General features: G+C 42.7%; 1 protein-coding gene across 1 annotated transcript; it reads right to left on the bottom strand.

Moving 5' to 3' along the window:
* Positions 1 to 22,919: 22,919 nt before the first annotated feature.
* Positions 22,920 to 71,846, bottom strand: ZCWPW2 (zinc finger CW-type and PWWP domain containing 2). Its single transcript, XM_060248823.1, has 8 exons — positions 71,375 to 71,846; positions 70,735 to 70,894; positions 49,727 to 49,841; positions 46,960 to 47,012; positions 44,211 to 44,272; positions 39,374 to 39,438; positions 25,152 to 25,273; positions 22,920 to 23,548 (listed from the first exon to the last, which is right to left on the bottom strand). Exons 1-8 carry the CDS (start codon positions 71,659 to 71,661, stop codon positions 23,375 to 23,377), a joined length of 1,038 nt encoding a protein of 345 aa, XP_060104806.1. The 5' UTR covers positions 71,662 to 71,846; the 3' UTR covers positions 22,920 to 23,374.
* Between the last annotated feature and the right edge of the window lie 243 nt (positions 71,847 to 72,089).

Below are 72,089 nucleotides of genomic sequence, written 5' to 3'. Positions count from 1 at the left end.
CCCCAAAAAGCTTCCCACCCCAAACTACAGTTTGCCCTGCAAAGAAAACTATACACCTCTTAAATTTCCCCTAGAACAGTGATTCCCAGCCTGTTTGGTATGGTGACCCACAAGTCCAAATTTACTTTGTACAGTAACCTATTCAGTGCTGGGCCAAGGTTTTTTGGTACCCTAGGCAAACTATGACCTTGACATCCATCTATACCAGCATCCATTTTCTATAGTGGCCAAGCTGATGTTTTGAGAAACCAACAAACATTGCGCAAAGGGTACAGCTGCCCCCACTATGGATCCCAAACAAGCGCAGGGTTCATCTCTGAGCAAGAGAGCCACCACTAGGAAAGGTTGACTCAGAGGCTTCGTGACCCACTTCTGGGTCCCTCCCAACCCATAGGTTGGAAAACACTGCTTTAGAAGACGCAAATAGCAACTTTGATCCAGGAGGGAAACAGTCAACAGAATACTCCATTTCCCATCCAGAGCAAGGATGTGTGCACATGTGTGTACATCAGTAAGGAAGAGGAGAGGCAGATGGGAAAGGTTGCTGGTGCTGTTGTGTTCCCACCCAAAGCAAAGGTGCATGTGTATGCAGCTTCTCTTTTGCATGAAAGAGAAAGAAGAGACAAGCTGTTGTGGCAGCTTTAGAGGGGAGGATAAGAAAGTGATTGTTGTGGCACCAATGCAGAAGGTATGGAGAGTTACTTTTAATTTCTTGCATAGTGATTGGTCACTTCACTCCCCCAGTGTCTTTCTGCCCACCACTGCAAAGTAATGATAATTTACAGCACAGGATAATCCACCTGCATAGTGCAACAACAGTACAATACTCAATTATTTCTGGTTGCAGCCCAGGCAAGGCAAATTGTGAGCTGTAGGAGAATCCTAAGCAGAGTTGCACCCTTCTAAGTCCACCAAAGTCAATAGGCTTAAAAGGATGTACCTTTGCTCAGGACTGCACTGCAAGTCCCTAGCCCACCGAGCTTACTTTCTTAGGTAACAAGATAAACAGAATTGTCCTGCCAAAAGATAATCAAGTCAATAGCAAAAGACCATCTCAGGCCCTTTGCCAGCTAACATGTCCGATTCTGTGAAGGTACGTACAAGGGCCAAATTGATATGACACTTCCCCTTTACCTGGGGAGATGGACACACACACGGAATGTAAATTAAGACCTTAAATGACAGGCAACATTATGTGTATACCACAATTTTGTACCATTGCGAAAGTAATGCAAAATATGGCTGCAGAAACTGGCCTCCCAAGATTCTCAGCTTTCTATAACTCAGGCAGCTGAATAAGTTTTAAGTGGTAGTGGTGGGATGTCAAGTGGCATGCATACTACTTTCTCCTCAAAATAAATTATGCTCAGCAGCAACAAACTGCAGAATAAATCAGGAAGAGAATGAGGAACTATGGAAATTTGATTAATTTGAATGATTTATACAAGCTGCAGAAATTAGAGGGAGTTTTGACAATGAGTTTGAGGAGGGGATTAGTCAAGAGCACATTTCTACAAAGAAGCCTCTTTGTGGAAAGCCCACATTGCACATTGAACGTAAGGTCTTTGGGAGAAAGAAAAGCCACTCCACTCTGCATAAAAGGATCCTCAGTTCAGGACAGGTAAGCATTTGAACAAGTGAAGAGAAACTTCCTTTTCAGAGTCTTAAGTCTGAGATTTTATCCAATATGCCTATTTCTGCCTTTGTGATGACTAGTACATTTCATCCTCAAAATACCACTGAAAGCAGATACCAAGGGCTTTGTTTTTAGTAAATTACTCAAAACCAAAAATGTTAGCCTTTGCAAAAAGACCTAAGGTATATCATTGGAAAATAAACGACAGGGCTATTGAACAAACATGCTGCTTTAAGTATTTAGGGGTAGTTTTTCAGGCCTCAGGGGCCAGGAAGGCACAGGTGGACTACGTCACAACTAGTGCAGCAAAAAGCTCAGGAGCCATAGAGAAATTCTACTGGACCTCCGGGGGGCAGAACGTGGCGGCTGCAGTCAAGGTCTTTAAGGCCAAGGCCCTCGCCCAAATGTTATATGGGGCACCTTTGAGTATAACACCATATCAGCATCTCTGGCAGTTAGCGGAGAAAGTGCAATCTAAATTCCTTAGGCATATACTACAAGTCCTTCCATGTGCTCCCAACTCACTTATCATGGTAACGGGTATGGTTACAGTGAAAGCAAGATTGTGGACTGCTGCTATTCTCTACTGGTACAAACTACTGTTTTTAGTAGGAATGGACAGGAACACAGTTCTGGCTGGCTTGGCATCAGGGGCTGTGGCCTAATATGCAAATGAGTTCCTGCTGGGCTTTTTCCATTTGTCTAAATGCTGGCAGAAAGGAAAGCAGACATATTTTTTTTAACTACAAAGAATGGAGAATGAGGTCATAGGAACTCTACTCTGTTATCTCTATGTGTGAATTGGGCGTCCCCACTGCAGATGAATGGGACACCTCTATGCTCAGAAAAACCAAGGTTACTCATAGATGCTCAGGTTCTCAGTTTGCATTTTTTCACAAAATATACCAGCCAAAACCGGCATTTGAATAATCTTGACCTTTTACCAACCTCAAACAATTTAAATCAAAGGCTTCCTCATATTGACTCTAGTTCCTTGGGGCCTTCGTCAACATCTTATCTGTCAGCTTGCATTCCAACCTATTTCACACTCTGGTATGTGTCTTGCAAGCAGAAGTGCTTCCTCATGCACCTGCTGACCTTATCGATAATTCCCTCTGTAGTATACATTTCAAAGTGGATGGCACCCGGCCTACATTCAGTCATTTGCCCATCCATCGATCTGTACTCCTGTAAGGGACTTTTGTGAGCCCCTAGTCTAGAGCTTTCTGTCATGCTCAAGCTTTCAGGCATACAGGCCTTCTGAGATTTGCCTTTGAGGTATGTAGTTGTCTACATTTACAGAATGCTAACCTGACAGAAATATGCTGCAGAACAACATAATTGTAATTGAGACAAACCACAGCCGTTCTTCACAACACTCTCACCAGGAGAGAAGACCAGGGATCCCTTTTGATGTTAACAGGTATCAGTGGGTTTAATTCATGTACAAATTGTGTATTTCTTTTGAACAACACCCCAGCTAAATTTTCCACAGCTACAGTCTAAAGCATTTAGGTTTGTACTGGGCTATAGCTTCGGACATTCTCACAGCAGAATAAACCAAGGCTGACCCTGTCAAAAGACAAATGGGCAGCCTACCTGAATCACTGGATTTTGGGGTACTATTAAAGAGCACTAGTACCATGTTTTATTACCACTACTGGATTTTCTGTTTTAGTCTCCAAAATGTCTTTGGTCAATTTGGGGTATGGTTGCCAGGTCTGTTTTTGGAAAATACCTAGAGACTTTGGAGGTGGATCCTGGAGAGGGCAGGGTTTGGAGAGGGGCCTCAGCATGTGCCATAGAGTCCACTCTTCAAAACAGCCATTTTCTCCAGGGGAGCTGATCTCTAACAGCTGAAGGTCAGTTGTGACAGCAGGAGATCTCCAGGCCCCTCCAGGAGGCTGGCAATCTTAATTTTGGGGCATATCTGCACATAGGATATCTTGTCTCCATGTTTTATCACCAAACCAAGTAGATAGTTTTGTTTTTCCACCTTGTTACCCAATAAGGTTCAACAGTGACTCATAGCACACTTTTAAAAATACAAACAGTAATGGTAAGCTTAAAATATTTTTGACCAGAGCTTTTTTTAAAAAAAGCAGGAATGCACAGGAACGCAGTTCCGGCTGGCTCACCTTCAGGGGGTGTGGTCTAATATGCAAATGAGTTTCTGCTGGGCTTTTTCTACAACCCCCCCCCCCCCCTGTTTTTGACTATTAGAAATCCATGAAGTAACAAGAGCTATAAGCTAATTGGGTACTATCAGATACTTCTCTTGGACTGCTGCTAACAAACAATGTCAGCACTTGCTACATGAAGTAGACTGTTTCCAAAGCTAAGGTATTAACACAGAAAAGCACATCTGCAATTTACCTTTAGACCTTGTGTCCATAGTGCATGGTAGTGCTCTTGCAATCCTAAGTTTACTGCATGAAGCACCAAATGTGGCCTGCTCCACCACCTACTGGAGTTACGGCTGGCCCTGCCCAATAGGCAGGGCTTTTTTTGTAGCAGGAACTTTGCATATTAGGGCGCACCCCCCTGATGTAGCCAATCCTCCACGAACTTACAGTAGGCTCTGTAATAAGAGCTCTATAAGCTCTTGGATGGGCTACATCGGTGTGTGTGGCCTAATATGCAAAGGAGTTCCTGCTACAAAAAAAGCCCTGCCAGTAGGTACAGATCAATGGATTTCCTAAAACAAACTGGAAACATAACAGTATTTCTGTTTGTTTCCCCGCTCTGTATTCAAGTTCTGCCCCAAATCCATCTCTCATGGGTGGTTGCCCAGCCAGTAGGCATGAACTCATTTTTTTTTCTTTCTGAGCCACAGTGTAATTTTTTTCCTGTCGTACATGATATCCATACCCCTGAGCTAGTTTGGTGTAGTGGTTAAGTGAATGGACTCTTATCTGGGAGAATCAGGTTTGAGTCCCCACTCCTCTACATGCAACTGCTTGGGTCAGTCATAACTCTCTCAGAGCTGTTCTGCTCAAGAGTAGTTCTGGGAGAGCTCTCTCAGCCCCACCTACTTCACAGGGTGTGTCTGTTGTGGGGAGAGAACGGGAAAGGAGATTCTAAGCCACTCTGAAAGTCTGAGTGAAGGGGTATAAATCCAATCTCCTCCTCAATCATCATGAAAACTGCAGTTCAAATATTTTTACTCGTAAAAGCCATTAGAATCAAGTAGATGTTACCCAAAAGTGCTGTGAGAAGATCTGCAAGCTGGAAATATATATTTTCTTTTATGCTGTTTGTCAGAGAATAAATTGCTTTTGAAGGCATTTTGTAATCTTTAAAGCCTGCCCAATAATATAGAAGTAGTAGAGATGCACCCCTCCAATTCTAATACATGACACTTAAGAACACCAGGGGAAGAACATACCATCCTGCTAAGTAAGATATTCTATATCCAAACATAGAGAAATATTGATAAGCAGTTATGCTGGTCTGTAGAAGATTTCAAAATCAACCAAACAAGTTTCTACATTTCCAAGAGATCTTCATCAGTCTGGATGATATAGGAAGAGGGAGAGCATTCCAGGGCATGATGAAGAAACCTTCCGTTTGCAATCTTAACATGGAATGCAGGATGCGTTATAGACTTTACTGAATGGAACTGAATGTAATGTAAGTTTCAAGATATTCTGAAGGATGATATGGAGGTATCTTTACATGAGAGTCTACAGGACTTTTTTTTTTGTAGAAAAAGCCCAGCAGGAAGTCATTGGCATATTAGGTCACACACCCTAATGTCACAATTGTTTTGCAAAGAGCTTTTTGGTAGAAAAAGCCCAGCAGGAACTCATTTGCATATTGGGCCACACCCCCTGACACCAAGCCAGCCGGGACTGCGTTCCTGCTCAAAAAAAAGCCCTGGCTGTGTGCTAAGGATCAGGGACTTGCAAACATTACCTACACTGATTATACTGCTGCCAGTATCAGCAATTGGCAAGGTGAGCTAGTTGACAGAAGTTAGGGCCCATTAGGTTTGTCCGCATCTCTGACTATAATGGTGGGTACCCCTCCAGCATGTTCAGTCTGCACACTAAAGACTAGGAATTGGTGTACCTTTGTGTATACCTTTGGTAGTGGAGAGCTGACACAGACCTGAAGTGGCTAGGAGTTACGTGGTGAAGATCCAAGATTTGTACATTAAAAAGACTGACATTATCTAACACACTGTACTTCTTGGGATTAGCAAAATCTGAGATTACATTCTGAGGTCATTTTTAATTGCAGGTCTTTGCTGAAATCCTGACAAAAATATATATTTTAAATGAAATTCAAAAGCTAGCTGGGACTTCGTTAGTTCAAATAAATTGAGCCTTTTTCTATTGTTTCTGTTTGATTATTTTTCTAATAAACTAACATGACCTAAAAAAAGGTAAAGGTAAAGTTCCCTGTGCAAGCACTGAGCCATTACTGACCCATGGGGTGACGTCACATCATGACGTTTTCTTGGCAGACTTTTTACGGGGTGCTTTGCCATTGTCTTCCCCAGTCATCTACGCTTTACTACCAGCAAGCTGGGTACTCATTTTGGCGACCTTGAAAGGATGGAAGGCTGAGTCAACCTTGAGCTGGCTAGCTGAACACAGCTTCCATCAAGATCGAACTCCGGTCATGAGCAGAGCTTGGACTGCAGCTTGCCACTCTGCGCCCCGGGGCTCTTAACATGACCTAAGAGATCTAATTTTTTCCATTGTAAGTGTAAACCAAACAGATTGCAATCCCATTCTTCTCCATCTCATATCCTTTGCACTGGTTAACTTAACACATGTGCTACATTGGGATAGGTGAGTGATCAGTAGAGAACTACTCAATGATGACAGTGTTTGAAATGGACCTTTGAGGTCAGGTTTTTAAAAATTCATCACTCAGCCTTGATCAAGGGTGCAATTTGTAATCTTGAGCACATCACTATAGCTTTGTCTATTTTACTGCTCAGGAGTCTTTAGAGATATTCATTTACTTCATTTACACCCCATCTTTCTCCCCAGTGTGGATTCTTAAGTGGCTTGCATTGGTCTCCTTACTTCCATTTTATCCAAAAATAACTTTACACATATGTGTTCTGTTCTTTACAGAGGAGCTGCTGAAGATACTGGGCAAGACACTGTCTGATAATTTGCCCCCACAGCAGACGTTGCACTACATCATATCTCATTCACTGAGCCCCAAGTCCCCAAATACAGTTTTGGCTTTGCAGCTGTTGCTGGCTATTCCTTTTTCAGTTGCATCAACTGAAAGGAGCTTCAGCAAGCTGAAATTAATTAAGAACTATCTCAGGTCACAAATGTCCCAAGATCAACTGAATGCTTTAGCAGCTCTGTCAACTGAATTACATGAAGCAGAATATGTAGATTTTGATACTGTCCTTCACCATTTTGCTGCTGAAAAAAAAACAAGGCAGAAAGTGTTTTGATTACATGCACCTAAAGATGTGATTTCCTAGAAAATGTCCAGGCCTTCACATCTCTACATGCACCAGTATTTGTACAGTCAGATGATTTAGCTCTCACTTAGTTTTCATTTGCAAACAATTGCCTCTGAAAGGTACTGGCACACAGGGCAAGACCTCAGCCGATGATCTTAACATGCATTCTACATTGCAACAGGCAGTCCTTCAGATCTTTCAATTCCAGCCCATTTAGGACTTCAAAACTAACACTTTGAATTTTGTATGGAAACTTACCATTGACTACTAAGCAGAGCAGCAACAGTCTTGCCATATGAATTCTCACCAGGATGCAGAGTGATAGAAGTCTGGCCTGGTTTTGAAGAATCAGTTCTTTTGATGAACTCTATTCAGTTTCTGGTTGCTGTTGCCTTTGGATCAATGTGGAGAAGTTCATGATAGAAGCAAAGTCATTGGCATTTGTCTGGGCTCAAGGGTAGTCTCGGAGAAAGAAGCAATTATAGTTAACCTGTTCCACTGGATTGACCCATGTTGTGTTTGTTCCTCCCCTTCCTATTCTGTCTCAGGATTCTCATGTTGGAGCTTCCTGAGGCACCAGCACACAGGTGATTTGCATGAGTATGCACATCACTTGGCACCTCATGTCCAATTACTTGTCACCTGGTGGTTTGCAGCTGAAGGAACTAACAGTCCCCACTGAAAACTATTGCCTGGTGTTAGCAAGAACTCTACTGGCCGTGTTTCATCACTGCCATTGCCTAATGTTTTAGGGTCAATTTATACACATGCTTTTTTAAAATGATAAGCACAAAGGGAACAGAAATATGTACCCAGTTCTACCACATATGTAAACCAGAGCTTGTACACATTAATTCTTAGACGAGTAAGATGTGCACGACCAGTATAAAAGGGTTGCATGTATTTTGTAAGCAGGATGTACTAAAGAATCAGGCATGATGTTCAGGCATGTGAACCTATCAATGTCTCATATCCACGATGCTCACATAATTCACACTGGGGCCAAGTGTGATGACTTCAGGCTGATTCGTCTGCTGTGCATACATGCGTGAGCTCACTCTAAAGGAGAGGCGCCTGCATTAGGAAGAATGCTGATAATAAAAAAAGCTTTCATGGCTACTCCCAGTACAAGGAGTTTTAGCTCTTTCAGCTCTCTTCAAAGAGTCAGTGTGGCACCTGCCTGCTTTTCAACAAGAAGAGCTAGTTTCATTCCATTCCCTCAGCAGTTCTACCATCTGCTCCACATACTGCCCACATCAGATACCTCTGCCAAGAGCAGTTTAATTAATACAGGAACCTTATTCTGCATAAGATGGCAATAGAAACTGTATGTGCATAGACAAAAGGTGAGGAAGGAAAATGCAAGATGTGGAGCACAATCACAACAGCTGTGCATACTGAACTTTCCTTTCTCAGCCTCAGTGTACCATATGTATAAAAAAAATCACAATGCTCCACTCTACAGCTTGCACTTCAGTGTGAATGAAGACTAGAAGACACTTCACACACTGAAAGAGCAAAAAAAAAAATAGTGATCTGATTTTTTAAAAACGTAACAAAAAATCAGACTTAACTGTGCCACAATGTGATATATCTCCAGGGCCAGCCCTAGACTGTCTGGCACCCTAGGCAAGGCTAAATTCTGGCGCGCACACACACACACACACCCTACACTGATAACATCACTGAGTCACATGGGGGGCACCCAATTCGGTGCCCCCAGAAGGTGGCGCCTTAGGCAATTGCCTAGCTTACCTAGTGGTAGAGCCAGCCCCGTACATCTCTCAACCTCAGCATGCTACATGACTACACTGTGAGTAAAATGAGTAGTATTCCAAAGGGTTTGTGTCTGCACAGCTGGCAGCATTCAACTTGGTGGTTGGTCACGAAGCTGGTCAATTGGCTTGGGTTACATACCCCAAAGGGTCATCTCATGTGAGGGACACATCATCTGAAGTCATCCACATTTTGAATGTGCAGCTTTTGCACCCGTGCAGTCATCATGTTTGCACATAGTCAAAAATGACCAACTCAAATATCAATTCCCAAGTAGCTGTATAAGAACATGCAAATTTCAAACAGTAATTTAACACAAACACTATAATTTGAGTTAGGCAGGCCAAATAGATAAAGCTGAAATTCTAGATACACAAACCAAGCAAATTTCCTACCATCACTGCCACCCTGACAGGATCAAGACAAGAAAGTATTTGTTTGTACACTATTTGTTTCTCGTGGAGTGGATGACAAACAGAGTAGGGAAGAAGAGAGCTGTAGAAAAACAGTGTAGTGGTAAAAGAGTTGAATTATGATCCGGGGGACCCAGTTCAAACCCACAGTGCCATGGAAGCAAGCTGTGTGACACTGGGCCAGTCACAAACTCTCAGCCTGAGCTACCTCCTAGGGCTGTTGTGAGGATAATATAAAAGAGATAAGAATGACCTGGATGGCCTACACTAGCCTGATTTTGTCAGATCTTGGAAGCTAAGCTGGGTCTGCCCTGGTTAGCAGTAGAATGGGAGACCACCACAGTTGCGAAGCAGAGGTAAGCAATGGCAAACCACCTCTGTTCCTCTCTTGCTTTGAAAATTCTGTGGGGTCACCATAAATCAGCTGCAATCTGATGGCACTTTCCACAACCATCAAGCCAGTTTGGGGTCCCAGTAGCATAGCCAGATCCAATCCATAAAATATCTGGGGACTTTGGGGGTTGGAGTCAGGAGACTTTCCTATTTCCAGAAATAAATAAAAATACAACAGTGCAGTTCCCCTGAATACAGCCTTCATTTCCTCATCTCCCAGCTGCTAAACTTCCACTAAATGAAAGTGAACACACACACTCTTACAAAGCAGCCAAAATAAACACAATTAGCAAGCGCACACAACAACCTACGGGGTGTAGGGACTGAGAGCAATGTAAGACTGAGGGACAGAGAGCAATGTGCCTCTATCTGCTCACTCTGTTTCCCTGCAGTGTTCCTCTTGCCAGATTTCAAGGCACACACACATTCAGAAACACAAACAGTTGCAAGCCTCCTCTAAACCTGCCAAGGTTGAAGACACATGGCAGCTGTTGGAGCAGGGCTTCCCCCTGACGGCCAGCTAGCTGGCGATGGGGAGGAGCCTGGAAAACCGGGGGATCCCCTGTCCAGACCTGGGAAACAGCAAGCATAGTTCCCAGTGCTGCAAAAGGTGAGCTATACATGAAGGGCCTGCCTAGTCTAATTAAATTGCAATAAGAATCCTGGTTCTGCATTAGTCACATTCCTGTAGCGCCTGGGGGATGGAGATGTACATGCATATCAACAGACACATCCAGCCAATTCAACCCACATGGAAATCATAATGTGAATAAAGTAGAACACCTAATATGTATATTCTGCTGCAGCCATTGCCATTTTCTACCAAACCTCCGTCACAGTATCGTTGTGCGGATAAACTGAGGAGAGGAAAACCAACATAAACTGCTTTGGGCTCCCCTTGGGGAGGATGACAGAGTATAAATAAAGTATAAATAAAGTAAATAAAATAAAATTTTAAAATTTGCTGTGCAATTTAGAACAGCTTTGAATATTCACAAAACAGCGAACTTTTCTGCAAAGTGTTTCAGGTTGCTGCATGAAATCTGTGCCATCTGCATATTTGCACATCACTGCAGTAGTTAAAGATTAATCATCCATCCACCAAACTATAATGATAATCCTGCTATTCTGGACCCAAATTCCACTTCATTTGACATTCTTTTTCCACTAGCAGCCAACCCAGTATCTCAGGAAGTTTGCAAGCACAGTACTATCTCCCACTCCAAATCGATCTCATAAATTCTTTTGAATGGCCTGAATAATTCACATTTTTGTAGAGCCCTGCATGTGACTGCCAGAATGCCAGTATATGGAGTAGCTAGATATGTTAGGCTAGGATATACAAAATCAAAGTTAAAATCCTGCATAGAAATTAGGCATGCTTGAGGACCCAGGAAAAGTCAGTATGTGTCTGTCTAACCTACCTCACAGTGGTTTTTATAAATATAAAGGAGAGGAACGGTAGGGTATACATGTAACAAATGAATAGATGTCACTCTATTTTTCAGCCTAGATATAGATGTTTATTTAAAACTGCCAGAAACTGGAGCTGGAGCTTTGACTTGAAAAAATGAATGATTTATCTAATACACTGTGAAATGCCTATACAAACATATTTCTACTTTGAATATTTTTCATTAAACATATTGCTCATTCAGAGTATTACTTTGCAATATTTATTCATTTTCTTTCCCCTTCCAGATTTTCCCCCATTACATCTCATTGCTATTTCTCCTGGGAGGAAAATACATGCATGGCAGAGAAGGAAATATATAGATTAAACAGGTTTACTGATCACACAAATCACTCATGGATTTCAATGCCGGGCCAAATCAGGACAGGTACCAACTCTCATCTTAATTTGGTCATGTAATGTCCCAATGCTGAATAAAGTCTCCTTTAAAATGAACAACTCCCCTAATTTCTAGACCTGTACAAAGTTACATCAATAACTATATTCTTATGGTGGCTTTAAAAGGAAATTAGGCAGAGAATAGATCTATCAGTGGGTACTAGTCATGACACATGAAAGGAATCACCATACCCAGAGCCAGTAAACCTCTGAATACCAGAATTAGGAAGCAACATTGAGGAAGGCCTTGGCTTTTGTGCCCTGTTTGTTGGTCCTCCAGGGCAACTCTTTGGCCACTGTGTGAAACAGGACACTGGACTAGATAGACCACAGGCCTGATCCAGCAAGGCTCTTCTTTGTTCTCAGCATTTCTAGAATCATTAGATTGCATACCACCCAGAGAGCAATGCTATAGATGTAAATTCCTGTAGTTCTGCTTTGCCTTTTTTTAAATGAAAAGTTCGTAGCCTTCAGTTATTGGTGGGGGGAGGGAATTGACAGTGTGCAAGCAGTCTTGGTAAAACATAAGAAACATAAAGGTTTTTCTTCCCCCTTCCTCTCCCCCAAGGCTTGCTCACTGAGGTTAATTAGAACAGTTCAGCACTGAAGCCCCAAAAATAGCTTTGGGAGCTAAAGCGCCAAATGTCAGCTAAATGAAAAGCAATGACTGACAACAATTGTTTCCTGGATCTTTGGAGTATTATCTTATTAAAATAACAAAACCACATCTGTGATTACCTCTCAAAGCATTCTGAAAGTAATACATAATGCCTGGGAAACACATATAAGTAATGCCTAAGGATCATGTAGTCTAGGAACCTGATCTGTTGCTAATAGTCATTTTAGCCCTGGAGCATCAGACCCAATCCACATAGGTCTCCAATCCAGCTTGTGGCAGTACAGGATTTGATGACAGGAACATCCCTTTACAAAAAAAAAAGGGCTGGAAAAGATAATTTGCCACTAGTGAATGTGCACAAAGCAGAAGAGCATTGAACAGGGCAGTCTTTCAGTGTTGGCCACTGATGTACTATGCCCATGTGCAAATGGCAATTGATTGTTTCAGTGGAAAAGATTGTCCATGCACTCTGTGCTCATAGTTGAAAGCAAGTGGAGAGGTTTTTTCACTAAAAATTATCTGCATATGTTAAAACAGTTAACACTTACTAGGTGAATCACAGAGAGCCACATTTTCAACTGCAAGCAACCAAAAGAGCAACTAATACATGTCTTATGTATTGGTCCTGTCAAACACACAAAAACAATAAGATTAAGTACTAAGTATGCAGGGCTTTTTTTCATAGAAAAAGCCCAGCAGGAACTCATTGACATATTAGGCCACACCCCCTGTCACCAAGCCAGCCAGAACTGTGTTCCTGTTCATTCCTGCTCAAAAAAAGCCCTGTAAGTATGTAACTAGAAATCAGAGTATGTAGGGTTGTCTCTCCCAACTACTACCAAACCTTAGCCAGCTCTTGTGTATCTGGAGAGAGGAGAAAGGTTTCCCTCTCTCCCTTCAATATGAGGCACAGCAGGCCATGAAAGATGCTGAGCTTGCAAAGGTGCCCAGACAGAAGACTGGTTGACTGTGGAGAAAAGAGAGTAAAATCACCACCATCACAACAACCACTATGGCCAGTTGCTCTTTTCTTGGGTGGCTGCTGTGGTAGTTATACTCTCCCTTCCCTGCAGTCAGCTTTTTGTGTTCCCAGCAGTGTTTCTGGTACTGGGATAAGAGCACACAGGCTTCAGAGAAAGGGTAGTGGTGGTGGAAAGCATAGGTCCTTTACCTGCATCCCTGGAACAATGCCCATAGCTCAGGGAGACTCACAGTTTGCCCATCCTCCAGTCCCTCCAGCAGCAGCTGTTTAAGGTGAGAACCATTTGCCAGCCATACACCCGATGGAGCAATGACCTTGCTCACTCTTCTGGAACATGAGAAGGGTGTCACATTGGGAAAGAGCCACAGATAGTATATCAAAGACACATGCAGGTCCCAGGCCACTGAATATTATTCTGTCAAAAGGAATTTGGGGGTCTTTATTATTACTCCTTTCCACTAACATGCCCATCTGATTGCACCCAGAGGTCCCGCCAGAATGACAGACCAATATTAATGCAGGCATCATCAAGAGCATGAAGAATATAAACACTTAAACAAAGTTTGTGATTCCAGTGAAGTATGCATAACACTAACCTCTCAGAAATGCTTAAACCCACTTTCCACTTCAGTGGATTCAAGACATAGGTGTGCAGTTTATATTCACCATTATATTTTATTAGCTATAGATGATGGTGGTGGTGGTGACAGATAGACATTCAAATGCCTGTTTATGCATTACCCAATAGTGGTGAACACACAAAGATGGGGTTTGGGTTTACAGCCACATCCTGCCTCATTTATGTGCAAAAGAGGCTGTGTTCCTATTTATGAATTCATAAACAGGCACATTATCATTTGAAGATGCTCTTATTTTTTAAACAGATGCCAGCTCTAGGCTGTTCAAAAACAAGCCAACCCTTTTCTTGATCTTCTACCAAAACAAGACAATGATCACAGCACCTTGCAGCAATTTTCCTTATCTAAATGACCATTCCTGGTCAAGGGGGACTCCAGCTGAAGCTAGAATTCATATGCAGAACTGACACTATCAGACTTCCACTCAGTAGAGATTGGGAGTGGCTGGCAGGGAAGTCCAGTCACTGAAAAATGAATGAACTGGGGGTTTTGGATTTTTTTTTTAAAAAAACGCCTGTTCATTTGTTAATGTGAGAATAATGAAGATGCACAATTTTAAACTGAATCTGGACAACACAGTAACTATGCAGATACTTTATCAACTTTTTGTGGGTGCCACTTTGAGGTTAGTGGGCTTTGTTAATAACTTCAGAGTATTCCTAGGCCTTGAACTGAGGTTGGAGAAGCAACTTGCTGTATTTGCTAGAAATGCCTTCTTCCAGTAACATCTGGCTTGTATGCTGAGCTCCTCTCTTGGCTCTAGCTGATCTGGCCACAATGACCTAGATCCTATGCTACTGTAACCTAGATGCTAGAGTACTGCAATGTGTTCTGTGTTGTGCTGCCCATAAAGACAACTCAGAAGCTTCAGTTAGTACAAAATACAGCAACCTGGTTGTTAACTGTGCAGGTAGGCCCAGTCATATTGCAAAACATTCAGAACATATTGTCCCTATGGATGTAGATCAAGATGGGTAGCTGTGTTAGTCAGTCTGTAGCAGTAGAAGAGAGTAAGAGTCCAGAAGCACCTTAAAGACTAACAAAATTTGTGGCAGGGTAGGAGCTTTCATGAGTCACTGCTCACTTCAGATAACTTATTCACTTTTTCTTCAGATTGTCTGCCAGTTTGTTTCTGGTTTCTGTTGAAGATACTGCTTCTGATATTCAAATCCCCTTACTCTCCAGGATCAACATACTCAGGGCTTTTTTTGTAGAAAAAGCCCAGAAGGAACTCATTTGCATATTAGGCCACACCTCTGGATGCCAAACCAGCCGGAACTGCATTCCTGTGTGTTCCTGCTCTCAAAAAGCTTTGAACATACTTACTCTTCTCTCTCTCCCAGTAAGAAACTCAGCTCCTATCAACAGGCCTCACTTACTATTCCCTTGATTAATGAGAACAGATCTGTGCAAGCTTGAACTGTTTCTTGATAAAGCTTTTTTCTGATGAGGCTCCATTCTTAAGGAACGGCCTTGTCCAGTTAAGTAAGGGCTATAACCTCTTTGCCACTTTTACAAAAAAAAAAAAAGTGCAAACAGGGTTGCCAAGTCCAATTCAAGAAATATCTGGGGACTTTGGGGATGGAGCCAGGAGACTTTGGGGGTGGGGCCAGGAGAAATTGGGGATGGAGCCATGAGCAAGGTACAATAGAACTCCAAAGGGAGTTCTCGCCATCACACTGAAAGGGACTGCACACCTTTTCAATGCCTTCTCTCCATTAGAAATAATGAAGAATAGGGGCACCTTCTTTGGGGGCTCATAGAATTGCCCCCCCGGTCCAATCCTTTTGAAACTTGGAGGGTGTTTTGAGGAAATGCATCAGATGCTATGCTGCAAATTTGGTGCCTCTAACTCAAAGAACACCCTCCCCAGAGCCCCAGATACCTGCGGATCAATTTCCCATTATTCCCTACAGGAATCATTCTCCATAAGGAATAATAGAGTGCCCAGTAGACATTTCCCTCCCCCCTCCTGCTTTCTAAAGCTTTCTAAAGCGGGGGGAGGGCCTCCAAACCAGGGAATCCCCTGCCCCCACCTGGGAATTGGTAACCCTCCCTCTTTCTCATACGCATACACGCACTTACTGGGTCTGGTTCCTCCACAAAGACATCTGAAAAGAACAGGGGCTAGGCTGCTCTCTTTTACACACACACTAACTTGCTCTGAAAATGAAAGCAAAACAAAGGGAGGGGCTGTTCTCTGATGAAGCTGCAACTGATCCTTCCCCATTAAGTGCTTCCTATTTCCTGCTCAACTTTAAAGGCACACAGTTTGGTGTAGTGGTTAAGTGTTCGGACTCTTATCTGGGAGAACCAGGTTTGATTCCCCACTCCTCCACTTGCACCTGCTAGCATGGCCTTGGGTCAGCCATAGCTCTGGCAGAGGTTATCCTTGAAAGGGCAGCTGCTGTGAGAGCCCTCTCCAGCCCCACCCACCTCACAGGGTGTCTGTTGTGGGGGAGGAAGGTAAAGGAGATTGTGAGCCGCTCTGAGACTCTTCGGAGTGGAGGGCGGGATATAAATCCAATATCTTCTTCTTCACATTTTAAAAACGGACCTGTTCGCAGGTTTCTAAACCTGCCAGAGCTCTAGAGGTACATGGTGGCTGTGGGGGCGGGGCTTCCCCCGCCGGCTAGCTGGCTGGGGACCTGAGGAAGCCTGTAAAACGGGGGGATCCCCCACTGGGGACTGGGAAGCCTAAGTGCAAAACAGAACTCCTTAACAGCACAATTTTATGCAGAGTTACATCCTTCTAAGTCCAGTGAAGTCAACAGGACTATGAGAATGCAACTCTGCTTAGGATTGCACTGCAAGAGAACTTTTGGAACAACTGATGTAATGTTTTTCTTTTGTAAGGAAGATCTGACACTGTTGTTTTAACTGGACCAGCTTTTTAATCTTGTTGATAATGCTGTTTAAGCTGCAAACTATGTCTGAAATTATTGCTTTTTGTTAGAAACTACTTTGGATGGCATGGAAAAGCTGTGCAGAAATATCATAAATGAAAAAAAAGAAGAAAAGAACTGAATGAACAACATGTGTTGCTTTGTTTTTGCTTCCCTGGTGCCTCTAACTGCATCCAGCCATGCATTCAATCATGGCAGCAGAGGCACTAGAGCTTTTTAGCAGTAGCACTCAGCTGGTGAATGCTAACTTGCAACTGAAGCAGCATACTCAGGTTGCTCTCACAGTGGTCATTCAGTTATTGGTTGTACTGCTGAAATAACCCTGATGCCCCAACATCTCCCTCTTCTTGTCAAGAGGGCTGCTATCCTAGAGAAGGTGTCATAAGTCAGCCAGGGCTCAGAAATCATGAGAACTCCTCAGGAGAAGAGGAGTCTCATGCAGCTAGCGCTGAGCTAGCAGAAGGTAGCAAGCAGGAAATTGAGCTGCAGACTTGTCAGGAATCACAGCCAACAGCTGGTGCAGAGCCACAGAAACGCTCCAGCTCTGATTCAACAGGTGAAACTCAGTTGGTAATTTCCAGTCCTTTGGTATTATCCACATCCTAAGAGCACCACAGACAGAAGTTAAGAACAGAGCTACAGGAGAGATGGCAAAGTGCACACCTCCTGACCCAGCACCAGCTGCTTGCTGATAATGAAGATGAGTAGTCACAGCAGTATTCCTGAGCAGCTGACTGCAAGCATGACCCTTAAGCATGCAGCTATAAAAACTAGCCAAGGGGGAGGCTGTTAGGCATGGACACAACATGTATGATGATAGTAGATACTCAGCCACTGACTCTGCCTTGCCTAACTTTCTGAAACCCTGAACTTTGGACTGAACAATTTGCCTTCCCTGACTTCTGGAACCTTTACCTTTGGACTGAGTGACTCTTGTCTTGCCTGACTTTTGGTTCCTGATACTCTGAGCTTGCCAGTCAGTACAAAAGGGCAAATTGTCAAGAAGTGGCAAATGTCTCTGCACTCCCCTTTCTGATTTTCTGTAATTCTGGTTTTCCCAACATTCCATGGAAGCTGGAAAAGAAATAACTATACAATAATGTATCAAAGTTGGTGGTGATTGGCTATGGTTGCCAGGGAACTGCCTGACAAACTCCAAGAGATTCCAAGGGTGGGAAATTACATCACACAAGATATTACCATAGAGTTTTGGTGGAAGCACAGAGCGTGACTTGACACATTGACATCATGTCCGGGTTTTCATCCAGAGGTGACGTTGACACATTGTACAATATTATACCCCCCCACACACATTTCTTTTGCTAACCCAAATGCACAAGTAGGTGTCAGGGCCTATGCACCAGGAGGCTGACCTCCTGAAGGAGGCAAATGGTAAGCTTGTGATTGACTGTTCGTAGCAGAAATATTTTCACGTGGCTGCAGGGCCAAATCTAGGGGGGGCAGAGGGGGGTGCTTGCCCTGGGGGCCAACAGAGGGGGGTGCCAAATTGGGTATGAAGTCCATTGTATTCTATGGGACCATAAGATAGAATGGTCCATAAGGGGGCGCCATTTTTAATCCCCCCCCCTCAAAAAACATGTAGATCCGGTCCTGCATGGCTGCACAACATAGCATGGTTGCTTTAGCATACAGCTTACCAACCTTGTAATTGGTGAACCAGCATGTCTAGTAGCCATAGGAAAGAGAGCAGAATCAACCATTGATTGCAAAGGATAAACTGTGCAAATAAACCAAGTGATAACAACACACACTTGAACTATAAGAATGCATCAAGCCATTGTTCCATCCAGTTCCCTTCTTCAGCCAGCTGCAATGGCTCTCCAAGGACTCCAGGCAAGGAAGTCTTTAGAAGGCCCTGTTACCTGAAATACTTTTAACATGAAGTGCAGGAGACTAAAGCTAGGGCTTTTTAGGTGTGAACATATATGCTCTAGTTCTAGTACTACTAAACAGTGACCCTCTATCAGGAGAAGCACAATAAAGGATGCATACTGCAAAACTACACTTCTCAGCTTAGTTTATGAGCAGCAAATATGGAGTTATACCTCTATTATTCACTCACATATATTGGAGACAATCTTTTCCATATAAAAGGAATATGTGAAAATGGAAGCCTCATAAAACGATTGCACAATACTGTGATAGCTAAATCTACTGCTTTTGACTTCATTCTCTTAATACAAGAGAACTGCCAGCAGAGAGGGAAAGCAAGAGAAATGGCAGGTATGGTAAATTGCTGGGTCAAGCATTAGCTAGAGGATTGGTACTGAAGAAAAAAACCCCTCTCTTCTGTTAAAGCAAAGTAGCAAGGATTATTGCCTGTTTCAGGTGGCTCTGCACCTTATTGATTTCTCACAGAACAAGGCCAGCCTATACTTTGCAAAAAAATTCTCTTACAACTACTGTGAAATCAAGTTGGCAGCTCTTTTTATTTTTATAGTGAGGCATGTTCAAGCTTATCTGTGGATATATTTATGACACTGCAATATTTCTCTAGAGTTGTGTTTGGATGCCAATTTACTTGCCTCTTGAAGATTTTGAAAAATAATATGTTGTTTCTTGAAGCATTTGAAAAATAAGATTTTTCCATACAGCAGTGTCAAAGTTTCTGGCTGCAAAGAGAAAGAAGGCCTGGAGACCAGATGATGGTCTGTGAACTAGATTCTCCCAACATTCTTTAAATGCTGATATCAACCACATGGAGGCCAGATTTGGATTAGAACTAGAGAATGTTAATTCTTTCTTCTTGTACAATTTTGCTGATCTAAACAACTCACCCCACCACACTGTTGTTATTATTATCATCATCATGTGGCATTGTGTGTAGTATAACAGTAAGTGATTCTAGGTGCTGCGAGACTTTGTGGTTATTGTGTGTAGTATAGCCAGGAGATCCTAAGATTGTCTGGCAGCCTGAATTCTACCTCTTTTAGCATTATGCACCACTAGCTGGTGAACTAGACTGTTTTTTTTTTAGGCAAGAGACATTTCAAAGGTGGTTTGCCATTGCCTGCCTCCGTGTTACAACTCTAGTGATCCTTGGAGGTCACCCATCTAAATACTAGCCCAAGCCAACCCTGCTTAGCTTCTAAGATCTGACAAAATTGGGTTAGCCTGGACTATTCTGGTCAGAGCCACCACCACACTGTGATTAGCCATAAAGGGGAAGGGGTCTCTTTAGGACTACTATAAAGTAATTAAATTAGCAAATAAATAAATAAAACTAATTGGCTCTTTTTAATGCAGGAAGACTAACAAGAGAAAAAGAATTAAGCCCCACACCTGCCCCAAGTTCAACCCCTGTCAAAGTAATAAGAAATAAAGGATAATTTCTGTGTTCTCAAGGAAGAAATATTAATAAATAAAATCAGTGATCCGGGAAGCTGTTAATTTGTTGAAACTTCTGGCCGCCATCATAGGGGAATTGAGAGGGAAAAGAAATGTCTTTTCCTTACCTGTAAACTCAGGAAAGCTGCAAAATGAAGGCCTGGTTTCTATAAGCAGCAAAATGAGGGGCTAGACCCTTGAGGGGACAGAACAGGTTGTACCATTCCTAATTGTAGCTAGGGAGTACCATTCTTACATAAGAACTCCTTGCTAACAAAACAAAACAAAAAAAAGGCACATCAATGTGAAAAGTTCTAGTCTAGCTCATTGCCTACTGTGCTAGTTCTCCACATACAAGAAGTTACTGATGAAGAGAACTTTAGGACATTTAATCCCTCACTTGTGATGTGAAGTCGTATAATCCAACCTATCACTATCAGCTTTAAGGCTCCCTCACTGGGCTGCACTCACTGTAGACCAGGCCTCAAACAGAACTTCATGTGTCAGACTGCTACTGGTAGAGTTGCCAGCTCTTGGTTGGGAAATTCCTGGAGATTTTGGGGGTGGAGCCTAGCAAGGGCAGGGTTTGGGGAGAAGAGGAACTCAATGGAGTATGATGCTGTGGTGGAATGTGCCTGCTCTAACCTGCAGGTCTTATTTTGCCCTGTTTGCCTAGGCATTCCTCCACACGAGGAGGGTTCCCCCCCACACTCTCAGGGTAGCCCATCACCACCACCTAACCTTTTACCAGAATTGCCCACTGGGAGGGTCTGGATTCCCAGCTCCCCTTCCAAGTTCTGGAGAGCAGTTGTAATTCCAGGAGATCTCCAGCTGCCACCTGGAGACTTGCAAACCTAACTCCAGCTTGGGAAATTCCTTACAGCTGAAGTCTGAGGGAAAACAGAGTATAATGCCATAGAGCATGCCTTTCAAAGCAGCCATATTCTCCAGGAGATCCATTGTAATTCCAGGAGACTGCCAGGCCCCCCAGGAGGCTGGTAAACCTAGCTGCCAGTGTAGGTTGATGCCAGTTTATTTTACCAGTAAAAACAACACACAGAAGAGGGACACCAAAGTTAGGTGGCTGTTCCAGGTATTTCTGCCTGTTCTCAGTTCTGAATGGAGAAAAATGGTGGAAATAATGTGTTAGTGAAGTTAACACCCTTCTCACATGTGTTCCTTATGGTTAAATATCTTCAGTCCATCCCTCACTTTCATTACTCCCTCTAAGCTGTGGAGTCTTGTGAGGAAAAAAAAAATCTTCTTTGTGAGCTACTGGCGTTAAAGTTGTGAGCTACTGCATAAATTAGCTTTCTTTGGGGGCATTTTGCCTGAACTAAGACAAAAATGTGTGAGCCAGAGGCTAAAAACTTGTGAGCTAGCTCACACTAACTCAATTTAGAGGGAACACTGCTCACTTTATAAGCAAAAGAGACCAACATGTTGCTGTAACTATTCCATTTATTTTGCCCTTGGTCATTTAGTGCAGGTTATCTCTTGTTGACATAACTACCATATCTCTTACATCATTTATGCAAATAAAAAGTAGAAATAATTTGGGTTCCTTCAATGCATACATTTCTGTATAGTGGATAATGAGGGGCAATAACTGCAGATCAGCTTATCTGAAAGGGGGGGGAGTGCTTCTGAAAATTAACCCTAAATTCTCTGGAAAACTTACACAAGAAAACTGGGAGGCAGAATGCGTTGAGACAATACTGCTTATTCTGAAAAATTGCTTCATCTGCTGCTGTTTAAATCAGCTGTATACGTAAAGTACCAGCAAAAGATTATGGTGGGTTTGATCTCTAAAAGATGCAAAATGGATGAAGGGAAGCTTCTTTGGGAATTTGTATGTGAAGATATGTCGCCATGTGCCAGCTATTTGATAAACAAACAGTTATTCATTAGCCACTCTACCTAAGAGATGAAGATTACCAGGAATATATGTCTGAATTCATTCTATTCTTTTTAGGTTTGACAGTGCCTCATTTGTTGTTGTTGTTAATGTGGAGGCGTCTACATGTTCCATCTACCTTGCAATAAAATTGATCACTTACATGTTTGAGCTCCTATTTTCAAAGAAACAATTATCAGAGGGCATATGGAAGGTTTCCAGGGGCAACCAGCTGAGACTAAGACTATGGGTTGTGGACAACATCTAAGTGAACTTTGGGTATATTTGTTTTTTGCTGGGTTCCTCCATCTTTTTTTCCCTCTGTGTCTATTTATCATGGGTGGAAATGCATAGTAGTGTTTCATTTTTGAACACGGTCCAAGAGATACTGGTCACAATATATCACAATATAATCACAACGTAATATCAGGGGTGGGGAACATCCAGCCCCAAGGCCGTAAACGACCCTCGAGATCACTGGGTCTGGCCCTTGTGGATTGCTGGGCTGAGCTGAGCCATATGGTGGCCTCCCTGGGGCCTGGCTGGCCAGCAAGGCTCATGGGGCCCAGTTGCGCTGTGCAGCAGCCTCCCCAGGGCCAGGCCACCTCACAGGGTGTCTGTTGTGGGGGAGGAAGATAAAGGAGATTGTGAACCACTCTGAGATTCAGAGTGGAGGGCGGGATATAAATCCAATATCATTTTCATCATCATCCTGTGGATTCTCCTGTATATGCTACCATATTATTCTAATGCTACCATATTATATGGTATATATGCTACCATATTATTCTAATGAGTCTTGGTTTGCATACTGGAAAGGTGCTATGAGAGGCAGCATCTTCAGACAAAGAATTCTGCCTGAAAAACTACACTAATCAGGAGAAATTACGTATGTTGATCAAAGATGTGATCCATTAGCTCCACACTAGAGAAAAACATGCAGGTAATTTATAAAACCATGAATAAGTTACAAAGCCTTGTAGATTTTCTTAAATCACTTCATGAAAACTTGGGAATAATATTTAAAATTTTTATTTTATATATGTACAAGAAATAGCCTATTACAAAGTACTAAAATATATAGGAACACTATCTGAAATCCAGAAATAAATCATCTAGTTGGAAGGTTTCTGCATTTCTTAAAATTACTAGACTTAAGTTTGATTGCTCTGCTTGCAATCTGATTTTTAGAAATTGAGCAATTAGCTTAAAGGCAGGGGGAAAAACCTTCACTCACTCAAGGAAAAATGATATCCAGAAGTACATGACTTTACTATTATGTTCCACTAACAGATTGTAGAGTTGATACCTGTTTTAGCAACATATTTGATCAAACAAAACAAAACTGTTAAAAAGAGTCTAACTTTGACCTGACTATATTGTCGCACAACTGTTAAGAATCTCTTGCTATATGTGAAAAAGAATGCACTCTAAAGCTGTAAATAGTATAATAGGTTCTCTCTTATCAGTGCTACAAGCTGTCTTGGAATTCAGCCATTAAAGAATCTATTTCCTTAAACTTGTCTGTTATGCTCTCAATGCACTCTCCAGCCTTGAAAGCTTTCCCGTCAATTATAATACAGTCCTCTTGGGTATTGATTTCCATTGGCCCTTTTTCAGTAAACTCCATACAGCAGTTAGATACCTGGAAAAAAAATCAAAATATGGTTATACTAAAATACAAATTTGCCCCAATCTAACCAGAGAAATCTGTATGTTGAAGCTGGCTTACATCTGCATGGCCAATGAGAACACATATGTGCATCTGGACCTGCCTTTGGATGCACATCGCAATATTAATTTTTGCCCCAGTCAATATACATCTATATGCAGACCTATTATTTTTTCATAACAGCAGATGCATACAGCTAGTGCTGAATATGGGTGATTTTTTATTACTATTATTAGCTTTAGGGTCAATCAACTTCAAATGGACATATATGTAAAATACATGGGAAGAGAGCTGTGGAATCATCAACATGCTTTATTCTGCAAACATACTGACCTAGTATAAAATGAATAAAATAATACACAAGTTGAACATTATCTTTTAGAGTAGCTGACTAATAAAATGCATACGGTCTTATTTCGCAACACAGATTAGTGTCACAAGGCTACTACTATGGGAACAGGTTTTGGCTGATAACCTGAAAATGTATGAGGGCAATATAGTCACCTGGTAGACTGCAATACAGTCAGACTATTAGATAACATTATGTAGGTTACTGAAGGTTAATTAAAATGTATGATAATCTTCCTTGACCCAAGTGAATGACAAGAGAGAGAGAGGATTAAGAGCCGTACTGGAAAGTGGTATGAAAATGTAATGAATTTCAAGTGATAAAATACAGTCCCAAGACCTACTAAAAGACTGCCATATTTTCCATTTGCGTAACAGCAGCTTAGTTCATGTTCACAAAACATATCACATTTTCTGTACGTTCCTCTAGACAGCCTCAGTGCATTGCATGATGAAGTCTGGGGATGTATGAACTGGCCCCAAATTGATCAAATACTACACAAATAGGGTCTGCTTTTCTTAAATTTGCTTAGGTGCTAATACAGGGGAAAATCCATATAATGGGGCCAAAGTGAATCTACAGAATGTAGTACAAAAAAAAGTAAAATGTCAATGTTCTGATCCGACCTGCTAGTCAGCCAGGGAAACAGGGTATTGTGCTGCTTATTTTTTATTTATTTATATCCTGCTTTTGGGGGACTTAAATCAGCTTATAACATTGCTCTCCCATCCTCCCCTTTATCCCCACAATAGCCACTGTGCAAGGTAGTTTAGGCTGAGATTGAGAGACTTTTATCAGGCTCAGTTTATAAAGAGGAAGGAAGGAATGTGATAAAACAATGAAATAAAAATCCAACTAATATGGAACTCTGCTTGGCAGTGCAGTACTAAAATGGTGGCTGTTTTGCCTGTTCATATGCAGATATGTGCAAAACAAATAACAATAAGGTTATCAGTGGATGCAGTTCTCCTGGTCTGGGATTAGAGTGATAAATATTAATTTCAAAAGTTCCTTCATTAGATGCATGCATTTCAACTCACTGAAGGACAGATGCTCTGAACAATTTTAATTCTAAAAATGGTACAACAATTCAGTGTTAGATCACCCTTTTTGTATATGCATTATAAGTGTAGTAAATAGTTCAAATTGTGTTTCTTAGACAAAAATACAAATTTTTCTAAAATGTCTTTTTCACTCATTAGCAGAGGATCCATGAATAATGTATACCTGTTCCTTCACATTATTATCTTCTGTATCCAGAAATGATTCAAAAGCTGGCTTGGAAGAGGCTGCAACATGCTCAAGAATTTGGTCCAAATCTTTTAGTATAATTTCTGTCTCGGAGACAACTAATAAAATAACAGTATTAATAATTCAGCTCAAATACACATTGTATATTAATACAGTGCTATTTATTGCTTAATCAATTTCTTGGGCCACAGGCATAGAAGGGAAGGGGCAGTTGTGAAGGATTCCAAAAACAAACATAAGTGTTTCCTATGGCATTAAGCCTATACAGCACAGTACAATGATTGCTCTCACTGAGTATGTGTAGAAGAGCTTGACTGGTTCTGCTAGCAACATTGTTTATATGCACCTACCCTTCAAACATTTGAGAGACAGGCAGTGCAATCTTTTACTCAGGTTCTCAAGTCTCTTGAAATCAATGGGCTAAGTATTTCTGACACAGGATTGCATTGATAATGTATCTCATATAGAGTCCTGCTGATACTTCTGGGATTAAATAGTTCCCCTGATGTCTAAGTTAAATTAATAACCATCTTAAATTAAATTGTTTTAATTAAAATAAATGCAAGATTGGAATGATGACTAGAAACATGTTATTTTAAAAAAGCTTTTTAAAAAAGTTTAAAGAAACCCAAACGATCAAAGAAGCCAAATTTCAGTAGTCCAACCAAAAAGGCTCAGTTATGATACTGAAAAGGTACTGGAACACCAACTGAAGTCGTATAGTTCCTTAGATAAATAAGGTATCTCATCATTTTAAGGCATGCCACTTTCAGTGAAAAGGCATGCATTATTGTTTGTTAAGCTGGTCTTTATGTGTTAACCATTCAACATCAGTCACACTAGATAACTGATTATGTGGAACCATGTCAAGATATTGTTTAGGATGCATTTAATCATGTATTAAGGATTGTGGAGTATGTATTTTTTTTGTGATGAGGCAATACATCTATTTAGAGACTCTATTAGATAAACTCTATGGCCACATTGAACACTGAAGAAGCCCTTTACAGGAATAGTTTCTTTTTGAAATTTGTTTGTAGATTACAACTTCTAGTTTGAAATTTGCTTGTGGATTACAACTTCGAGTTTCTGCCCACCTTATTTGTGCATTTGTAGGACATTAGCTGCCTTCTCCAAAATGCTTGAAGTAGCTTACAAGTTAAGGTGGGGGGGGGGGGGGTAGAATGAAAAACTATTCTTATGATGACTAATAAAATCATAAGCAGCAGTTCAGCAGAATAAAAACAGTGGGATAAAAGCTGCAATAAAAACAATTTAGTGTGATATTTCTACATGAGGACACTAAAATTACCTTACAAGATAAAAACATGATAAAACAATTCAGCAAAAGGCATTAAAATTACAAACAATAGTCAAACAAATAAAAAGGTTTTTGCCTGATTCCTAAAACTGAACAGACTAGGCATAAGGTGAGTTACTACTGTGAGGGCATCTCTAGTTGCTTGCCTCCCACATTACTTCAAACTAGGGTCCTTGACACTTAGTTTAACAGGCAGGCAATTTCATACAGGAGTAGGTGATCCTTTCAGTGTTTTCGGATTTAAAGATAAGCACCTGGAAAAGAACTGTCAGCCAATAATATTCTTCAAGAATGGCAGAACATGGTTTCCATCATTCCCACCAGTCAGTAGTTTATACCATTAGATGTTTCCGAATCTTTTTCAAAAACACCACCATAAACATCTCATTACAGTAATCCAATTTATACATGATCATGGCATGGATAACCACGGTCAAATCTCACTTCTCAAGTAAAGTTCATAGCTAGCATGAGTAAAGACACCACATGCCACATATGCAAGGCCTTCATACATACATAGAGTACCTCCAAGTTATGACTGTACTCCTTTAGGGTGGAGTGTAATCCTGCCAAACCTGGTTGACTCCTTCCTCACTGATAAACTGTTGATGTACAACACTCAGGCTTATCTTATTCTGTTTATCATCTAGACCATTACTACTTCTACTGGTTCAAGTAATCCACTCAGATGACGAGAAACAGAACTGGGTATTATCAGCATAATGCAGGTACTTTCCCCAAACCTCTAGATGACATATTCCTGGAGGTTCATGCAGAAATTAAATATTATGGGGGACAATACATAACCAGGAGGAACTTTACGGCATAAATGCCATGAAGCTGAGAAGCTGCTCCCCTGACCATTTCCTGGAACTGAGCTGCCAGATACAACTAGTATCACTGAACATCATCGCCCCAGATACCTATCTTGATCAAAAGCTTATCAAAGTAAATGATGCAGAAACATGCTTAGAGGTGTAGCAGAACCAGCCATGATCCTACAGTCTCTTTCCTGGCATAGATAATCTATCATTGCAACCAAGATAGTTTCATTTTCAAAGCAAGCTGAAATATCAAACCAAAACAGGTCCAGATTTTCCCCAACATGCTGGGATAGCTTTCCTTTCTGCACACTGAAAGCTTTTTTTAAAGTCTAATTTAAAAGTCATTTATATTTAGAGATATCCATTAAGCCTTTTCCTGTACTATGTTTTCCTGACTTTGTATCTCTCCCACTGAAACCAGTGACAGATTTCTCACAGCTTTCTAATGAAGTTAGATTGAATCCTTTATTGCTAGATATAACACCTGAATTGACAGAATAAATAAGTTAAGACTATACACTGAACTTTAATAAATGTACTCAGCAGCTACTTTCACCAGCTGTAATGCTAACTAATGTTCCTCCTACTGTGTTTTATAAGGAAACAGGGCAGCGGGAAACATTTAATTTACAGAAGATGCTTGCTGTTGTTGAGAAGATGGCTGCCAAAGTAGTAAGTAAACACTTTGTAGACTACTTTTAAAAATGCTTAACAATAAGAACTGTTAGTCTAAAGAGAAAGGAAAAATCACAGCAAACTCATGAGCAGGCTGAAAGTCTGCTCTTAAGGCTAACACATTTTGATAAGAAAAAAGCATTCTTGAATATAAAAGGCCATCAAAAATTGTACATTATGTAATTTTTTATGGTTATAGAATGTCAGATATATGTAGTTCATCCTGTAGCCAGGAAATGTTCGGTGGGGGGGGGCTGGGAAAAGTGGGGTGCCCCCCCAAAAATAAAAATATTTTTTTAAAACTCACACACGCTGGCTGGTCCCTGCCCCAGATGCGAGATCATTGGTCACCCCAAGCTGCTTCATCCTTGGAGGCCTCCCACCCCGCATGTAAGCCAAAATGCCCTCAAAACGAGGTTGGGGAATTGACAGGTGGGCACCTGGCTTAAAAAGGATCTTTGAATCTATGTATACAGGATACACGTCCAGAAATTATTGCTTAAAATTACCAGGGACACTAATTAAGTAAAAACAATTAAAATTTATTGTAGAAAAATATAGACACACATACAAGGTAATAAACTCATAAACCATACATACAGTCCTAAGAAAAATAGAGAGATATTCAGAGATTACACAAGGATGGACAAACAGGGTGATAATTACTGATCGTAATTAGGAAGGCTCCAATGGCGACAAAAGAGGACTAGGGGGAGGGGACCCTCAACTGATCAGGAATCAGGGATGTATCTAGATAGCGGAACTGGGGTACTGCTAGATGCACACCTGTGGGGAGCTGGGTCACAGGTTATAAGGACTACCTTGAGCCCTTAGGGGATGGGAGGTATAGGGACAGATGACATGACCTCAGAAAAGGGGAGGCCCTGCAATGACCATAAGGGCTGGACTTATGCAGTAGCCAATAGCCAGTTAATTGGCGGCCCCTGATTGGATGCTTATAGCTAGCCAATGAGCAGACTTGGCCTTAGTTACCTGATTGGACTTCCAGGTAACAATGGGCCAAGGGGGGAAGCTCCAGGATGACCATTAAGGGAAAGAATGGGAAAAATTATTACGGTGGGGGGTACTTAAGTCTATCAAACTTAACTAAAAAGGTGACAATAGATGGCCAAATTGCTACCTAGGTAACACCCGGTCTATACAAAGAGACTTGGCGCTGGGTGAAGATGTTCTTCCTTCTCTTTGATCTTCTATTGGCACCAGTCTTTGTCTTGAGTTCCGTTGGACAAAGGCTTAGGTGGTCTGACAGGATCCACGCCTAAGATAAGCTTGATGGCTTTATGCATAGGTGACATCTGTTGAGTACGTGAGCCTCCCGCTTCACTGTTATGGAGTCTGGCACAGCAGGAAGATAGCTGCTGGTGGTGTTAGCCTCCCAAGATGGATTCTGTGGTTAAGGCTGGAAACTGCTTGCCTGGACAGTTCCTGGCGGCGCACCCTCTTCCGCTGCAAAGGCCAAGATGGGGATCGCACGGAGCGACTGGAAACCAACTGTTCTCCTGGTTAGCCCTCCTTGAGAGACACGGAGAACTGCTGCAACGTTGTGGCTATTAGTACTCATAAGTCCCTTCCAGTTTAGTAGACAAAACCCACGTTCTCCTGGCAGATGTGTGTGAGTTGAGTCTCCAGGCACCCTGGCAACCAAGCAAGTGACTACGATGTTCTGGAATTAGGGGTATTTTTCTCACACGCAACTCATCTACTGCCAGGAAAGGAAACTGGAGTGAAGAGCCCACCGGCTGCAACAGGATGCGAGGGTGGGTGAGTGAGTGCCAATGTGCCCTGGAAACTGGGTGCTGCAAAGCTGGCCTTCACCACTGCTCCAGCTGGAAGACATGTTCCCAGATGGCTGACTGGTGGGGCTGCTGACAGACGAAGAAGTTGCTCAACACATGGAAAGGCTGGAGGTGCAGAAACTGCCAGGGTTGCTCATGTCTCGCCTCCCTTCTGAGCAAGCCATGGCAACGGTGAGTACAGCCATGAGATGAGAGAGAGAGAGCAGGAGAGAGTAGTGTGGGGCTTGCCATGATGGACATGATAAATAAAATAAAGTATTTGGCAGTCCAAAGGCCTGGGCTAGATGAGAAGTCATGGGGCCTTGGCAGGAGATCAGGGAGCCAGGATCCTGGGGACCCCACCGTAGCTACAGGCCTGCATTCAGATCACTCATTCATGCTTGAGTAATATGGAAGTAGGCTAATATCTACAGCTTCACCCCCCACACCAAGGAGTCTTACAGTTTACATATAGAATGAAACTACCTTGCATTCAACCATACGAAGTATTTTTCAGCCGATGATAATTGCTACCACCCCTAAAATGGCTGTATGAATCCAAAGGTGGGGGGATTTACTGTAAATATAGAAATACCATCTACATTTTGATGACTTAGAATGTTACAAAGCATCTTAGGTCTACATTTCAATTAAAACCGGAAGATCTATGAATAAGCTTCCACGTTTAAAAAAAAAATCATTTTAAAAGGAGGTATGTAGGTGGACACAGTTTAGATCAGAACCAGAATTCCTGGGGTAAATGAGTGTAAGCTTTCTCTGGTGCCATTTTCACAACTAGAAATGATTCCACAGAGCCACTGTTTGCCCTGTTGAGCCAAACATACAGGTCTTCAAATGAAGGAGATCCTCATAAACCTGTATATTTACCACAATGAGGTGAATACCAGTTATGGCAGAGCAATTTCAAATTAGGAAACCAACTTTACTCCATTTGTGGTGTAACCCTCACCTGAACCACCTGCTTTAGGGAGCTCATTCACTGAGCTTCCAGCATCAAATCTGATATGGCCATGAAAGCTAGGGGGAAACTCACTCATGACTCTTATCTTCCTACCACCCTAGGTGGCTCAACTTATTTGTGAGCAGTTATTAGAGCTACCATGCATTCCTGAGACTTACATGTTCTTTTATCTTCATTATTCCCCCCTTTTAATATATTTCCAGACTGTTAATATACTGCCTGAAGTTTATCATCCACAAGTTATCTAACCAAAACTGGATAGGATCATATCCTTATTTTCTTCAGCGCCTTAATATTGACTGTGATGCTGCTCACAATACACCAAAATGGCACTGGACTTTTGTGCCAACAATATAATATTGCAGAATGATGTTTACCTTGTTACTATATATAAGTCATCCCAGGGATGCTGTTGCACTATCCTTCATCTTGTATGTATATATGTTTCCTTTACCTGTTATCTATGTCACTTGTGTATTTCTTTTAAAATCCATTCATTTAGGGCAACAAATATTTGGGCCTTGACACTGAGTAGAACAAAGGAGATGTGCAGTAGGATGTGTTTTGCTTAAAAGAAAAATGAGTCAAACAAACATCCATTTTAATGTGTGGTTGAACAGTCTTGCTCTGACCTGCAGGTCCTGTTCCACCCTACTCTTCAAGGTTTTCACAACGCCTGGAGAGCCTTTTTTCTTCTTCTGTTCAACTGCCACCACCCTGCCACCATTATGGGAATTGCCCATTGAGAGGGTCAGGACTCTCAGCTTCCCTTTCCACATTCTGAGGTCTTGCCTCTGTGTCTCCCACTACCCAGTGTCTAGTTACCATGGAGACAGCTTGCTGCCTTGCATACCCTTGAAGGAATAGCCACTTGCTAACTGACTGCATGCACACACACTACTTCTTGCCAAACTTTTAAAGCATTCCCTGCCAGTAATTTTTCTTCTCCAGCAATCCAGAATTATCAAAAAGCTCAAATCACTAACAAGTTTGTTAAGAAAGCAAAAATTTAAAAATGGAAAACCTAAGCAATAATGCAGCTTGTATACTAACAAAAGGGAGAGAACCAATAGCATTCTGCAAAGATAGCGACCCAAGAGTAAATATAGATTGAAGAATTTCCTGTTTCAAAAAACATGCCCAGCCAAAACTGACCAACAGGAGTGGGAGGAAGGACCTCAATGTGAGTATTAAGAGTGGTCTCCAAGAGGATGGAAATGGGCAGGGGGGAAATCCAAGGGAATCTGTATACTTTTGAATTCCTTTTGACTTAGAAGCGAAGCAAGTGTAAAAACCGCTACAAAATCACTGAGAAAACAGCAAACAGAAAGCAAACTGAGCACTGAAGGGAGGGAAAACAATGCAGAACAACAACAACAAAACCTGATGGATATGCATGGTGGAGAGGGCAGGATATAAATCTAATAAAATGAAAATGAAATGGTGACATCAATGGGAATGCAGAACAACAAAGAAAACCTGATGGACATACAACATGAAAGCGAGGGAAAACACCAGTCCATAATAGGCCACTGTCTCACCTGACCATTGTTTCTGATGCTGAGGAGAGAGTGAGAAGAGAAGGAAGACCTTTGCTCATTCCAGAAACACATGAGCAGGCTAAAGCACAACTGAAGTGGGGAAAGACAATCCCAAGCAATCTGGTAATTTAAAAATGTTATAGTTATGTATCTTATATTAATAGCTATATATTAATTTGTGTGGTGGCAAAGCACAAAGGCCATGCAATAGTAATGCGGCTCTTTTGGTTGATGGCAAATGTGAATGTGACTCTTGCCGAACTTTTAAAGCTGTCTCACCATTTCATCTTGGTTTTCATTGGGCAAGTGTAACCATTTTCTGAAATATGGACAATTTTAATAACATGTATGAAATCAGTATTCAGAATCTCCCATTGCTTTTGGTTCTCTCCTCACTGTTTTCTTTTTGTATATATTGGTACAACTGTGGGCTGTACCAATAGCTGTGACCGTCAGGTGGTGTTGATACTGGTAGTCAACAGGAACTGTTGTGTCCTAGGCTCAAATGGGAGAACTGTTACTTTTGGAGGGAAGCTGAACAAGCCAAAGCTTGTACTCCACACCAGGGTTCCAGAGAAGGCCTAAGCGTGCCCAATCAGGGGAAGGATTGAAACATAAGTAGCCAATCAACATCTAGGCTCATACTGTACCCTGATAGGCCCTTAGGGCCCTGTAAATAGCCAATCCATGTACATAGTTAAGGACCAATCAGAAGGGGGCAAGAATTGTATAAAGGAGCGGGAAGTTTGAATAGAGCTCAGTCTGTGTGTGTGTTCCTGAAGTAAAGCTTGCTGAAATCACTCTCCGACTCTGGTCTCTTACTGCGCCAACCCCAGTACTTTACACTGGCGACGAGGATGGGATTCAAACCCACGCGTGAGGGGGTGGCCCAAGGGCTCGACTGGGCCGGAATTTACTCCGTTTGCAGCCCGGAAAGACGAACTATCCACCCACAAAGGCTGCCTACTATGGGGCAACAGAGTCGTCATCCCCAAACCCTTGCAAGACCAAGTGCTGAGAGCCCTGCACGAGGCACACCCGGGCATAGTCCACATGAAGGCTCTCGCACGGAGCTATGTCTGGTGGCCCGGCCTCGATGCAGAAATTGAGGCTTGGGTTAAAAGGTGCCCGACATGCCAGGTGTCAAGGCCTGACCCCCCACGTGGCCCAGTGCAATCATGGGAATCCACCAAAACCCCCTGGTCAAGACTGCATATGGACTTTGCTGGCCCCTTCCATGGGCGGACTCTACTCATACTAGTGGATTCATACTCCAAGTGGTTGGAGGTGGTCCAGGTGCCCTCGCCATCATCGCAGGCGACCATCACAGCTCTGAGGGCCATCTTTGCAACCCACGGGTTGCCGGAGACCATCGTCACCGACAACGGCACAGCATTCACGTCCGCAGTGTTTCAGGACTTCTTGGCCAGGAACCTCATCAGGCACATTCGCTCTGCCCCGTTTCATCCAGCCACCAACGGCCAGGCAGAGCAGATGGTGCGCACGGCAAAGGAGGCCTTGAACCGTCTGGGCCCCTCAAACTGGCCAAAAGACATGGCGTGTTTCCTAATGGCCTACCGGACCACACCCACCGCCTCCACAGGTCGCAGTCCAGCCGAACTCCTCATGGGCCGCCGCATCACCACCCTGCTGGACAAGCTGCACCCTGACCGAGCCCCAGACAGGCGACCGGCGCCGGAACACCTTAAAGCCCCCAGAGGGTTCTACCCAGGTGAGACAGTGTGGGCACGGAACTATGCCACCACTGGCCCCGCCTGGCTCTCTGGAAAGGTGGACCACATCACCGGACCGGTCTCCTATGCAGTAGCCTTGGAGGGTGGACATCTCCTGAGGCGACACATCGACCAACTCCGAGGTCGCCTGCCTGCCGGGGAGCCAAGGTCAGAGGCTCCAGATCCGGACAACGTAAGTCCCCGAGAGCCTGACACAGAACAGGGTTCCGTGGAGCCCGCTTCGGCCCAGCAGGAAGAGACCCCCGACCGCGCAGCTGAACCCAGGTCTCCCGAGGCTGCCATCCCAGATGTCTCCAGCTCTGCAGCCGCGGAACCACAAACCGAGTCGGAATGCCCAGTCCCCTCGGAGCTCCGATGCTCGACACGAGACCGCCGCCCTCCGGCATATCTCCAGGACTATGTCACCTGATAGCTGGAACTATGGGGGGAGGGGTGTTGTGTCCTAGGCTCAAATGGGAGAACTGTTACTTTTGGAGGGAACTGTTACTTTTGGAGGGAAGCTGAACAAGCCAAAGCTTGTACTCCACACCAGGGTTCCAGAGAAGGCCTAAGCGTGCCCAATCAGGGGAAGGATTGAAACATAAGTAGCCAATCAACATCTAGGCTCATACTGTACCCTGATAGGCCCTTAGGGCCCTGTAAATAGCCAATCCATGTACATAGTTAAGGACCAATCAGAAGGGGGCAAGAATTGTATAAAGGAGCGGGAAGTTTGAATAGAGCTCAGTCTGTGTGTGTGTTCCTGAAGTAAAGCTTGCTGAAATCACTCTCCGACTCTGGTCTCTTACTGCGCCAACCCCAGTACTTTACAGGAACCATGTGTTCTGCACCATGACTTTAGAAATAATTTGCCTTAAGGTCAGTGTTCCTGAATACTTTATGTATCCACCTTTTACCAACTATAAATAAATGTGTAAGAAGAAAAAAAAAACCCTATACAATAGGGTTAAGGTGGAAAAGCAAATAGACCGTTTTATTGTGGCATAAACTTTCATAGAGGAGATCCAGCTTCATCACATGCAGCAAGTGTTATGCTAAGTTGTCAGAAACTCATCTCTAAGATATCTCAACTTACTCAGGACTGAAGTGACTTGAATATGTAGTGGCCTAGACTGAATAACTGGGCTGAGCTGTCAATTACATACATCTAAAAATAACATGGGTGACTCACAGATTTGAAGGAGGGGGACAATGTTCTATTGTAAGTGGAAGCATAGTAGACTGATAAACATAGGTTAGAATTCCATCACACTTTGCTAAATCACAGAAACATAGAGCTGGAAGGGACCACCAGGATCATTCAGTCCAACACCCTGCACAATGCAGGAAATTCACAAGTACCTTCTCCCCCACCCCCAGTGACCCCTGTTCCATGCCCAGAAGATGGCAAAAAACCTCCAGCCCCTGGCCAAACTGGCCTGGAGAAAAATTGCTTCTGGCCTTCTACAGATGGGGTGGGGGATAGGAATGATAAAAGTCCCAGACAAAACAATCTATTTCTTCTTTCCTTTCCCATCAACCACGTTGTTCCCTGACCCAAGTGAAGAGGTAGTGGTCCAGCAGCCAGGAAATGGATTTCATATCACTTTATGGGTCTGGGTATTTCACACCATTCTTCTCTAAACTTTGTAGAACGCATAGCAAATTTAATCAACTCTGCCTCTCAAACCCTGTCAGCCAGAACCAATGCATCTACCATTGGTTAACCACTTGTCGAAGAACCTTTCCATCAAAGAACTGTGAACCATTTATAGTCTAATTATCTATGTGACAGCTGCTATGATTAACTAGTATGTGATCCAGGTGAACAAGGCTCTTCTAAATTATTCTAAATCTAATTACAAAAACATAGCTGAAAAAATATTTATTCATTGGACATCCAGCCCAATGCTAAAGCTTCCAAGCAGCTAACAGTGTACTAAGCATTCTATCATATTCTTTCTATTCTTGACCATCCTAGACCACGCTGAATAAAAAGGCCCTACACTGGTCTGGAACATATACAGGGATACAGGCTCAGGCTTTGGAGAGTCCTGGTGCAAAGTCAAAAGTTGAGGGATTCTAAATGCTCATGAAAATTAGTGCCTGTCTAATGACCTATACACCAATCCATGAAGACTAAGCCACATGAATTCAGATCACATTATACTCTGAATCTGCCCAGCAACTTCAGTCTTCAGAGGCTGAATGATGATGAACAGGGTTAGGGCTACACGTGTCAAGATGGCTGAGGATAAACAAATCAAGTAGGCAATAGATTTAGAAGCAGGAAACTGAGGGAATGATAGATGACCAAGGAAGCAGAATGCTGAGGAAAGGAAGCTGGGGAAAGAATCTGCTCCTAAGACTTAGAAAGTCTGATGATTTTCTGTAAGCAGGAGCTGTTCTTCCCTCTGAGGGGGGAGGACTATTAACAGGGTATCCAGCAGTCACCATTTTCTTTCCTTAATTACCCTGCAACAGGTGTTTTTGGGTACTCACTGTCAGCAGCTGGACCGTTGCCACTATCTGCTACCTATGCTCACCAATGAGTTTTGGCCTGATTTTTCTTGTTCAAGTGTATCTAGGTATGTATTGTCCTTCTAGGCCACGGGTGTCAAACTCATTTATTATGAGTGCTGGATCTGACATAAATGAGACCTTGTCAGGCCAGGCCATGTGTGTCTTAACTGTAATGCCAGGTAGCAAAGATATAAAATTTATAATGGGCACAGACAATCACAAGTAAATATTTTTTCTTAAAATAAAACAGGCTTAAAAATTAGCATGCTTGCAATATTTTGTTTAACAGTCTTTGATAACTGACACTTCCTGCTCTGAATTATTGAATTAAAAACTGGAGACAATGCCTGTGTTGTAGCAATCTCGAGTATGCTGTTCAAGTGTTGTTCAGGAGTGCATCTGTAAGTTGCAAACCTACTTTTGATTTACTGACATTCATTACAGAAATCTCATGGTCAATGTTTTCAGCCTAAGACCCAGAGGAAAACATGAAATGGCTGGGTATTGTGAGCTTTTGTACATAAATTGCTTCATGTACTGGTCAAAAACACATGGATTATGAAGGCATGAATTACACATAGATATGTTTGTCTACAAAACTATAGTCTTCTGCAGAAAAATAACTACGGCTCCTATGCAGAGCTGGCTCACCCACTAGGCAAACTAGGTGGTCGCCTAGGGCACCGGCAGGGAGGGGATGCCAAATTTGGCCTCTCCCCTAGGCAAACACCTAGTTTGCCTGCTCCCCAGTCTCCTACTCCCTCCCCTCCCACCAGGTCTATTGCAACACCCGGAATCAGTGTGCTCCAGGCTATCTAAAGGTGTGTGCCCCCTGCCCCCGCTGATCAGCTGGTCGGTGGATAAAACTGCATGGCACACTGTCAATGCCCAGGCAGGCCAGCAGCAGCTGACCATGAAGCCTGAAAGGATGGCTGCAGCACTGCCTCCTCCTCACTTCCTTCCAATCCAGGAAGTTGGGAGGAGGCAGCGCTGTGGTTGCCCTTTCAGGCTTCGCGGTCCATTGCTGCTGACCTGTCTGGGCATTGACAGTGCGCTGCATGGTTTATCTGTCGATCAGTTGATCAGCAGGGGAGCATGTGCCTTTAGATAGCCTAAAGCATGCCGGTTCCAGGCATTGCAATAGACCTAGGGGGAGGCAGGAGGAGGCGGGGGAGGGAGGTGGCAGCACGGGGGGGTGCAGTGGCCCAAGTCTGCCTAGGGTACTATGCACCCAAGGGCTGGTACTGCTTCTATGTGACAGTGCAAGAATAGAGAAACAACCATGTATAGTGGTCAGCATCAGCCTATTATCTGGGAAGTCTAAGTACAAAATCAAAGGAAATCAAAGGAAAATGTGAAATGTGGAAGAAAAATCCAAGGAAATATGCTGGGTGAATTTGGTCTGGACACACAGCCTAATTATGGTTGTTGTTATTCCTCTTCTGGATCATGAAGACATGAAAAGGGGGAGGCAAATCCAGTCGCACCCAGGAGAGCACTGGCATAACGAGTCAACAAAACACACTCTCTCTGTGTTTTGTGTGTGTGTGTGTCTGTGTGTTGCAAGGCAAAAAGCTCATACCTTGAATAAAATGTTATTGGTCTTATAAGTGCTTTCTTTGTATCTCTCCCATGCAATTGATGGATGGAATGGGACCAACGAAGCTCTTGCTCTTTCCCTCCATTCCCAGGGTATGAGAAGGGAGAGGAGCTTTAGCCAACAGAAGGAAAAGAGTCGCTCTGAAAGTTCTTTCCGGAGCCTGCTTCGAACTCTTGAGATGGGAGGAGGAGAGCTTGGAGGAGCTTGATCGTCAACAGCTGATACTGGTGCTTGAAGAGAGATTGATGGGCCAACTGCTGTTTGTTCAGCTGAGGAACTGGCTGGCAACTCTTCCAGGTCTGTTAACCCTTCCAGCTCCTCCTCGTCAGGGCTCATGACAGTCTTGGCCCAATAACTCTCCAGTGTGATTGAGAGAGCCTGGCAACCCTGGTCTCAATCACACAGCAGAGCTCCAGCGCCAAGCTTCTCCATTGGCTGAAGCTCCTCCTGCCTCCTCCTTCCTTTGGGAAAAGGGAAGGAGGAAGAGGGAAAGAGCAAAAGGCTGCTTTGTTCAGCTGACTTATCACAGAGGAGAAATAAAAAATGCCAACCAAAAGAAGCAAGTGAGGGGGAAGGAAGTAGCTGATGGCCAGTTGCTGTTGGGCCTGATTGGAGCCCTCTGGAGAGCAGACTAGGCCTTCAAGCTGGATGCTTGAAACTCCTGTTCTAGACTTCCCCTCACATCTAGACTGATTCCCACAATTTAAAAATATGAAAAGGCTATATGCTATTTGCAAGGAAAGGGAAATGGACAGCAGTGCAGGTGAAGATGCACAGGGAGCAGGTATATGAATGATAAAGACCAGAGACAGCAGTTAAATTTTACATAGTTTTGAAATAGCCAGCTAATTGATATCTAAAACCCTATGATACACATATCTGAAATATATGTATCAGGAAGCCTGTGTTTGTTATATATAAATGCAAACACACAAATTGCATTCCAAGTTAGCCAAACATTGTGTATGTTTGCAAACAATTGAGGTGTTTGATTATTTTGATCACCAGTGCCTGTCTGTGTACTTTTATTACCATTTCCACATGTCTACTTTGTACACACAGTTAACATAATTTTATTCTTCATGAACAACCACAATTTTCCTCATGGGAAAGTACACATGGTCTGTATTTTACATAAGCATTAATATATTCTTGAAAATATGAATCTCCTGATTAAAAATATGTATACATGTTCATACAAACCTAGATTTTCTGCTGACAGAATGTCTTCTGATCCTGCAGTTTCTAAAGAACACATTATTTCCCCCCTAAAAATAAAAGAAGTTGAAGTATCATTAATCAGAAATATTCAGATATTTGAAAACATTCTGTTTATAAACAAAGTTATCTTTCCAACCACAGCTTTTAAACAAAACAAAGTATTTGTAAAAAGTTCCTCGTTGTTAGAAAAAATTATGTAGGTACTTGTAGGCATAACTTATCCCAAACCACTTGATCATTTATTAATAAATTATATCATATTGTTGTCCCCTTGATAAGCAAAATGATGAAATAATGCATTTTGTTATATTATGGTTAACGTAGCGGAAATTATAAGTCTTAATTCCTTTCTTTTTTATAAAAAAAAACACTAGTGTTGCTCTGCCCCCAGGCTTCTGTTTTCCCCCAGTGCAAGCAATCAATCTCTCACCAGTTGCTCCAAAGGCACATTTTGGAGCATGGCTCCCTCTAGTTCCCCTTGCGGTTTCTTAATCCTTAAAAGACAGCATAATAAAGTCAGAAGGGGAACTGGAGGGAGCCGTGCTTCAAAATGTGCCCACAGAGCATGGGGTGGGAAATGGATTGCTTGCGCCGGGGGAAACAGAAGGCTGGGAGTGGAGCAACACTAGTGAGAAATCAGTCAAGGTTGTATGGGAAGCAGGATGGAGGATGGTTTTTTTTTTTTTTTTAAGGTCTTAATTTCTTGATGTATCCCTTCAGAGTAATAACATTTCTCTTTCAGTCCTTAAAATGAAATTAAGTTATATGGGAAGCAGGATGGAGGATGTATTAAATATATAGTTTTCCCCAATGCATGTTGCACAATCCTTGCCTCTTGAACAGGCACTGAGAATGCACAGCTCTGAGGAAAGAAGACCTACAGTATTCTACCATGCTGCACTGCAAATTCATTGTGCTAACATGCTACCCATGCTTCATAAATGAAACAAAGGCATCGATGGTGCTTCCCTGTGAATGGCCACATTTCACAACAGCAGCATCCCAAAACATATTCAGGTCCATCAGGCATAACACCCAATGAAGCTAAAATGCCTCAAGAAAAAAAATGTCAGCAAATGCACTCTTATGAAAATGTCATCATACAGCAATCACAGTAGAAGGAGCAGCAGGTCAGAAGTTAGATAAACAAAGCAAGAAGCCAGACAAACACATGATAGATCTCAGATGGGGAAGAGAAGAAAAGCAACGAAAAAGGAGCCTGCCATTGTAACAAAACGTAAAATGTAAAATGTAAAAACGGCGCCTTGCTGGTGGAACCAGCTGCCAGAAGAGATGAGGGCCCCACGGGACCTTGGGCAGTTCCGCAGGGCCTGCAAGACAGTCCTCTTCCGGCTGGCTTACAACTATTTTGGATGGTGGTAGTGTGCACTCTGACAGACCGCTGGTTTTGGATGGTGGTAGTGTGCACTCTGACAGACCGCTGGTTTTTATGTTTTATTAACTTTATGTTTTATTAACTTACTGTTTTAAACTGTTGTAAATTGATGTTTTAAAGCCAAACCTATGTAAGATTTTATGCGCTGTAAGCTGCCCTGAGCCACTCTGGTGGGAAGGGCGGGATATAAATCGAAATATAAATAAATGAATGAATGAATGAATGAATGAATGAATGAATGAATGAATGAATGAATGAATGTATGTATACTGCATTCAAGAGCGCATCATACCTCTAATCTATGTAAGGACTGAACATCAGGCGTAAAGTCACTTGATCACTGGAGCAAGCAGGGAGCTTAAGACTCACATGTACTAGGATTCTGACTGTTCTATGGGCCATGTATGTAAAATAGTTAACCTTTCCAGATTCTTGCTCACTGTCTCTTCTCTCACCATAATGGAGATTAAAAAATGAAATAATTAAAAGGTTAAATGGGACATATCCAGCTGGATCCGAAGGAGGGGAAAGAAACTCAGATAATATATATACCACCATAGGTTAGGGAAGGCACAAATAGATATAGAAAAAGGCCTGCATGGTTAACAATCAAAGTAATGGAAGCTGTAAAAGGTAAGAAGGATTCCTTTAAGCAGGGGTTAGGCTTGCCAATCCCCAGGTCCCAGTGGGGATTCTCCTGCTTTCTCAGGCTCGTTCCTGCCCCCAGTCAGCTGGCTGGCAGGGGGAAGCCCCGCCCCCACAGCCATCATGTGCCTTTCTCCCTCAGGAGGCTTCAGTCTCTACTTGAGAAAGCCTTCCTCTTTGGATGGTGTGTCTGCGTCTTTAAGACAGAAGGGGAGCGGGGGGGGGGAGGCAGAACAACATGGCTGTGAAAGGAGCCCAGACCCTCTGTTTGTTGCACAATCCTTGCAGAGGTTGTTTGCATAGTGTGAAGGTAAACTTGCCCTGTGTTATTGTGAAAAACTTGAAAGTTCAGCAACTTGTGAGTAGAGGTGACAATCCCCAGGTGGGGGCAGGGGAGCACCGGTTTGGAGGCCTTCTGGAGCTAGGGTTGCCAAGTCCAATTCAAGAAATATCTGGGGACTTTGGGGGTGCAGCCAGACTTTGGGGGTGCAGCCAGACTTTGGGGGTGAAGCCAGGAGACATTAGGGGTGGAGCCAAGATCAAGGCTGTGACAAGCATAATTGAACTCCAAAGGGAATTCTGGCCATCACATTTAAAGGCACGGCACACCTTTTCAATGCCTTCCTTCCATAGGAAATAATGAAGGATAGGGGCACCTTCTTTTGGGGCTCATAGAATTGGACCCCTTGGTCCAATCTTTTTGAAACTTGGGGGTATTTTGGGGAGAGGCACTATATGCTATACTGAAAATTTGGTGCCTCTACCCCAAAACACAGCCCCCCCAGATACCCACGGATTAATTCTCCATGATTTTCTATGGGAATAAATCTCCATAGGGAATAATAGAGTTCCCAGAAGACATTTCCCTCCCCTCCCCCCGCTTTCTGATGACCCTGAAGCGGGGGGAGGGCCTCCAAACTGGGGGATCCCTGCCCCCACCTGGGGATTGGCAACCTTATCTGGAGCTTCAGGGTCATCAGAAATGGGGGGGGGAGGGAAATGTCTGCTGGGCCATAGGGTATAATGGAGAATTAATCCCAGGGTATCTGGGGCTCTGGAGGAGTGGGTTTTTGAGGTAAAGGTACCAAATTTTCAGCATAGCATCTGATGAGTCTCCTCAAAATGCTCTTCAAGTTTCAAAAAGATTGGACCAGGGGATTCAATTCTATGAGCCCCCAAAGAAGGTGCCCTTATCTTTCATTATTTCTAATGTAGGGAAGGCATTAAAAAGGTATGTGGTCCTTTGCTTTTGGCTCCACCCCAATGTCTCCTGGCTCCACCCCCAAAGTCCCCAGATATTTCTTGAATTGGACTTGACAACCCTAGCAGGGATGAAATTCTAGCAGGAATTCCTTTGCATATTAGGCCACACACTCCTGATGTAGCCAATCCTCCAAGAGGTTACAAAAAAGCGGCTTTTTTGCATGGCAAACAGAAACCTCTAGAAACCAGTTTCTGTTTGCCATGCGAAAAAGCCAACACTAGCTGCAGCCCTAGGGCAGATAGTGTGAAATTGGAAGGAAGCCCTGCTGAGAAGAGCAACGTGAGAGCGGTGTAAGGTGAGTGGGAAATCGGTGATTGTCTTCAAGAAAGACTCAATTCTGTGCACTTCTGTGGGCCCTGCTCTTGAACTTCTTAACTGGATATATGGCAAAGGTCTAGATTGTGTGTTCTCCCAGACATGTCTTTGCTTGAAAAGTGTCAGTGAGCTCTGTTGCATCAGGGGAATGCACTTTATTAGCTTTAAGGCTGTTAAGAATTAAGATCATTGTGGTCAGTGATCAGGGAGGATAATCTGAACTACCTGTTCATGCTCTCACTGGAGGAAGCACTTGTAAATCAGATAAATTATGATGATGTTACTGGTGACTTTGCAACCATGAATGCAAAAAAGAAAATATTTTACTTAGATAAGGTTATGTAAATGATGCAATTTAAGTTTTCTGCTAAGATAGAATGAGATCATATACTACTACTTGAATTGCTGACTGCACTGCTCCTGCACATGACTTTCATTTTTCTTAAATCACCAGGCAACTTATTTTTTCATATTCTTGCATGCCACTAAATACAGATATTGTCTTTTTTCTCTTTTTGTATTGTTCCTTAGATCCTAACTTTGTAACATAAGTGCAATACATTTCTCACTTATAAACATTTAACATTATTTTGCTTTTGTAACCTATTTCTGAGGAAAACTCTCCTCTGCCTTTTCATTCTTGCTCAGGTAACAAACATGAAAAGCCCTCTTGTTCTCAATGCAAGGAGAATTCGTGCATGTGGTCCATGCATACAATCTTCACATGTACAAGTTTCTCCTTGTGAAGCTTTGTTCATAGGCACAACATATGTCTTTGCAGGGGTTAGTGGCATGGCCCCAATATACCAGCCCAGTTGCTCTAGATGTCCAGTCTGAATGGCACAATCCTTCTAATAACAATTTTCTTGTGAACACGTTTGTTTGGAAGTTGTAAAGAAAAAATTGAAGTCTGCATCACCGCTTACTGGGAAATCTCCGTGAAGAAAAGGAGCCTCTTTAAGTGTGTATGCTCAAAGTAGAATTAAGATAAGTGTAGCTTCATCATTCAAGAAAGATGTTGGGGCATGCACAAATACCTTGTCTGCAGGAGGCACCTGTCAAAAGCAAAGGCTTATGTCCATTTCCAGCGAGGAAACTCTTTTTTCCTATTATATCATGGGGATCATAGTAATCGTAATGCTAGCAGATGTTTCAAAACTACCAAATACAGCTACTTAACTCTCTAACACTAAACTTACTTTCTCTTTCTTCCAACTCTGGAGCCACTTTTCTTAGAACTAGTTTCTGCCCAAGCTTTCATCTAAGAAACAAATAACAATAACAATGAACATCATTTTAATGTTTGGAATATTACAATATTCAGTATTTTGCACATGATCTCATATTCATAGTAAGGATTGGTTCTCGTATCATTAATTCTCTCCACACATTCCAGCCATATTGTTTATTAGGATTCACTGTGTGTTGGATCAATCATGCAGAGAATTCCCTTGTCCCACTCTGCAGCAGCAGCCTTTGACATTATGAAGACTGGTGGTGGAGAAACTCACTATATGATGATGGCTCATCTCACATTATGAATTCTACTAAACAACAAAGCTGGGGGAGAGAAACTCACCAAGGGGATGTCAGTCCCAGTGGGTTGTAAGGTTCCTACTGCTCAATAGAAAACCTTTCTTGTAGCAGTGAAGAGGGTCTACAAGGCAGAAAATATGGTAGCTACCCTGATCTTTATCAGAGTTTGAAAACCTTAAGATTACTGTACAACAGGAAAACATGGATCTTGGTCAAGATATCTTTGCGATATGTGCTAGTTAACAATTTGCATAATGTCAAGAAGAGTTACCATGGTAAAGTGATTAGTTATTCTGTTGTTTCACTCCCAAGTGGAATTCTATATTTATCTCTTTATTTAGATTCTTAACCCCTCTCCCCATACTGTTCACTTAAAATCAGCCTTTCATCCTTCTGCAGTCAGTAAAATGAGTACCCATGGGGGGGGGCGGAGTGTAGATAACTGGGGAAGGCCAGCCTGGAACCACCCTGTAAAAAAGTCTGTTGTGAAAGCGTCATGATGTGACATTACCCCAGAGTTGGAAACGACTGGTGCTTGCACGGGGGAGTACCTTTACCTTTTTATCACAAAACTAAGCTGTTGACATCTCAGAAAAGTTCACATAACTGGTCCAGTAAACATGTGACAATTGTTGCTGATGAAATGACAACAAAATGTTATAAATAGCTGCTGAAACTGAATGTAGAAGATAAAGCAAGGTTGACTTGCTAAGACAGTGATCAAGTGAACAAGGATCTGGGAGAAATCAAAGTGGTGGCGGATTTTACCATACATCAGAAATCTTATGTGCTTTTTGCAGTCCAGAATTTACTCTTCGAGGGAAAAACCAAGTAAATTCTTGGCCATTCCAATATATTTGAGCAACTCATACATATATACACAAAAATGCACTTTGATTAAAGCAGTTTGTCCAGATGAGCCAAGTATTTTCTGTAATTTTTAAGTCTTTTCTGTAAAGTTTGCATGCCTAGAAATGTACAATAAAATGCTCTTGGAAACCGAAAATGACCTAAACTCCTAAGTGAATGTTTTGTGCATGTTTTCAGATACATGAACACCCTTCAAATATGATGTGAAAAATATGGACTGGGGGGGGGGGGGGGACGACCCAGATTATACTATTCCAAAAGAAGTTTCATGCTTGTTTTTTAAAATACATATCTACAAGTAATTGCATGGAATATTCAATCCTCTGCTCAACTAAGGTATTGCTGGACACAGATAAGAACATTATCTTCTTGATAGTAAAAAGCAACATCAGAATTCAAAGAATGGTTCAATAATTGTGTGTATAGATAGGAGTTTTGGATCTGTATTGAACAAAGCTATCTTTTGAAACTGAGGGCAGTATCACAACTTACTTGTGAAAGTGCATCTGAGGGTGTCATTCGGGGAGGTCACAAATTTAATTAGAGTTGCATGAGCCCATAGTCTTATGAATGCTACAGAAATGAACTTTGGTATTTCAAAGAAAACTATTGGTATTCTCATGAATCTATAATAATTGCTGTATCATCACTAGTTTTCTCTGTATGCACTGTGTCAAACATATAGCTGTGAAAGCAACATTTATAGTGTAGTGTTAAGAATTCTTTCCTGGGAATAAGCCCTACTTAATAGAGGAGCTGAATTCTGAGGATTACTTTCTATGAGAGCAGACTTTGTGACAGTTATCCTAACAGGTCTACTCAGCTCTGTTAAATTGAATTTACTCCCATGAAACTGTTCTTAGGATCACTCTGGTCGTTTTCACACTCACCTTAATCAGCAGCGACGACCCTCTTCACTGCGCAAGATCTGCGCGGATTTCGCACTAATTGCCACGGAGCACCCAGAAGAGCCGGAAAGTCCCGGCGCAAACGGAAACCGCCAAAAACCAGTTTCCGTTTGTGCCGCAAAAGTGCCGGGACTTTCCGGCTCTTCTGGGTGCTCCGCGGCAATTAGTGCGAAATCCGCGCAGATCCTGCGCGGTGAAGAGGGTCGTCGCTGCTGATTAAGGTGAGTGCGAAAACGACCTCTGTTAATCTGCTTTTAAAAAGGCCTATACCACAAGCAGCATCTTGGCCAAAAGGTCTTGAATGAATGTTTACAGGCACCCATAAGAGCTTGACAACTATCTCACTTTTGAATTTCTCACCTTCATAACATCAGTGTTGAAAATACATATAAATTAATACAGTTTTTAAAAGTTAAGCTGAACCTTTAAAACTGTGGCTGTAATACTATCAGCAATGAGTCTGAATCAATGTGCTAAAGGTAGTATTTGAGTATTTCTGATAAAAACAGGTGTTTTATAAATACATTTTTGGAAAATGTCATTTGTTAACTTTCCACAAAATATAAATAAAATTGTAAAAGTATATATTGTAAGAGTACAAATCACAGTATAAAATTGTGAGCATATATCTTACTGGTTTGCCACACAGTATTGTACCAGTTTCACCTTCTTGCTTCTTAACTGTGCCTAGAAAGTAAGCATTATGAAACCAGTGATTCTTATTTCTAAATTAAAGCATTTAATCCTGGTATGTTGGTCAGTTCTCTACTATATAAAGTTGCAGTAGCAATACCAAATTCAGATATAGGTTTCTTAATTTTATAACATAATACCTTCATGTACTGATATAACTAATTACTTAGGATTCTATTATATTCCATCTCCTTTCCTCACGCAAACACTTCTTCGGTAGCTTTATTTGCTGTGGGGTTATTTGCACAGTGCCATAGTACCACCACCTCCAAATTTCATCCTTAATGAGACTTGGGCATCATGAATGTAGACATTGACAGGAAACACGCCCAAAATTCACACATGAAAGACTGTGAGAGCAATCTGACCAAATAGGTCCAAAGGCATCTTGTGAATATGTATACAAAGTTAAAGTTGTGGAAATATATGAAAGGTTGACATTAATGGGATCTACTTGTTAAGCACTTAAACATGTAAGGATTTTATTTGTGGTAAAGGAGGATGGACCTTCTAAATAACCAAATCATCCTTAGCCAATTGTGAACTGGCCAGATCATTTTTATTTATTTCTGCCCCCTTTTATCCCTAGTGGGGACCCAACGTGTCTTACAACATTCTTTTTCTATGTTTTATTCTCACAACAACCCTGTGAGTTAGGTTAAGCTGCCCTAAGGTTACCCAGCAAGGTTCCATGCAGAGCAAGGATGGAACTTGGTCTCTCAGATCCTAGTCCAACACTACAGTATTTTCAGAACATTTAGGACATTTGTGTTTGATCTTAAAGCTCACTTTGTGCAGCATTTCTGCCAATTCCCCCTTTTTCTGTGGACTTCCAGCAGGCACCCCATACTGTTTCCAGGAAGGCCATACCCTCCACTAGGCATATTAGGCAATTGTGATCCAGGTGTGCAGAATTGCCCCTTTCTGCCCCTGCACCCTCCCCCCCCCCTCAGCAGTGCAGCCTGGTGCCCTTCAGGGGCCTGCCACAGCCATCACTATTGGGAAGGTGGCTCACACATGTGCTTATGTGCCAAGAGCAGGAGCAGCCCCAGCACAAGGCTCTGCAGCCTCAGATAGAGCACAAGGCTTCATGGTCTCAGGAAGAGCCAGAGAGCTGTCTCTTCTCAGCTGCCCCCTGAGCTAGGCTTTAGCAGGGGTGGGGGGAGAGTGACCCACTGGGACAGAACATGTGCCCTGCAGGAAGACTGAGCTCAGACTAGCACAGGATGAACCACTGTTCAGACCAGACTTCTGGGGAGGACAGCAGTGCCCCTCCACTCTCTTATTTTGTGTGCATGTGTGGAGCCTTTCTCTTGGGGGAAAGGGGAGGCATGGGGTTGATGCCTGTGCTGATAGGGAGGGGTGGAAGTTGTAAGGAGACAGTGAATTTTTGCATACCAGGCAGCCAGGGCAGCTACCAGCACACTAATAGGCTCCAGGGCACTGCTTTCTCATCCTTCTTCAGCTGCTGTGAAGCCAGAGGAGTGCCCATGCCTACCAGCCAATGGCAAGGGGCTTGCTCCTGCTCTCCAGATGAGCACGCCTCCCCACAAGCTCTTGGGTGTTGGAGGATACTTTCACATTAGGATGCTGAGGCTGAAACTGCGGTCTGTCTTCTGGGCTCTGGCTCGCAGCACTTCCCAGTCTTGAGATCCCAGGATGGTGGAAGGGAAACCTTGCTGAAGTTGGCCCTGCAGGGTGAAAGCGTCACCCCATCCTCAGCTCCTCCAAAGTGCCTGGGAGCCACAAGGCAGGGCCACTGTGGTGGAGGAAAAGCCATGGGTGCCCATCTCTCCTCTACAGCATGGCCTGAAAGCTGCCGAGGCCAGCATTGTCGGGGGAGATGGCGTGAGTGTGTTGTGAATGAGTTGGGGGTGGAAGGTGAAGGGAGGGGAGGGGAGGGGAGGGGAGGGAAGGAGAACAGTGGAGGTGGGGTACAAGTAGTTAGCCTTGCCTAGGGTGCCAATCAGTCTAGGTCTGGCCCTGTTTCCAGGGGTCCACTGGCACCCCAACCCCAAGCAGGATTATAAGAAATACAGAGAACTGCAGCAGGGAGTTGGGAAAATTTTGTTAGGAGAGCACTGCTTAGGACACGGTGCTTATGAACCCAGTATTTTCCACCAGTTGGTGTAGTAGTTAAATACCTGGATTCTTATCTGAGAGAGAACTGGGTTTGATTCCCCACTCCTCCACATGCAACTGCTGGAGTGACCTTAGGTCAGTCATAACTCTCTCAGAGCTGTTCTGCTTAAGAGCAGTTCTTGGAGAGCTCTCTCAGCCCCACACCTCACAGGGTATCTGTTGTGGGGAGGGGAAGGGAAAGGAGATTGTAAGTTGCTCTGAGACTCCTTCGGATAATGAAGGGCAGGGTATAAATCCAATCTCTTCTTCCTGTTCTTTGTCATAATTTTATTACTATAATGCTCTGCTACACATACTAGAAGGCTAAAATATTAAAATTAAAGATAAATAAATGAAGTAATATTTTTATGTAAAACAATACAAATCCAACCAGCTTTTTCATTCCATCTCACCCAGTTCCTCTCGCCATCTCAGCCCCTGTCTCATAAGGCTTTTGTACCTGCAGGTCCCAGGAACCCATGTATAGCTGTTTCAGGTGGTCAGACAGAATCCCTCCATTTTTCACCAGCTGAAAAGCTCCTCAGAATCAACACAACGTATAAAGACAAATCAAAATCCAGATATACCCTTTTTTGATAAGTAGCACATTTCAAGTCTTTCCTGAGCAGAACAGGCAAGCAGTTTGTTTCCTTCTTCCAATGCACTTTCAAACCAAGTTTTTTTCCTCTTACATGTGTCAGGCTATGAAACAAAAAAGTTGTGTTAGTGACCATAGTACTGGCACCTTTCCCCTGAAATTTTGTATTAGTTTTAAAATGTGCAAAAATGAAACAAAATCAATATATTTGTAATTTGGGGTATTGTTTACCATGCAATTGCATGATTACTGAATCTAAAAACAGTTTGTCCATGATTAATAGTTAGACATTTGTACCTGTTTCCTGTCACAAAAGAAAGCCATGTAAACACTTCATCTGGCAACGATATATCATTAAAGGATAACAAATAGAACTTTTTTATTATTTGGGGGGGAAGGGGTTCAGACGCCAAAATATTTTGGGCTGAACCAAGATGAGGAATGTTGGTAGCAATTTGCAAGTAGATCTCTTTGAACCTTATGAATTTTATGAAGTAATCCTAAACAGCTACCAAAGCCTCATACAACTACAATCTGGGAGATCCAGGTTCAACTCCCCACTCTGCTATGTAAGTTTGTTGGGTAGCCTTGGTACAATTATTCTCTCTCAATCTTTGTCTGTCTCCCTCTATTGTTTTCCTCTGTAGTGGGTTATGACTTTATTGTTCTGTTTGGCATACCCACCAATTACTGCTACTGGCTCCTCTTGGGGTTTTTTGTGGGGGGTTTTTTGGTGTTATGTTTATGTGTTTTGATTGAAGTATTCTATATATGCTTTGTTTTAAATATTTTCTGTGCTGAAATGTTTGATGTTCACCACCTTGGGGACCCTAATGGGATAGAAAGGTGGCACAGAAATGTTTTAAACAAATAACCCACATGCAGCTTGGGGTCCCCATTGAGGACCAAGGTGGAAAATAGATAAATATTTGCGTAAGTCGGTGACACATTATATTTGAGGACATTTATATGCTGCCTCTTCAGAAAAGAAAAACTGCTTGACATGTCTCACAACAGTAACAGCACCAAAATATAAACAATGTTTTAAAACACAAAAGCACTATCCAGGTTATCATACTAAGCAAAGAAGATAAAAGTCTACAAGCCACACAAAAAAAATGTTGAAATGGCCAGCTAAAATATGGGAGAAATTAAGCCTAGGTAAATAAAAATATTTCGACCTGTCATCTGAAGGCTGAAAGAGGTGACGGGAGAACCTGCAGGGGGAAAGCATTTCTATTAACAAAGCCCTGACCCTAGTTGCCACCCATCTCTCTTCTATGGGTGGGGACATATAATATAATAAGATCTGTTGACTTTAAGGCGATATGTAGTACCAAGTATTAAACTACAGCTAATGTTGCTTGGTTTGAAGTCACCACCAAGGTCTTAAACTTTCTGAAGAGGCCCTCACTGAAAACACTGAAGAATTTTAATACCAGAAGCATGAAATTTTATGCGTTGAGTCAGTATTCAAACCAAAAGACTCTTAAATATGTTGCTACGTATCAAACAAATTAACCACCTTCCCCTTTATTTTCAGTAACATCCATACGCTCAGGGAACAAAAACTCAGTATAAACCATACCTAAACAATGCATGGAAAAGAATCCCAAATTTGTTATCTTTTATAAGGCGTTCAAAGACTACACAGAGATTGATCCGCTGCTCCACGACACACTCCCTCTTCAAACTACAGCAAATACTCCTGTGTAGTCAGTTTCATTCTACAACACAATTGCTTGAACTTTCAACACAACCAGTACATATTTGTTACCAAATAGAACACAAACAGGTTGCTTACCTGTAACTGATGATCTTCGAGTGGTCATCTGTGTAGTCACACACATGGGTCTTGCCGCAGGCAACGGATCCATACCTCGGAGCTCCAATAGCTCACCTATGGTGCTTTTTGGCATGCTTCCCTCCTGCTCTGGGGAGCAGGCACCGACTGCGCATGCCTGGAGCGGGGGGGGAGCGCCCATTCCACTCAGTTTCTTCCAGCCGCCACTGACACTATACAAAGTTAAATAACAATCACAGTAGGCCAGCAGCGGGGAAGGCTGGGTGGGCGTGTGTGACTGCACAGATGACCACTCGAAGATCATCAGTTACAGGTAAGCAACCTGTTTATCTTCTTCGTGGTCTCTGTGCAGTCCCACACATGGGTGACTAGCCAGCTGAATGTCCTGGAGGAGGGTGCTGGTAAAAGAAAAGAGTTAGTCACATAATCAAATCACATCACACCCTATAGGTTATAGATGGAAGCGGATGCACTCACCCATGGCTTCAATGGAAGATGGATCTGAGGACCGCTTGGCCGAAGGAGGCGTCTCGTCTCGCACGAACGTCTAAGGCATAATGGGAGACGAACGTGGATGGTGAGGACCAAGATGCAGCAGCACAGACGTCCTCTAAGGAGACGCCCTGTAGGAAAGCCGAAGACGTCGAGACCGCTCTGGTAGAGTGAGCCTTAAGGCCTTCGGGTAGGGGCTGCTTAGCCAGTTCGTAACACAACCTGATGGCACTAACTACCCATTTAGATAGTCTCTGGGTAGAAATTTTGTGTCCTCTGTGAGGTTTACCGTAGGCCACAAACAGATTAGGGTCCTTATGGAAAGGTTGTGTACGAGCAAGGTAGAAGGACAGAGCCCTTCTGACATCTAGGGAATGCAGGGCTCTTTGTCCTGGGTCGGTTGGGTTGGAGAAAAACGTTGGTAAAGAAGTTGATGTCGATAGGTGGAACTGGGAAACAACTTTAGGAAGGAATGCAGGGTCCGGTCGCAGAACCACCTTATCCTTGTGGAAAATTGTGTAGGGAGAATCATGGCGGAAGGCACATAAGTCACTTGCGCGTTTCCCTGAAGTAAAGGCAACTAACAATGCCGTCTTCCATGACAGAAGGTTGAGATCTATGGTAGCCATGGGTTCAAAGGGAGTTTTCATTAGACAAGAAAGGACTAGGGATAGACTCCAAGCTGGGACAAAGGGTTTAATGGGTGGATGCAGGTGCAACATGCCCTTGAGAAAGGATTTGGACAACCTATGAGAAAAAACCGTTTTGCCATCAACAGGGTCATGGAACGCAGAAATGGCAGAAAGGTGAACTTTCAACGAGGAATAGCAGAGTCCTGATCTCTGTAGGGACAGTGGATAATCAAGAACCAGATTCAGGGGTGCTGATTCTGCTTGCAAATGTTTGGATGCTGCGAACGAACAGAAGCGTTTCCACTTACGTTGGTAAGAAAGTCTAGTGGAAGGCTTTCTTGCGTTAAGAATTATGTTAGCTACTTCTGTGGAGAGGAAGGAGGACGGATTCTCCACGCTGTCAGGGCCAGAACCTGTGGGTTGTGATGCAGCACCTGGCCATTGTCTTGAGACAAAAGATTGCCCACAAGAGGAAGGCGGCGGTAGGTGTGGCAGGACATCTGCAGGAGCCTCGTGAACCACGGTTGCTGTGGCCACTATGAAGCAATGAGAATACAGTCCGTGCCGTCTCGTGCAATCTTCAACAGCACCCGTGTTAAGAGGGGGGTTGGAGGGAATAGGTAATGTAGAGGGCCTCTCCAAACGTGCAGAAAGGCGTCGTTGCCTCTTCTGGTATAGAATCGAGGGCATTTCGCATTGTCCCTGGAGGCAAAGACGTCCACCGTGGGTGTTCCGAAGCACCGAAAGATGCGACGAAGGTAGACCTGATTGATGGACCATTTGTGGTCGTCTATCCGAACCCTGCTGAGAGAGTCGGCCAGTACATTCTCCACACCTGGGAGGTGGATGGCAGTCAAATAGATGTTGTGCTTGACACACCATTCCCAAAGCAGTATGGCTATACGGCACAACCGGAGGGATCTGGTGCCTCCCTGTTTGTTTATGTAGAATACTGTCGCCATATTGTCCGTGGAGATCTGAACGTGCCGGCCCCTGATCAGTGGGAGGAACGAATGGAGGGCTCTGTGCACAGCAATCAGTTCTAAGCAGTTTATGTGCATGGCCCTTTCGGAGGGAGTCCAAAGCCCTCTGACAGTCTTGTCCTCTAAGTGGGCTCCCCATCCCCACTTGGAGGCGTCTGAGGTCACAATAGCCGTTGGAGGAGTCGGAAGAAACGGCATGCCGGAGAGGAGGTTGTTGGGTACAGTCCACCAGGTGAGAGAAAGAAGGGCTCTCTGGGGAACGGTGAGCAAAGTACTCTGCGGTTGCACGTGAGGATGGTAGGCATGCACAAACCAGAGCTGCAGTTGTCTCATCCGGAGCCTGGCAAAGCGGAGAACTGATGTAGTGGCTGCCATCAGGCCCAGAAGACATTGGATGGTGAAGGCAGATTGAAGCGGTTCTCGCTGAACTGATTTTGCAAGAGCAATGATGGTCAACGCTCGTTCCTCCGGGAGGAAGGCACGATGAAGAGAGGTGCACAGACGGGCCCCTATGAATTGCAGGTCCTGGGTTGGTGTGAGGTGTGATTTGGTGGGATTCAGAGAATTGAGGAGGGAAAGAGCTGTATGGAGATTCGTCTCCAGTTGGTGTTGAGTTGGTGCAATGAGGAGCCAGTCGTCGATATATGGGAAGACAGGGATGTTCCGGATGCGGAGAGCAGCTGCCACCACTGCCATGCACTTGGTGAACACCCTGGGTGCAGTGGAGAGTCCGAAAAGCAGGGATATGTATTGGAAATGATAGTGGCCCATGGCGAATCGAAGATACTTCCGATGTTGAGGTCGGATTGTCACATGGAAGTAAGCGTCCTGAAGATCTAGGGAAGCCATCTAAGAATTCTTGGGGATCAGAGGCAGGATGGATTGCAGAGATATCATTCTGAATTTCCTGTATTCGATATGTTTGTTCAGCTTCCGAAGATCTAGAATAGGACACTTGCCTCCATCCCTCTTGGGGACCAGGAAGTATCTCAAGTAGAAGCCAGTCCCTCGATGTTGAGGAGGAACAGGTTCTATGGCATTTTTCTGGAGCAAGTCCAGAATTTCCTGATGGAGGTGAGGAGATGGGGGGGTAACTGTGAAGTAGTGGTGGTGAGGTGGTGAAATGAACTCAATTGCGTAACCTAGACGCACGATGGTTAGCACCCAGGAGTCGGTTGTGATTGAGTTCCAGGCCGGAAGGAAGGGGGAAAGCCGTGTGTGATAAGCAGGTGGAGGTGGAGTCTGAAGAAAGTCAGACTGTTTAGCAGGAAGGGAAGCTTTCTTGGTCTGTTGAGACCGAGGCCTCTGATGGAACTGCGGCTTTTGTTGTATGCTCTTCCTCTTCCAGTAATCATTCTGTTTAAGTGACCGCTGGCGTTTCTGGAATGATGGTCTCCAGGGTTTTCCCCGATTAAATTGTTGGGAGAAAGGTTGGGAAACTCCCAGGCGTTTGGCACGCTTGCGGCCATCATCAACAGAGGTCAGTACTTCGTCCGTGGATGCATGGAAGAGGCCTAGGCTGTCGAAAGGGAGGTCTTCAATTTTTTGTTTGATATCTGGCTGCAAGTTGGTAGATCTTAGCCAGGCATGACGGCAAAGAGCAACGGAGGAAGCAAAGACTCTCGATGAGCATGAAACAGCATGGCGTATTGAGTTTATCTGCTGTTTGGACACTCTGGACAATTCGGATACTAAGTTGGAAGCCGTTCTCTGGGAAGTCTCTGGGAGGGAGGGGATGAGGGGCGTAAACTGGTTCGCCAGGTTGAAAATGTAAGCAGAGAAGTAGGCTAAATAGTTATTGAGTTTAGAATTGGTAGAGGCTAAATTAAATATCTTCCTTGCCAGGGTGTCAAGTTTTCTACCCTCTCGATCCGGTGGTGTGGGGTGTCTGGATGGCTTGGCCTTAGTGGCGGAGTGCACTATTATGGAGTTAGGTGCCGGGTGCGAGGCCAGAAATTTAGCATCAGGAGCATGGACTCTATAGAGAGAGTCGAACCGTTTAGAAGTTGGTGGGACTGAGGCAGGCTTGTCCCATGCCTTTCACAAGCCCTCAAGATGCACAGGCAGCATTGGTAGAAGTGACCCTGGCGGGAAGTCAGCCTGCACTAGGTCATGTACAATGTCCGACACCTTGGGGGAGTCCGAAGGTAAAGCAATCTTTAAAGTCTCAGCCATAGTGGTAATGAGATTTAAGTAGGCCTTAGAAGCATCCGCAGGTGAAAGGCGGAGCTGTGGCGTAGATTCTGAAGCTACAGAGGCAGGGTGGTCCTCCGAATCCGACGATGCTGAGGTTTCTCTGTCGGAGTGGGAGTCATCTCTAGAAGGAGAATGAGGTGATACGATCAGATCCGAAGTGGAAGTCTGAGGCTTGGAGGTCTGAGCATCCTTGGATGGTCGAGGTGGAGTAACAATGACTGGAGGGGCAGTCGAAACCGTCACGGAGGCAGTGCGGGGTTCTTCTACATCCCGATACCGTGGAGTGCGGGGTTCTTCCACATCCCGATACCGTGGACGTTCATGGACTCGAAACGATTCCATGTGCCGAGATGGAAAATATTCGTCTCGAAACCGAGTGGGCTCTCGGAGTCTATCGTAGCCGCGGGGTCGAGGAGAATCTTCATAGTGGATTCGAGGGGTAAGAACCTCACGGCCCAAATAAGGAGCTGATTCCTGGTACCGGGAGCAGTGTGTTCCCTCATCCAAGGGGGAACGGGAGAGGCGATGGTAAGGTCGGCTTCTCAGTGAAGGAGATCGAGAAAAGGGTGAGTAGTCGTAACGGGTATGTGCATGGTAATCCTGGTGTTCATAGTAGGTAGATGAGCCGGATTCGCGGCGCCTGCGTGGGGAGCGAGAGCGGGCTCGAAGAGAAGAAAGATGTGTTGGCGAACGGGATCGGATCCGACGAGCGGAGGGCTGGTTTGTTGGTGAACGAGAGCGGACTCGGTGTGTAGAAACCTGAGTTGCTGACTCCCTGAACAAGGGAGAGACCGCGACATCTCAGAAGGACCCAAGTCGAAGAGATGACTTTAAGTATACTTGAGTAGGGTCGGTAGATAGGTCGGGCTCAAGAAACTCGGAGGGGACCACGCTATGTACCGAAGGTGAGCGAGATTGGATCGGAATTACTTCCACAGCCGTAGATGCATGGGGCGTTAACTGCGGCATGTCAGTGATTACATCGGGCGGCGCCGACAGTTCTGGCGGAAGTAAAAGCTGGGCTGACGAGATCGCGTTGGGATCCATTGTTGCCGAAGTTGAGGCCGAGTCCCGAGGTGCTTTGGGAGCCGAGTGCGACTCGTGTGGCTTTCTCGGAGCCGAATCAGCCGATTCGGAATGACGAGGTTTTTTCGGCGCCGAATCCGTGGTGTCGGAATGACGCGATTTTTTAGAAGCCTTATGGCCGGTATCGGCGTGCTTCGAGGGTTTCTTTCCGGACTTGTGCAGCTTCTGCTTTTGCGATAGAAGCGCGTCCGAAGAAGCCGAATCTCCCGCTCGTAGTGGGGGAGGCGGCGAGCCAGACGTGGGCATAGCCCTCAGGGACCGTTCAAGAAGAAAGCTCTGGAGCCTTGCTGCGCGGTTCTTACGGGCCTGCTTGCCAAAATTAGCACAGTGTGGACAGGAGTCCACTCGATGGGCTTCCCCAAGGCAGAATAAGCAGTAACTGTGGCCGTCAAAGGTGGGGATTTTAGCTCCACAGCGCCTGCACTTTTTAAACGTAACTTTCCCTTCCATGCGCTCCAGACAGGGGAGGGGAGGGAGGGAAAGAAAAAAGGAGAAAGAAAGCGCAGAAACGGACTTTTTTTTAAAAAAAAATTTAGGGACGAAAGATAGTGAGAATCATGAAGAAATATGAGGAAATAGGCAAGGAATACGATACCAGACGAAGAGAAGAACGAAGAGGAGAACGAGCTAAGGAGGAAACGCAGCGAGTTGGTGTTGTCCGGGCGGCGGTAGGGAAGAAACTGAGTGGAATGGGCGCTCCCCCCCCACTCCAGGCATGCGCAGTCGGTGCCTGCTCCCCAGAGCGGGAGGGAAGCGCGCCAAAAAGCACCATAGGCGAGCTATTGGAGCTCCGAGGTATGGATCCGTTGCCTGCGGCAAGACCCATGTGTGGGACTGCACAGAGACCACGAAGAAGATCTGCAACTTACACCCCAACTCCAAAGAAGTTCTATTGACAGGGAAATGCCATTTAAATGTTTTTTCTTGAAAAAGACATCATGCCCAGGAGTGGGGGAGTGAAGCCATTGCTACAAAGACATATATGCCAGCAGCTCTGGCAGCTTACACGCACGTAAGGGTGACCTGCCACTAAATCAGCTGCACTGTTCTGGGAGAGGGGGGCTGTGGATTCCTCTCCCCTCTTTCCACACTATGCAACCCTCTTCCTGCTGCTCTTGCAAGTTGGCTGCCCCCTGCCTAAGCCCTTGCCAGGAAGGAACTCCCTCCCCCAAGAGGGAGGAACTCCCTTTGCAGCAGCTCAGATGGCACTTTTCCTTGGTGGGGAGGTGACAGGCAAAGAGATGCTCAAACTGCAACTTTCCACACAATGTTCCAAATTGCACTGGCAGAACACCTGGCCTTCTGAGCTGGAGCAGCAGCATAAAGCCCTTTCCCCTCAGCCGCCCTCTGTCCCCTGCCATGCAGCAGACTCATCTGGCACAGCTGTGGCCCATGGCTAGCCTCCCCCTGGGACCAAGCAGCAGCAGGGCAAGCTGCGGCCAGAGCCTGCCCAAGCCGGCATGCAACAGGCATTGTGGTGTGCTTCCTTCCTACCCAGCCCCACAAGTCACCACCACTCTGGAGCTGCTGCTGAGCCCTGGGTGGCAATGGTGGGAAGGCGTACTCACTCCTGGGTCCCCCCAGCACCCTGGGCCAGCTCATCAGGAGTAGCGGAGCACTGCTGTGGCTGCTCATGGTGGCATGTGTACACTTGCTGCTGCAAATGGGCATTGGAGCAAGCCAGAGCTGGGCTGAACAGCAAAGGAGAGCCCTCTCCACTCCACCAGGGACTGAAAATCCTGCCTGGATTCACACACACACAAAATGGCAGCATAGTAACTGATCAAACTGAGAATACTACCTATCTGCGGGACCGTCTTGCCCCACATGTTCCCCAGAGAGCACTGCGATTAAGATCTCAAAATCTTTTTGCTATCCCTGGCTAAAAGAGGCTAGGCTTAATTCCACCAGAGCAAGAGCCTTCTAATTTGCTGCCCCAATACTTTGGAACACCCTCCCAGAAGCCATCAGGGCCCTGCGGGACTTATCGCAATTCTGCAGGGCCTCCAAGACTGAACTGTTTCAGATGACATATAACATCTAATGGGAAAGGGCTGCCACCACATCTGGATCTATTGCACTTTAGTACTAACTGCCTGGGATCTATATGTGCTGAGAAAGAAAAATATTACATGATCCGCCTGAAGTAGCATCATTGCAATTATTTTGTTTTACTATTGCTTATTGTTTATTTTATGCTGTTAGCCTCCTTGAGTCTGCATAGAATGGGTGGGATATAAATATAACGTAAATAAATAAATAAATAAATAATACAACCCTGCACAGCCTCTTTTGGGGGGGGGGCATAAAGTGTGGCCTGGGAGCACATGGCTGCCTTCTTCTTCCAGAGCCCTGGCCAACCCAGCCAGAGCAGTGCTCCAACGTGCTCCAGCTCAAACAACAACAAAACCCTGAGTGCAACTATCTTGGGAGTCAATATATGCGCAATCCTATTGGTTAATATTCTTGTGCTTTTCCTCTGCCTCTCCCCTCCCTTAAACCAGTCAACCAAGCACCAGAGAAATGGAGACCTCCAAAGACTCCAGAATATCACAGAACATTGGCTGAAATCGCACACACTAAATAATGCACTTTCAATCCACTTTCCAACTGGATTTGCTGTGTGAACTGGCAAAATCCAGTTGAAAAGTGCATTGAAAGTGCATTATATGGTGTGTGAGATCAGTCATTATTTATAGGAAACCATTTTTTAAAATAACAATATTAATAAAAACAAAAATTACACTTAATCCTTTGGTTAGTTAATATCCAAATGTACATTCCTACTGCAAGATTGTAAAAGTATATTTTTAAAATGAAGTATATCAACCAGTGCTTGCCAGATCAAAGGGCATAATACACCTTAGTAAATGCTGTATGTTAATATTTACATTTACTTAAACTGAAGTCAAATTTGTGCCTTTGCTATGATGAAAAACCAATTAGAATTCTTTTGGGGCTAAGATGAAAGGTTCATATTCTTAATTACTCACAACCTAATTAATCCTAGCATGTTTATCCAGAAAGAAATCCCACTGAGTGGATCAATGGGACTTTCTCCCCAGTAGGGTTATAGAGGACTGCAGCCTCAGTGCAATAGCAAAGGATATATAATGAAAGTTTAGAGCATTACCTTAATGTCGTAGAATTATTCCTGTCTAAAAGAAATGCCTTTAGCTTGTTGCTAGGCACCAGTAACTGAATTCAGCATCCTATCCCTATTTATGCAGAAATAGTAAGTTGCATTCTTCTTGATAATAAAGAGAACTGATTAGAAGCGATGAATATTTTCTCTCTTTTTATCATCATCTTGTCAACAAAACTATTTATTGCATCCTGGTCTATGTTTAGTTCAGTTTGTGTTATCAATCAGTTTTGGGGGGGTTTCCATGCAGAAAGATATGGAGTTGGGAAAACAAATTGTTTATATAGTCCAGGTATTAAGGTCACTGTGGATAACAAGGAGTTTTTACCTGTGTGCTATTCTTTCTTCTGGGAAGCACACAAAATGGAGAAAAAGTAGTTTAGTGCCTGCATGCTGTGTTGACAATTGCCAAAGGCCCTGTTGATCCTTCCTTACACTGGTATGTCTGTGCAATGCTAAGACATGTAAAAAAAGCATGGAATCATTTCCTCCATCTGACACCCACAGAGTTGCTAGTTCTCTGAGCCAAAAGTGCAAGACAGTTTAAGCAGGTTGCTCCATCTCTATAACTGTGCCTGTGTGTTTTTTGAGACATTACCCATACTTCCAAGCCAGGAACAGTTGGATCTGTGGAGTTCTTACATAGTATATTTAAATTTAGCATATGAAGGCTTCTAAAGGGTAAGACATCTTTCTAAATGTAGATTCAATATTTATCACTGAGTAGGAAAATATTCATATGTTTTGATCAGTGGTTTAAAGCACTATATATTTTATGCAGATTTAACCATGGTACAATGGTCTCACAGTTATTGCACTTCTTTGTTGCCTAGTAGTTGAATTGTTTCTGTATTGTGAAACTGGAAAAACTTTTGTGTAGAGGAGGGGAAAGTACAGTCTAGAGAACTCTGATTCTTATCTACTCAGATGAAAGGAAACATACCAAAACCATACTAAGCCATACCAAAGGATAACTGGAATAATTAAACAAATATGGATATTGGAAAAAGGAAAGCACGTATTACATTGAAAAGACAAGATGCAGCAAAACAAAACAACAACAAAACACAGTGCAGTTTCCGGTTTCAGTGCTATGCCACAACAGCAAGTTGCTGTTACTTTATACTTCTTATTCAAATTGACATAATAAACTTTAAAACTCCTGTGGCTTTACGGAGTTCTTAAAAGTTAAAATCAACAGGCTGCTGAAACAATGGCGAGGCACAGATGATGGCTTTGGACCTTTCAAGAATGCATGTTCATATTCCTTTTCAGCCTTTTGGGTGGGAGGTACACCCCATTCTCTCATCTATATTAATGTAGCTGCCTAGGCTTGTATAATCACCTACCATTCCCTTTCACTGATGTTTTGTCCCTAATTATGGAGTTCCTACCAAGCATATTTGAAGTGGCTAAAGGTATCTCTTCCTCTAACAATTTAAAATGGTACTGCCCTGGAAATACCTGCTTCTCAGCAACTTTGAAAATGTGCGGGTCCATTCAATGGTGACCACAAAAGACACAGAACTGTCTTGGGCTATAGACAGGTTTGATCATTTGTATCTTTCCCTTCCACAAACTTCCTTTAAGATTCAGTGTGGTGTAGTTGTTAGAAAGCTGGACTAGGTTTGAATTCCCTCTATCATGGAAGCTTGCTGAGTAACCTTGGGCCAGTCTCTGCCTACTCTCTGCTTCTACTCTACTCTCTGCCTAACCTATCTCACAGGATGATTGTGAGGATAAAATGGAGGGCAGAATGATGTAAGCTGCTTTGGTTCTACACTGGGTAAAAAGATGGAGTATAGTGAAATGCATATGTAAGTAAATACAGGGTTTTTTGCAATGGAATGATGGATGGGAAGCAGTATCAGAACAGCTACCACAGAAATCTGTTTCATAGCTCCAAATACAGATTCTAAGCATTGCTGTTATGTGTCTTTTCAAAAGTCACAACACAAAAGAGACCAAATTTTAAGACAGGTTGTCCTTTTAAAGCTACTAACATTTTTCAACTATTTGTCTAGCAAGTCAGGCACATTCACGGATGATGCTATGAACAGAGAGAGCAATAACTTTCTGAAGGGAGCTGGAATTTATCTGAGGTTTATTAACTGTTTCCTGCACAGAGGCTTTATGGCAAGAATTTATTTTCATTTATTTATTGGCTGTTAAGGGCTTCAAAGCAAAACTTTGTGGGATTGTTATTTATTATGCCTCAACATATATTTTGCCTTTCCTTTTCACTACCATGTCAAAAAGTAATCAAAATCCTGATCTCATCAGATTTCGGAAACTAAGCAGGGCTCTGGCAAGTACTTGGATGGCAGACCTCCTTGGAATAGCAGCAGTTGGGAGGTGGGGTCAGGCTTTATTCAGCCACTGTTCTGAATATCCTCCAGGTCCCCAGAAGAGTTCAGTAACCAGAGGTCACCACAACTTCCAGGTGCACACACACTTGCACACATATAAAAAATACCAAAAAAAGTTTTTAAAAGCAATCAAAAGCCAGTAATGCTATTACTCATCACAAACTAAAAGGGACAACATTTGGCCTCTTTGCATGGAACTGCTTCTACAATGCTCAGAAAAAATGAAGAGAAATACTGCTAGTCCAAATCAAACATTAAGAAAAATCGCAAGTTGGAAAAAAAGATATTGATTTTGTTGTACAATTGCTGAAGAATACAACCAGGTCTGATGCATGTTTATTTAGTGGGAAGTAATTCAATGAGTGTATTCTAAAAAGAGGCATTTTCCTGTCTGGTGCCTGTCCAAGGCCAGCACCTTGTCCATCCTTGGCCAAGGTATCTGGTCAATGCAGGAGCTGAGCACGATCCACCATCTTCTTTGTACTTCAGGCAGCCACTGCTGACTTGGTCAGAACTCCCAAGATGGGACCCTATCAGCAGGCTTAACTACTAGACATGAGCCTCACCACCTCCCTCCTGTGCTCCAGAGCTTGGTGACATCATTTCCTGGCCCTGAGACAAGAAAGACAACATCAGGGAAGAGCAAGTTGCAGAAGCCATCAAGCCAGTCAGCAAGCATGGAGACAGTCAGCAGAAACCCAACCATAATAGCTTGGATGGAGCATGGGAGGGGGCCCAGACATGCAAGGACCTAGGAGGGAGGGCCTGACTAAAGGCCTTCTGTTAACCAGCCAGTGAAAGGGGGAGGGTCAGAAAGGATGAGGCAGGAGACTAGAAGGAGTGGTGCTCCAATCCCTGGCTCAAATAATGGCCCAAGCCATATGGGTGGGGCCATGGGGGTGGGGCTGATATGCAGAGAAAGCATAAATGGCCAGAAAGGACAGAGGGAAGATTGTGTTGCCCATATAAGAGGTATGCTCCGGGGGGAAAGGATGGGCTTGAGTGACACAACCCTTCCCTCTTCTTTTTTATTCTGAATCCTGGTGAGACTCTGGGAAGTGAAAGTGGTATGATGGATGAGGGCCATGCCAGTGAGGGAGGACACTCACAGTGCCATTGCTCTATCAACACCCAGCAAAGTTGGACTCATGAATGCTAGAGAAGTACGATCCTTACAGTTCAATCTTATAAAAAGTTACTCCAGTTTAAGACCAATGAGTTCAGTAGACTGGCGTAATTCTGCATCAGGTCTTCTCCATGACCTCCTTGTGATTGGGAAAATCAGTGCAATCCAGAACAGCGACATAATAATTCTGGAGTTTGCTTCTCTTTTCTTGTACATACTTCAGTTTCTAGTAGAATCCAATTATCTCTTTTGATGCAAAAGCTTTACTATAACAAATTGTGTTGCCCAGAAGCAGAACATGATGGATTGTACTTCTGAATGCAGCTCTTATCTCAGTCAACCTTTGAATCAGATCCCTTTTAACCCCTGATACACTATATTTTCCTTATAGCTGGTCAAATAGGTGAAGCTACATTTTCTCATATTTGCCACACAAAGTGCCTTGGATCATCTTTTTTGAAGTTTGTGTTGACCACAACACACTAAAGATCACTCCTGGAACTAGTACCTTTATTGAGAGAGGTAAAATAAAACTGCCGTCTTCTAATGAAGAAAATAAAATTGCATTGTATTTTTGTTTGTAATCTTTCAAATTACAAAAGATACAAATGTTAAAAGTGAAAAATTACATACATTGGACTGTACTGTTAGATATTGGGATTTGGTTTCAGGTCTTGAAATTCACCTTTAACAATAAACTAAAACAATTCCTGTTTTAAGTTCACCTACCTTAATTGCTCCAAATACCTCACAAAAGTCCTATTTGTCTTTTGAATACTTACAATTAAAAAGCAAAACTATATTTATTCCAGAAAAAAAGTAGCTATCCTTGTTAAAATCTCTATTTTATAGGGCCAACAAGGCAAACACATATAAATTACAAGAGAAGGCATTCTTCACAAGCTGTTGCATCTGATATACTTATAAATTAGCTAGCATCTTAAAAGAATGACATAGCTACAAAAGATGTTCAAAGGCATAAGGGCATTTTTCCGACAATTCTGGTGTGCCAATAAGGAATGTCTAATAAAACTGAGTACAAAGGATGCAGCAAATACTTTCCAGTATATATGATTAAATGTGTGCCACCTTGTGGTGAGACATTTTAATGTTTTAAAAGATGTATCTTCATTGAACAATTTGATACCAAGGAAGAAGAAAGTAAGGTATAAGCCACTTATCCCAAACAGTTAGAAGAGCTGAAATAGTTCCGTTTGGAAACATTCAGCTTCATAAGAATATTTTAGAAGGAAGGGGCTAACTGCTCCATCAGCCTAATCCTAAAACAATTCCAAAGGGCTTTACAGGTTCCATTGATGTTTAGGTTTGGACAGTATGTTGGGGAACGTTTCATAACTATGAGTAAATATTCAGTGTGATCTTCACACATAATTCATAAATTACAAACATAGTTTTTTGCCTTCATTTAGCTGCTATAATAAAGAGGGCCTTGGTCAAATGATAAGCAACAAGACATGAGGCGTTCTATCACATTTTCATCCTGCCCTTTATCTAAAGAGCTCAGTGCGGCTTCCCTTTTCTATTAATGTATTATAGTTCAAGATTTCCGAACAGAAAAAAAATAACACTCAATTCTATACTATTTTCCCTTCTCCATTTTATGGCCATTAATCTACATGCCTTTGTTGGCATTTTCCCTTGAACCAAGCCATTCTTTATGGACCTTCACCAAATATTCACAAGAGATTTGTTCCAGAGGAATATGTTAATCAGTTGCAGTAAAATTAAACTGGGCAGCAATGACATTTTAAAGAGTGATTTATTCCAGTGAGCCAGAACTCACTTCATCAGCTGCAAAATTTAGTTAGCACCTGCTTTTTACAGTTTTTGCTGTCAATTGAAAACACATTTGTTTTCAGTAGTATTCAGCACTGGCTTACTTCCCACCCCTCCCCCAAAGATTGTTTTTGTTGCCATTGAATTATGTCATTTGTTTCTTGCTTGTATCATGACATTTTAAATTGTTTTGTTCTGAATTTGTTTTTAATTTTGCTGTATATTGCTTTGAGTGCTTTGTTTCTGAGGGGAAAGATAATTCACAAGTACATTTAATATAAAGAATATGCTTCATGAGAAACCAAAATGGAGAGGCTGTGGCTCAGTGCCAGAGCATATGCTTACTGCACAGAAGCGGCATTCCTAAAAACTCCATAAAAAGGAGATAAGGTAATAGGTGATGGGAAGAACTGTTTGATGGTTGAGACCTATAAACCCATAGCAAGAGTAGGCAACAATACTATTTCTATTCAACTAAGCTATCCTTATTAGTATATTTAGACTGAGAAAGAACTTGTTGTCAGTAGACTAATTGAAAAAAAATCAGTCAATAAAGTTTCTGTGCTTCATGTTTTATCTCTCTCCTTTTAAAGATTAATCTATTTGATCCATTTACAATGATTTCTGTGTGATTGCAATGCTAGCCATGAAAAGCTAGGACTGTTTGCTTTACCTCACCAGTGTAGTGCATATTACCATTCTGACATCTTGATTTATGGTGTTTTCATATCTGTGAAGTGTAGTGAGTTACTTCAGGATATAAATGAAACTATCAGGATTGGGCTGATTTTGGAAGCCCACAAAAGAATTCATTATGTCAAGCTTTTTGTTCTAATGGGTAATTTTATCTAAATTAATATCAGTCGGTGGGTTGGTCTGTTGATGAAGATGTAATTCCACTCTTTAACCAGCACATCAGCCACAGTGTGTTTCTAATGACAACTTAAATTTCTGTTCAGCCTGCAGCCAGGTTCTGGTACTAAATTTGCTGTCATCAAGGCACAGCACCATTATTTCAGTGCCCAGCTATGTATTTTATATGTCATATACCCAGAAGTACTTCAAGAAACATGCATTCTCAAACTACAAAGCCCTTGGTATTTCCCTTTTCTATTAATATAGTTCCAAATTGCTGAACAAAAAAATTAACTCTCAGTTCTATAATATTTTTACAACTATACAAGTTTTATCCTACCATAGCTGATAGGATTAATCTAGTAGGAGGGGCGCAACTCAGGGTCCTCGAGCCAGCCCCGCATCTCACCCTCCCCTCCAATGCTCCCTCTATGCTGTGGAGTCTTGTGAGCAAAAATCCTATTTTGTGAGCTACTGGCATTAAAGTTATGAGCTACTGCAGAAATCAGTTTGCTTTGGGGGCATTTTTCTTGGGCTAAGACAAAAATGTGTGAGCTGGAGGCTAAAAAACTGTGAGCTAGTTCATAATAACTCACCTTAGAGGGAACACTGCTCCCCTCCTGCTTGGCTGAGCAGGCCAGGAAAGCAAGAGGTGGTGGCTGGCTGCAAGAAGCATAGAGACTCGGCCTGCTGACCCTGCCTCTCTTTCCCCCCCTGCTCCTGAGCAGAGGGGGTGGGGAGAGAAAGGCAGCAGCAGCTGGCTGAGAAAAGCAGAAATGCCTGACCTGCTGGCCCCACCTTATTAGGTCAGCGGGAGCTATTCAAAAATTCAAGTGACCCCTGAATTTTTTAAAAGTGCCCCCCCAACCTAAAAAATCCTGGCTGTGCTCCAGGCTGGTACCAATCAAATCCATCTGTGGTTAATATAACAACGAGAGAACATGCTCTTGCAAAGGAAATACTCTGGAAAGGGGACGTAGCTGAGCTTGTTATGTTGCAACATTTGGACTGAACATGGTTGCCTTCCTCCACTTTTAACAACTTCATTTGCAACCACAGAAGTTGTCAAGAGGCAGAGGCTTTTAAAAGTGTTGTTCTCAGCCACCTACAACAGCTGGCTTAGAAAAACAGTAATCATGTAAAGCTTTTGTGTGGCTGGCTATTTCTGTTTTGAGCAACTGCTTATAAATAATCAATCTACCTAGAACATTTTTATCTCACCTTGCCTCCACAGAGCTCATAGTGGCCTAAATGGTTCTTTCTTGCCCATCTTATCTTCACAGTAAATGAGTGAAGTAGGTTAGGTTTAGAGTGTGTGACTGGCCCAAAGTCACACAGCAAGTGGAGACCTGAACCCTAGCCCAGCACTCTAACCAGTTCTCAGAGCTTTTAAAAATGTATTTTGGGTCCAATAAGTATATGCAGGATTGAGCAAAGGCTGGAAGCTGATACAGTCATAAATAAGCTGTATTTTCTTATTTAGATAGCAGGTAGACTGGTATGTTCCTTAGAAGAGACCTTACAACAATGAACAAATAAAGAGTGACAGTGTATATCAATTTTCAGATTTTTCTCTCTTTCATTTAATGACATGGAAAAGGTTGGAGAAGTTATCAATCAGTTCTCTGGTCAACAGTGTCTATTCTTAAATTTAGGGGAGAAAGAGAGCAGATTTGCAATGTCACATGAAAAGAAAACAGTCAAGTAGAGAAGGAATGAAATGAACAATAAAGAACAAAATATAATAGAATTTAGCAGATGAGTCAGAGAGGACAGTAGAGCATTTATTGATAGGCAGGAATTTGAAGTGGAAATGGCAAAAATAAGAGAAGATTTAGGGGCACTTTATTAAACTACAAAATGACTGGCAGGAGATTTAGCTACAGAAGAGATCATCCAATAAAAAGGTAGAACCCTTATGCACTACTAGAACAGCAAAAGTAAAGATTTGAGCAGTAGTTTTACATTGTATCAAAACCAGCACTTAACTTTGATAATACTGAAAATATGATGGAACTTGACATTTGCTCTTTGAAACCATTGCTAAAAGATGACTATAAAAGGAGGTAAAGGAAGATCACAGCTCAAGGGCTCTACACGAGTAGTGACGTCAACTTAAAATCACTACAGTGTTCCTCCAAATTGGATGGGAGAGAGAATATAATTAAAGTCTTCCACAGCCACAGTACAGAAAAAACAGGAAACCTTCCATTCAAATGTAAAAAATGCAGAAGTGTGGAGAGGTCTATTTTTAATAGCTCCTTTCTGCAAGGCTAGAACTTTTCCATCAAGAGCTGAGCTCCTTCTGTCTGTTGAACTTCACCCCTTGCTGAAAGAATTCCTAGAGAAGGAAGAACTGGAAGAGACCAGTTTCTAAAATCTAGTGGGTATATTGATGACAGCCCAGCCTCTGGCAAACTATTTTGAGATGGATCCACTCCTGGTTCCATGGACCACCACCTAGCAATTGGGAATCAGCTGAGATCTCTCGGTAGTTGCAGTCTGCAAGGGCTGGGTCTGTTATTCTCCCCAGCTCTTTGTTGTTGTTTTGCATTTACTGTTGGTTTTTACTTTATATAGAAGTGTTGAGTGTTGCAAATTAGTAAACCATTTCAGGCCCAGTTAGGAGGGGAAAGGTAAAAATATTTTAGTGAATAAAGAAAAAATTGAGTGAATGGGCAGAAAAGCAAACCTCTGCCATTTCCTGTGTCTTACTTACAGCATGCCACCTGTTTCAGCATTCCTTTGTCAGCCTGGATCACTTCTGTGATAAGAACCAGGATGTGAGAAAAATGCTCCCAGCACTAAAGTGCAACAAGGTAAATTATGGAAAGAGAGAAGGTTTAGAAGTGAACCAATGGACCATACAAATTATCTGTGTTCATTTGCTTTTACAAGTTGCCAAGTTTGCCAGTTCTGCAGGGAAAAAAGATATATCTGCCTGAAATTTGGCTAGAAGAATTCTATATATTAGGGATACAATCCCGGAGAACTTTATCCCACTTGGATTGAAGGGAGGAGCTAATTGTAAGAAATGTCCTTTCTACTAAAACCAATGAAAATATGTAAGAATAAAGAAAGTGAACATACAAAATTAGAGATAGGAACTGTTTAAAACTACAGAAAACACTATTATTATAGACCCCTATTTTCTCAAAAGGTTAGATCCTGCAGCTTTCTTCTCTTAAGTCTTTCTTTGTCAAATGGCAAATGACTTGGTGGAAAGAAGCTATAGGATTTGACAACAGAGAGTTGCAGTATCCAACCTACTATGTTTTGAGTCTCAGCATGCTCTAGTATCTTCTACTGAATCTTCTCTAAGAATTGTGGAAAATGAATTCTTACATCTCAGTTCTAAAAAGCATTGTATAGTTCAGGGTGGCCAACGGTAGATCTCCAGATGTTTTTTGCCTACAACTCCCATCAGCCCCAGCCAGCATGACCAATGGCTGGGGCTGATGGGAGTTGTAGGCAAAAAACATCTGGAGAGCTACCGTTGGCCACCCTTGAATAGTTGTTAACACATAGTTGTTAACACATAGTTGTTAACACATAGTTGTTAACACATTTATTTAACAGCAGCAGTGTTAACTTCAAATGAATATCATACCTATCATTTAAGAAAGCAGCAATTGTGTTGGTAAATGCTAGGTGAAATTCATTTTTCACATAATTCAACTGATTTGAGCATTCAGTCTTGGCATTATGAAGGAGTAGTAGCATCAGGGCCAAAACAATATGTTGCTAACAAATAAAGCAGTTAAGATATGTGGCAAACAAAAACATGTGGTTAAATCCAAAAATAGTTCCCCCTCCTCGGAAGGGGCGTATTTTTCTGATTACCCACTCCCACACCTTTGTTTGGTTTTTTTGCATATGCCATTTCTGCGAATCCCTTTTCCCCAGAACAATATTTAGAAAAGTTCTGCAGGCTGCTGCAGAAGTGGCTGTGAGTGAATATGTCCTTACTTTAGAAGAGAGTTATGCCAGCAGAATAAAAACTTCAGGTTCAATCCAACATTTCTAAAAGTAAGAAAATGTGCACATTGTATAACCCTAATGGCCTACAGAAACAAAGCATGCACTGTATTCCAAATGCCAAACTCCCGGTATCAAATATAAAGAATAAACTGTAATTCATACATCTGTGCATGCATCCCTGAACATATGCAGTTGGTACAATCAGTTCTGTCAATCCCAATCGCTTGTTAGAACAGTCAAGGGACTAAATTCAGGTCTTATTCCCATGTTACCCAGAGCAGGTGATCAACTCTATCCACTAACCTCTTTTGATAGATGTATGATGTTGTAGATCTATGATAATGGATAACATTATAATGACGAAAGATAAAGACTTCATAGAAAACTGAAAGCTATCTTCTCAGTTCTTTTGATAGTGTGATGAATGGTTATGTGGGATGATCAGAAGAGTCCGGGTTTATCTGACAGATGTGGTTTTAAACTTTAGATCTATAAGAAAAAGACATGCTGGAAATGTTTTTCTGTTCCTACCTTTAATGAGCTAGGAAAATGGTCAATGTGATTTATGGCAGCCCAACCCCTGGAATGGGGTTTCCCCAGAAACTCTACATGATGACTTTCAACATTTTCATCTGAGTCGTATATCACATATTGTCCATTAACAGGATCAGGACAAATAATGCCAGGCCACCTTAAAATGAATTTTTAAAAAATCATTTCAGAAAAGAGAAAACAGATACAATCTCTTTATAATCTCTCTCAAACACACAGAAGGATAAACTATTTTTCCACAAAAAGCCACACCAAGTGGGATACTTAGTAAATATTAATGTTAACTGAATTTACTTTCTAAAATTACGGAATATTACTGTAGTTGCTTTCATATTTTTTGCCTCCAATTTTGAAGTAATATTTATCATAAACTATCTTTGATTTTCAATTATTAAATATAGAATTACACAAGAGAAAAAGTTAAAATTTTAGGAATTATTTTTCTAATATACTTTTTATCTAATTTTGTCACAATACAATATTCAAAGCATAACAAAGTCCTTCTCTCACGCATATTTCAAAAGTAGAACTGTGTTTAGCTTTCATTATAGTGCTTCATTTAAAATATACTATGAGTCTATGCCTGATGTATTTCACCACTATTAAATTTTACACTTACCGTGGCCACCCATGCATTTTCACCAAAACTAAACTTCCTAAAAGAAGCTTTGAATACACATACTTTAATCCGTGTTTTTGAAACTGAGAGGGCTCAGGAAAACATTCTTCAGAATCAGAGCACTTATTAAACCATGGATCAGCATTCATATAACAATACCATGGTGCATTGAGATCAACTTGTGCTGCATCATCACTTGATAATAGCCTCCATTTTAAACAGCTGCTGTTTTCACACTGTACCCACACTTTGTCTAAATAAAAGTTATCATCTGCTAGAGAATCCATATAGCAGAGTCGTCACTTATAGAAGACTGAAGCTGTTAAAATACTTTCATCCTCTGAAACATAAAGAAAACAAAAGCTTTAAACTAACACAAATCAAAAACAATTCTAGATAGTTGCCATGAAGCTCATGCTCACATAAAACATTTCTGCTAAAATTCCTAGCTAGGCTCTCAAAAGCAAGTACTAGTTATGCAGTGACTATCGGCAGGAAAGGAAACCATAGAAACAAGTAAGTGGTATTACCATATTCCCAGGATATTTCCTTTATTAGCAATGGAATTATTTTGTTGGCTTTGGATCTTTTTTTTTGTACAGTCTTGGTGCTGAAAAATCGCTTATGGATTCTTTGGTCCGTGCAGCATATGACAGCCATTGTCAGTTTTCAGGGGCAGCTAAGAATGTAGTTACCTGAAAACCATGGCTGCTAC

This window comes from Heteronotia binoei, chromosome 10, assembly GCF_032191835.1.
Source record: "Heteronotia binoei isolate CCM8104 ecotype False Entrance Well chromosome 10, APGP_CSIRO_Hbin_v1, whole genome shotgun sequence".
NCBI classification, from domain to species: domain Eukaryota; kingdom Metazoa; phylum Chordata; class Lepidosauria; order Squamata; family Gekkonidae; genus Heteronotia; species Heteronotia binoei.
The sequence above is the reverse complement of the archived record's forward strand: the minus strand, read 5'-3'. Positions and strand labels throughout refer to the sequence as shown.

Bases quoted from the DNA above. Each gene is read 5' to 3' on its own strand.
- ZCWPW2 (XM_060248823.1), bottom strand. From the start codon at position 71,661: ATGGATTCTCTAGCAGATGATAACTTTTATTTAGACAAAGTGTGGGTA. The intron at 44,273-46,959 runs GTAAGATATATG...TTTGTTTCTTAG, and splicing joins CAATACTGTGTGGCAAACCA to ATGAAAGCTTGGGCAGAAAC. The intron at 23,549-25,151 runs GTATACATTATT...TTTTTTTTCCAG, and splicing joins ATAATAATGTGAAGGAACAG to GTATCTAACTGCTGTATGGA.